The sequence below is a fragment of the Oreochromis aureus genome, linkage group 4 (genome assembly GCF_013358895.1).
Source record: "Oreochromis aureus strain Israel breed Guangdong linkage group 4, ZZ_aureus, whole genome shotgun sequence".
Taxonomy (NCBI): domain Eukaryota; kingdom Metazoa; phylum Chordata; class Actinopteri; order Cichliformes; family Cichlidae; genus Oreochromis; species Oreochromis aureus.
Window position 1 is genome coordinate 29,873,501 of NC_052945.1, and position 71,125 is coordinate 29,944,625.

Here is a 71,125-nt window from a genome sequence, read left to right on the forward strand (position 1 = left end):
TTAATCAAGTATGACCATAAAACTAAAAAAACAGATTAACTCGGCTGGTAGGTTGTTCAAAACATCTTGGAGAACTAACCACAGAACTTCTGTGGATGTAGGCTTCCTCACATCCTTCTGTCACTTCATGTTATCCCAGACACGCTCTATGATGTACATACACCCACTTCCGGTACTTCTTCTTCTTTACACTGTAGATAGTTCTTATGGACATGTTTGGGGTCTTTGTCGTGCTGCTGAATACATTTGGGGCCAAAAAAAAATGATTTATATTTCTGAAAGCATTCTTTGTTTACATATTTTTTCTCACCTGCCTAAAACTTTTGCACAGTATTGTATGTTACTAATAATTCAGTATAACCACACACTGACAACTACTTCAGTACGGGTGTCCAACATAAACTCACACACATTTTAAATTCAGGAAATTAATAACAAAACAAAAAAAAAAATGTAGTATAGCATGATACAATGTATGAATCAGAATAACAACACACTGTACAGTTAATTTCATTCATTCTTTTCTATTCTATATAGTTGTTGAGTTAATTTTAGATTAATAGTTTTGTTTGTTTTTTAACTGTTAGGACTTGTTTTGCTGTTTGAGATGCATTTTATGTATGTTTGTGATGAAGCGGCAAATGTGTTTTCATTTCAAAGCATTTATAAATTCTGAACCAGTCTGGCCAATCTATGACATCTGGGATGACAGGTGCATTTCTGGCCATAGATATGGTGCTAACTGGATATGTTTTCTGTATGAGAAATTCAAATGTTATTCAGTAACATTTAAAATCTGATATGGCCTCACCTAAATTAGTTTGCACTTGTTGCTAATGTGTAGAAATATTAAATCAAAGACCTTCTGAGACAACATTTGTTAACACCATAATCTGACATAGTTGACAGAGTAATGAAGAAGCATTCAGTATTTGCTCTAATCAGTAAAATGAGTCACAGATGCAGACAGACCAAAGATCCAGCTCAAAATGTTTATTCAGATTAACAGATCAGAAACATCTCCAGATGTCAGACAGCTTAGAAGCAGAGCCATACCCTGATAGCATCCATCTCTCCATGTGACATTTCACACAAAAACACCACAACATACAAGAACTGATGCCTGCTTTAAAGTCAGGAAATCAGGACAGAAATCATTCTCAGTGAAACAGCTGGAGCAGAAGTGAGTTTACTTCAAAGCCTGTGTTGTTAACATGTTGACTCCAGGCTCACTTCTAGGTCTCAGCATTTAGCTCTTGTCACCCAGAGTGTGCTTGTCAAACAGGTACTCTGCCATCTTGTTGTTGTGGGCGTCCATGCGGGTGAGGTTAGTGATGTGGTCACCCAGCTTCTTGATGGACTTCACCTGCTCATCCAGGTAGTGGCTCTCCAGGAAGTCACACAGCTGGGAAAACAAACACAAATTACAGTTAACATTTGGTGATTTGTCAAACATGCACAGCATGAACTAGTTCAGTCTTTAACCCCAAACTCTTCCCTCCAACTCCCACTTACATGAGGGTCATCATGCTGAGAAGCCAGCTTGTGCAGGTCCAGCAGAGCCTGGTTGACTTTCTTCTCCAGCTGCAGAGCACACTGCATGGCCTCCAGCCCGCTGCCCCACTCATTACGCTCTGGTTTCTGCACAAGAAACAATTCTGTTACAGACTTAACACTTGTTTTAAGCTCTGTATACACATTACACACTAATGCAACAACAGGAAGAGAACAAGTGTCATAACACTGCTCATTAATCCTAGTTTCTGTGTTGGAGACAGTCAGGTATGTCACAGTAGGACTAGATCAGTTTGTACACACCTTGATGTCCTGGAGTAAGATGCGACCTCCTCTCTTGTTCTGGAAGGACAGCAGCTTGTCAGCGTGCTCCCTCTCCTCATGGCTGTTCTCCTTGAAGAAGTGGGAGAAGCCTGGCAGAGCCACATCATCACGGTCAAAGTAGAAGGCCTGAGAAATCAGACAGGTTATTAGCACACAGCACAAATTATTCTGGAAATCAAGCATTGTGACAAACAGTTGTGGAGACAGACTGTCATGATTCATGATGGACAGTTCAGCTGGTTTAGACTGAGATAACTGCTGAAATAGAGACTAAGACCCTGAATCTCACGTCCATTTACTCTTGCTGTTAGTTATTGCTGGCCAAACAATTTAAACTTGACACCCACCTACACAGAATCTTGCTCTGTGCAGGGTTGCTGCAAGTATGAGTGGAGCCGCATATGCTCTCCAGGTCTTTTTTCCATTAAACATACAATGAACTGAGAAAAATATATAACTGTCAAAACATCTTTTGAGATTTTTTGATTCATTTTCACATTGTGACCTTTAAACTTTCACCCGAGGTCCCAACTGAGTCTAAACTGAGTTTAAAAAAAAGCTGGCAATTGTTAAAAAGCTGCATTAACAAAATACATCATAGTGTGCCACAATTAAATCCCTGTTCTGGCTGTGCCATTTAACTTTAATATTCATTATAAAATCATTTCAAATTTAAACAGCAAACAATGCCGTCATTTAAAAATAGTAAACATTCCTCTGCAGTAGATTCATCAGAAAAGAGTCTGTTTTGATGATGGACTTTTTCTGTGTTCTCACCATAGAAGTGTAGGTGTAAGAGGCAAACAGCTCCATGTTCACCATCTGATTGATGGCGGCCTCGCAGTCGCGGTGGTAGTTCTGACGCACTTGGGACTCCATTTCGGCTGGCGTTTCTTGAGCTTTTTATTAGCAAAAAAAACGGTACAAAAATAAAGCTTTACGTCGACTTTATCTGTAGCTGAAATGTAAAGTTGGACGAAGACAAGAAGTTCCGTTCAAACACTGTTGAAGCAAAAACTCCTCAAAGATTTCTCCCCTGGTATGAAACGGCATACTCGCGGGTCCCTGTGTTTATACTCCACGGAGGAGCTCGCGACAGATGTGACGTATGTTTCCACCAATCACTGAGCACAGGTATCTGTAACAACCGTGACACACAGGATGAAGTTGCATTTTCTTTTCTCCTCCTGATTCTTAGAAAACTCATCATTAACTTTAATGTTTAATGTGACCTGCTGGCAGATAGTCACGTGCGATGACAAAGCATTTTCTGTATTTCAACAGAGAACAAGCAAAATATTTAAAGATTAACCTCAAAACGCTAGATGAAGACTTCTTTTTGCACGAGTGATATGTGCATGCACATGGTATGATATTCAATCATTTTTTTAAATATGTACAATACAAATCTTGAGCCAAACCTCATTTATTTTGTAACGCATGACTGTTGACTGTTCATAATGGTGTTTACCACAGTCCCAATAAGAGAATGAGGAAGAGACAGAGGAAGGTGAAATTCATGTGGTAGGAAAATTGATGGAGAGACATAATTAGGAGGGGACATATTCAAGGATTCAACTAAAATGAATGTCTCCTATAACCTCGAGCCACTCCTAATAGCTAAAGTGTAGCTTTTAATTATCACACGCTGCATTGCAGTGCATGCATATTATATGTATGCATGATATTTTCAGAGCAAAGTGCTCTATTGGGGTACTACGAGGTCTTTAAGATAAGATGGGCCTTATTATTAGAAGTATGCAGCTAAAACACAGTTTGTGAGAAGACTGTTAAATTAGATTCGGGATTTAACAGTGTGCCAATAAAGAGAAGCCAGCGTGGGAGAAATCTGCTCTCTTTTTCTAGCCACTGTCAGCACTCTCTGTTACACCACTAGTTTGACCAGGACTTATTTCAAGGACACAGAAGAGTCACAGTTAGCAGTTTATTTGCAGCAATGAAGTCGACACGAAAAAGGACAAAGCAGACTAGCTTTACACCATCACTCTGGTATAGAATGTTTCTAATTTTAGAAATATTAGGCAAATACATGAAAGCAGTCCTACATAGTTATTTAATATTCACACTGAAGGAAATATCCTGGTCACAAATAACTCAAAGAAACTTTTAGATCACCCAGGTCTTTTTGTCTTTAACACATTCCTGCAATGTAACTAATTAGTGTGTGTCATCTGGTTTCACGGATAGATAAAGTTGGGTATCTGCATAGCAGTGAAAATGTATGCTATCCCTTTTTATAACGCTGCCTAAGGGAAGCATGTATAATGGAAAAAGTATTGGTCCTAGCAAAGAACCCTGTGGAACTCCATAATTAATCTTCCTTAACCTCCCAAGACCTGAACTCTTTCATGGCATGCATTTTTAATTTCTCTTTGCTATTTGGGCTGATTGGGACCTGATGAATGCAAAAACAAAGAATTACGTGATTTTTTTTTTTTACCTGATTTTTGTTTCCGAGAAAAATGGCAGTATAATGTCCTCATAAGAGGCTATCAGGCCCTTGTAGAGCAAAATTTAGTATTTTGGTCTAGACAACCCAAAATGTGATGTCCATATATGTGGACGCCAGGTCCTAGGAGGTTCAATTAATTTCTGAATCCTTCAGTATAACTGGTTTACTTTTTAAAAAAAATTATTGCCCATTCCATCAAAGTCTCTTACGTCACAAAGAATTGGTAATACTATCCTACACCATGCACATGTAGAAGGGGGGTGGGAGGCATCTGCCCCTTTCGTGGTGGGTGCCCCAAGTGCCCTTTTCTTAAGGCTTTTTTTTTTTTTCACTTTTTAAAAAAAAAAAAAATGTGTGCATGTGGAGTCCTGTCTGTGCCCCTCAACAATAACATTGGCCTATTAATAACAATTTTGCTCAAATAAAATGATCTTGCTTGCGTCGGTCACATAATGACCATTAACCAATGCTCAACCTTGACGGCTGAGCACACTGGTTCCGAGCTTGCAACCAGCTCACAAAGAGCATGCGCATTTTTGGGCATCTGGACGGTGCAGAGTTGTCAGAGAAACACAAAAATTTATTGGGAGACACAAACTGATGCAACAGAAACCAGTAAGTAGGGTGTACAGCGCATATTACAGTCTATAGCTCACAGGAGTATTAGGTTAATATGTACACATTAGCAAGTTTTCTTGTGCAACTGATGAATTGAAACAAATGAGCATGCTGTGTGCGCAACAGCGCAACAAAAATTACCTCTCCTTTTATTAACTGCACAAGAAGTGGTGGTCATTAGCTGCTAGCTAACTTGGTAAAGGTATCATGGGTCTATAGCTCTGCCCACCAGTTTAGGGAACATATTTAGTTTTAAAGTAAGTTACAGGGCTTTTCCCTGCCTTTCTGGAGGGCTTACATTTCACTAAAAACTCTAATATGTATATCCATAATTATGGATTATTATGATTACAATATTAATAAAACACACACGATTTTTTCATGAAAATACATTAAGAAACAGATTATATTACATTTATATTTAAAATGTTATACCGTGTTAGCTATAAAAAAGTAATTGTTCCTTTTTGTATTGAGTTTATCAATTTTTAATTTTGGTATTCCTCCACACTTTGTTTTTTTTTCCTTAAAAAAAACAAACATGGAACAATGTTCATTAGACAAGAGAAGATTTTTGGTTATAATGAACAGCAGCATGTTTGGAGAAAAGCAGCCGCAGCATATCAGCAGAAACACCTCGTACCAAGTGTCACGCACGGTGGTGAAGGGTTGATGATGTTCCAGCCACAGGACCTGGACATTCTGCAGCCATTGAGTCAAATATGAGGCCAACAGTTCGAAACCTAAAGATTGACCCAAACTAGGTCAGGCAACAGGGCAGGGAGACAACAGGTAAAACAGTATGAAATCATAACATTTACCTGGGATTTTTTTTTTTAAAACATTACATTTTTTTAAAGCATTTTTTCTATGCAAGTGTGCAAAGTTGTGGCTGTTGAGACATTTTGGTCAGAATTTTAATCATGGATAATTTCCAAAACATGGATATAAAACTGAGCAAACACCTGGATTTTCAAGAGAAGAGTGAGAGATGATTTCTTTCTGATGTGATTTTATTTCTAGATGACATTAATACCAGTGAATAAAATGACTACAGATCTTTCTTTGAGTTTATTTAATTCCAGAAAATAAATGACAAAACAATACAAATGCAGTGTAGCATGATATGATGTATGAATATCAGCAACACAACTGACAGAAAACTGTTCAACTCATTTCAGTTGTTCTTCTATATTTGGAAGTAAACTTGGCTAGTGTTTTGTTCTGTGATTACTGAATAAGGCACAAGGTAAAAAAAAAATTGTAGGCTGTAATCTAAAACACCTTTTGTTCATTTTTGATTTTACTTGCTTTAAAGACGTTAACAGAAACTGAGCGTCTCCAGTAGATGGCGATGGTGCATTACAAAAGTAATGTGCATAACAAGGCAAACAAAGATTTGTACCAAAAAAGAAAGACCCACCAAAGATCCATCATAGTACAACATCACATGTCCACTTGATCCATATATTCATGTTAGTTATTGGCTGTTATATTTAGATCTTAACGTGAAGTAATATACTTTTGCTGTTTGGGATGTGTGGTGCTTCACTGAAAAAAAAAAAGCCATGTTGGATTTACTTAATTCAATAGTGGACACTGGTTGCACACAACTGTTTTACTTTGGCAGAAACTTAAACAACTGAGTTCAATCAACACAACTTATTCATATTCAATAAACCTGTGCATTTTGTGTTGATAAAACACAATTGAAACATGTTTAGATGAAGTAAGGTGAGCTCTTGGGATATTTTAATCCTTTGCAATGTTGTCATTTTATTTCAACACTATTCAATAGATTTTAGCCCATTACTACTCGGTCACTTAAATACTACATGTTGTCTTCATATTACATAATGTTCAACAAAGTTTAGAGTCTGGTTAACATAAGAATTGAATGGATCTATTGAACAACTACCATCCTCCTATCTTTATCCGGGTTGCAGGGGGGCTGGGGCATAACCCAGAAGTGATAGGGTAAGAGGCAGGGTACACCCTGGACAGCTCACCAGTCTATCACAGAGAGACAAACAACCATTTGCACTCACATTCACAGGTAATTTAGAATCACCAATTAACCTAACTCTAACAACTGCATGACTTTTAACCCCGGGAGGAAACCAGAATACCCAGAGAGAAACCAGTGCAAACTAGCCAGATTGTGGATTTGAACCCAGGACCTTCTTGCTGTGAGGCAACAGCGCTAACAAAACTAGGAAAGCTATGATTTCAAGGCTTGATGCAGAATTTTCTGTACATTTTTATCCTTGACAGGTTAAACCTCAATAAATAGCGATACCATACACATGTGTGTGTAGTTGTCTGCCTCTTATAACTCCAGTGATTTTCCTGCAGTTTGACATCTCGTGCAATCTTGTGAATTTCATGAGTCCAGCAACTAACCACTCTTACTAGAGTGTATAATGTCATCTCAACAAGAACAAATTAAGTTGAATTTCATACAGATCATACATGATTTAATTACATTCAAGATAGAAACATGAAATTAGTGTTCAAATTACAAGGTGGACTTTTTTTTTTTAATGTAACAACCACCTCTACTTTTGTCAGTATACTGACAAAAGTAGAGGCGGCTGCTCGACTTGACTGAGATGGATGCCCTCCTCAAACCACGATCCAAAGCGCGCAAGACTGAAATCCCATGCGGTGTCGCGAGATTTAACATTGCTATATTATTGACTTCACTCGAACATGATATGAACAATTCAATCTACCCTCTCTGCATATCATGTAGTTTCTACACTATATAATTACACTTAAAGCATGAGGCAATTGTGTTAAATGTATGCAAGATGCTTACATAAATCCAAGAGATGGCCAATCCCTTTCCCCCCCCCCAGTGTTGTTGAAGCTGCCATAGCAATGTCCTGCAAATCCAGTAATATTTACATCTGATATGGCCTTGTTTGTATTTGTGCTAATGTGTAGCAATATTAACTGAAAGACCTGAGATCTTTAACAAAATAATCTGACAAAGTCAGTAATGAAGTTGTAATTTAGTCTTTAGACTGACTGCTTCAACCAATCAGTAAAATGAGTCAGGAGTGAGTCACAGATGCAGACAGACCAAAGATCCAGCACAAAATGTTTATTTAGATTAACAGATCAGAAACATTTCCAAATGTCAGACAGCTTAGAAGCAATAACATCCATCTCTCCATGTGACATTTCACACAAAAACACCACAACATACAAGAACTGATGCCGGCTTTAAAGTCAGGAAATCAGGACAGAAATCATTCTCAGTGAAACAGCTGGAGCAGAAGTGAGTTTACTTCAAAGCCTGTGTTGTTAACATGTTGACTCCAGGCTCACTTCTAGGTCTCAGCATTTAGCTCTTGTCACCCAGAGTGTGCTTGTCAAACAGGTACTCTGCCATCTTGTTTGTGTGGGCATCCATGCGGGTGAGGTTAGTGATGTGGTCACCCAGCTTCTTGATGGACTTCACCTGCTCATCCAGGTAGTGGCTCTCCAGGAAGTCACACAGCTGGGAAAACACACAAATTACAGTTAACATTTGGTGATTTGTCAAACATACACAGCATGAACTAGTTCAGTCTTTAACCCCAAACTCCTCCCTCCTACTCCCACTTACATGAGGGTCATTATGCTGAGAAGCCAGCTTGTGCAGGTCCAGCAGAGCCTGGTTGACATTCTTCTCCAGCTGCAGAGCACACTGCATGGCCTCCAGCCCGCTGCCCCACTCGTCACGCTCTGGTTTCTGCACAACACACACAGAACTTGTTTTAAGCTTTGTACACATTACACTATGCAACAACGTGAAGAGAACAAGTGTCATAACACTGCTCATTAATCCCAGTTTCTGTGTTAGAGACAGTCAGCTATGTCACAGCAGGACTAGATCAGTTTGTACACACCTTGATGTCCTGGAGTAAGATGCGACCTCCTCTCTTGTTCTGGAAGGACAGCAGCTTGTCAGCGTGCTCCCTCTCCTCATGGCTGTTCTCCTTGAAGAAGTGGGAGAAGCCTGGCAGGGCCACATCATCACGGTCAAAGTAGAAGGCCTGAGAAATCAGACACAGGTTATTAGCACACAGCAACAATTATTCTGCAAATAAAGCATCGTGACAAACAAACATGATTCATCACCAATAGTTTAGCCAGTTTAGACCGAGATAACTGCTGAATTAGAGACTAAAGAAAAGCCAAACTAAGCATGACGCAGCATTTGGGTTTTTCAGTGATGTGTTTGGGGTGAAAATACACTCAGTATCTGGCAACCTGCCCATCTGTGATAAACCACCAACAAACGAGCTGCTACTGAAATCATGCATTACTGAATTTAACAACAACATAACCAACTTTACATTTAACGACTCCATTCCCCTGGTCTCTTTGTCTAGCATTAAGGTAACATAGCTTGAGATTAAGGTTATTATATACATCAGTATCACATGAAGTGTTCTCACCATAGAAGTGTAGGTGTAAGAGGCAAACAGCTCCATGTTCACCATCTGGTTGATAGCGGCCTCGCAGTCGCGGTGGTAGTTCTGACGCACTTGGGACTCCATTTCGGCTGGCGTTTCTTGTGCTTTTTATTAACAAAAAACGGTACAAAAATAAAGCTTTACGTCGAATTTATCTGTAGTGTTCAAGTAGAAAAGGATTTTTGCTTCCGAAGTGCAGCGTAGCTGAAATGTAAAGCGGGACGAAGACAAGAAGTTCCGTTCAAACACTGTTGAAGCAAGAACTCCTCAAAGATCGCTCCCCTGGTATGAAACAGCACTGTCGCGGGTCCCCGAATTTATACTTCACGGAGGAGCTCGCGACAGACATGACGTATGTTTCCTCCAATCACTGAGCCGAGGTGTCTGTACCAACTTTGACACGCAGCATGAAGTTGCATTTTTTCTCCTCCTGATTCGTATAGATCCCATCATTAAGTTTAATGTTTAATTTGACCTGCTGGGAGATATTCAAGTGCAATGAAGTATTTTCCGTATTTCAACAGGTAACAAGCAACATAGATAAAATATGTAAAGCTCTCAAAATACTTAGAGAGCTTTCAAAATAGACTTCCTGATCGACATGAGAGCCGATAGACACACGCACATGGTACGATATGAATTTATTTGTTTAATACTGTTCAAAACGTTTAAGCCAAAGCTCATTTATTTTGCTTCCAATATGCCAGACCTTCCTCTAATGTTTAAATAGCAATATTTCCCCAGCCTTTTCAAGGGCTTTTAAGCTTTAAGTTTTAATATGGAGATTGGTGGCTTTTTCACTCATTTTCATTCCTCTGAATCATTCATGCATAAAAAAGGAACAAATCTCAAGTGATGAATCAGTCTTGTGTCTACACATTACAGAGAACTTAGCAAAGAACCTATTTTAAATTATAGCTTTAGGCACTTTGTTCCTAGCAGTGTGTAACAAAGGACATAATTTATTTCAATTTCTTTAGTTGAATCTACCAGCAGTCCCAAAAATAACACAGATTAACAGACATAAAATATAATTTTTCTCCTCCATCAACATCTATCTTTTGGTGCCACGTTAGTAGGCTGCCTGTTTCAGCAGCTCTTACTCAGCATCTGTGTGGTACCATTACCAAAGATCACACATCCAAAAGACCTCAGCAACTACGAGTTGGTAGCACTGACCTCGCATCTGAAGAAGACCCTCCTACAGGCTGGTACTGAAGCATCTTCAGCCCCGGTTAAGTCTTCATTGAATCCACTACAATAGCCTATCGGTCTAGCACTGGGGTGGATGATGTCATCAGCTACCTCCTGCATCGAGGTCGTCCACCTGGAGAAGCCTGGAAGCACTGTTAGGCTAATGTTCTTTCTCTAGCTCCTCCAGTGCTTTTAACCCCATCCAGCCTGGACTTGTGAGGGACAAGCAGTCAGGGTTGGACCACCACGTGTCCCAATGGATATTGGACTACGTCACTGGCTGCCCACAGTATGTGAGGATGCAAGGCTGTGTCTCTGGCAGGCTGGTCTTCAGTACAGGGGCCCTATAGAGAACTGTGCTGGCACTGTTCCTGTTCACTCTCTACACTGCAGACAATCAACCACTTAGACTGCCATCTGCAAAAGTTCTCTGATGACTCTGCCATAGTTGGCCTCATTACAAGTGAGGATGAATCAGAATACAGACAGTGGACTCAGGAGTTTGTGGACTAGTGCCAGCGGAACCATCTCCTGATCAACATGGGAAAACCAGGAGCTGGTGGTGGATTTCCAGAGGTGCAGACCCACCACACCGACACCAGTGAACATCTAGGGAACTGACATTGAGATAGTGGATTCTTACAAGTCTCTGAGTCCCTCACCCAGTCGTTTTGAAGAGCTTGTCCAAACTGATAGAATTTTGATCACTCCTAGTCATGGACTGACCTCCCCGGAGCTCAACCTAAACATTACTGAAGCAGTGTAAGAGTACAGAACAAAAAGAAGCCAACAAAGAAGAGCTTTGCATGTCCTTCAAGAAGCCTGGAGAACAATTCATAAAAACTACATAAAGAAATGACAAGAATGCTGTCTACGAGAGTTCAGACTATGGTATATAGAATATGTAGAATAAAGGTTTTCATACCAAAATATTGACTTTAAAGCTTGGTAAAAATGTGAAAACCGGATTTCATGTATGTATGCAGATGTTCCAGTACATCTTTGTACGTCCCTTTTTTGTGGCCAAATATAAAGGACAGGTGCCTCAGGACTTTTGGTATATTCAGGACTTTACTGTGCTGTATAAAAGCTAGATTATTTGAGTTAACACTGGCCTAGTACATAAAACCTGCACAAACTGAAGCTGATTCAGCTGATGTAAAACATGACATCCAAAAACTGCTGATAATGGTGTTTACAACCAAAGTGTTTTTTATTGCATTCCTCAACACCACAGCACTGCTGACAGGAATTATGTGCAGTAGTAGAGTTTCTCAGGCTGAAGCATTACTACTGCTAAGTGGAAAAAAACCTAACAAATGTATTTTTATATACTTTTATATCAGTCTATTTATGTAAAAGTAGCTTTTTCAATATACCCTTCAAGAATATCATTGGAGCAGAGGTATGTAAAACACATTTGAAGATTATTCAAGTGTGCTACAATCTCAGATACTTAATTCATCCATTCTCTTCTGCTTAGCCTTTTTCAGGGTTGCCTGGGATAGGCTTTTTCAGAGCCTATCCTAGGTGTCTTAGGGCGAGAGGCAGGCTACATCCTGGACAGGTCGCCAGTCTGTTGCATGGCTAACACATAGACACAGACAACCATTCACACTCACATTCAATTTAGAGTTTCCAATGAACCTATCCCCACTAACTACATGTCTTTGGACTGTGGGAGGAAGCCCGAAGTACCCAGACAGAACCCATGCAAACACGGGAAGAACATGCAAACTCAACACAGAAAGACCCTGGCCTGATGGTGGAATTGAACGCATGACCTTCTTGCTGTGAGCCAACCACCATGACACCGTGCTGCCCTACCCCTGAATTTACTTACTTAACTTGATCTGTACCAGGAACTCAAGAACTTCTGATTTGAGTTCTTTTTTCCTCGTTTCTGTACCAGCCAATCACCACCTCACTCAAGACGTCATACTCATCTTAGACTAATTATTATCTTTATGCACATTAATATGGAAGCCTTTTGGCTTAACATGTCATTTCACACACAGTGGGAGTCTTGGAGACCAACAATGCTCATCTATAAAATATGTCTCAGAACAGGTTCGTTCTCAAACACACCAAAGGTATTCCGACAATGTTTTTAGCATAGCTGCAAGAGTTTGAAAGCAGATAACATCATTATGTAACACATTCCTCAATCAAGGAAGCAGCACTTGTTTTTCCATAGAAATCAGTTGTACTAAAAATATCACAGAATGTACTGAAAGTGTCAGAGCTATAAGTATGATGTGATGTTTCTGAGATATTAATACTGCTGCATTATGTGTATGTTGCATTTTATGTCTTAAGTGGATCTTCTTTTAAAAGTGTTTTTATCTATTTGATGTAATAATGAGCAGTTTGACCAACAGCGATGTGTCATAGTCATCATATTCATCCTGTTTGTAGCACTACTGTCCAGTCAGGATCAGATATCTATAAGAGGTGTTTTCCATGAGCTCAGAAAAAAACTTTAAAAAGTCTTTATATGTTTTAAGAAAAGGGAAATGTTCATTCTATAAGGAAAAACACAAATCAAGTAATTTTAAATAATGACAATTGGAAAAATTTGGTTTTCATTAGACAGCAGGGTAAGGAAATAGTCAACTGAAAAGACATAAAACAGTTAAATAAATACACTACTATAACGTAGTTAAGTAGAAGTATAAAGTACTATAAATTAAATAAAAAATAAAGTACAAGTGCTTCCATGTTTGGAAAAGATATATAAGTACACTAAAAGAAAACTTAATTGCATGTCAATTTTCAATGTAATTTTATTCATAGGTAAATTTGTAAAATGTTCCATCAGGTCAAATGAAATTTACTGGTATACTTTCAGTTCATACCCAGCACATTTTCCTCAGTGATTAATTATAAATAAACCATTAATGTACTCAAAATTATTGCCTTGTGTTTATTATGGGTTTTTCTGTTTCTGTTTGTTTTCATTGTATGTTCCAACACTGCCAACAGAAACCTCTGTTTCCATATGAGACAGCTTTTGTTGTCATCCTGCATGAGGATCTGTTAACGTTAGTAAAACATTATCACAGTATAGACAACAATCTCATAGCTTAGTATTCTGTGAAAATGGAGGACACCACAGAGGTCAAGATAAGAATGGACGAGCTAAAGACAGATCCAGAGTCAGTTTACAGTCAACACTGAACTAAAAACTATAAGATGTCCAATCCAATCCATCTTTATTTATAAAGCACTTTAAAATACCCAGCACAGGACCAAAGTGCTGTACAGTAAATAAGTTACGAACAATAGAATACAACAAAACAGTAAAAATAAAACACATGATACGTAAAAAGTTACAACAGCATAGAATCAACTAAAACAACTAAAATAAAACTAAAAACCAATATCTCACAAGGAGTTAAAGGCCAGGGTGAATAGATGGGTTTTCAGGAGTGATTTAGAAACAGGTAGGGAAGTGGCCTGTCGATATCTCTAAAGGCAGATCGTTCCACAGTTTTGGAGCTGCTACAGCAAAAGCACGATCTCCTCGAGGTTTACGCTCAGTCCTGCGTACATTTAGGAGCAGCTGATCAGCTGACTTGAGAGAGCAGGTGGGTGTATAAGGCTGTAGCAGCTCAGAGAGATAAGATGGGGCTAGGCCAGGGCTTGAAAAGCAAATAAAAGAATTTTAAAATGAATCCTAAAATGAATGGGCAGCTAGTGAAGTGAAGCTAAAATAGGGGAAATGTACTCAAAGTTTGGAGTGCCAGTTAAAAGACAAGCTGCAGCATTTCGCACCCTCTGTAAATGAGTAATGTATGAATCACTGATCCCTATATAAAGTGCATTACAGTAATCCAGCCGAGTGCTAACAAAGGCGTGGATAACTGTCTCAAAGTGCTTCTGTGACAGCATTGGCTTTATTTTAGCCAGCTGCCTGAGCTGAAAGAAGCTTGATTTTACGACTGCCTTAATCTGACTGTCAAGCTTTAGTTCAGAGTCCACTTTGAGCCCCAGGTTTGTGACAGTTGGCTTATTAAACTGGGCCAAAGTATCTAAATACACGTTGGGGGTCAAAAACCAAAAACCATCACCTCAGTTTTCTTGTCTTTAAATTTTAAAAAGTTAAGAGATATCCAAACTTTAATGTCATCAAGACACTGAAGTAATGGCTGTATGGAATATGTGTCTGTTTTCTGACAGGCATCAGCATAAAAGTGAAATGCAATGCCGTGCTTTCTCAGTATAGAACCAAGAGGGAGCAGATATAAAGAAAAGAGGAGGGGGCCTAGAACTGTCCTTCGTTACCCATCAAGTAGCTACAGTTGCCTTATTTTCAGCAGTCTCGTACATTAAAAAATGGACAGAGCAATTCAGACATATTTAAATGTAGTTTGTGTGTAGATGTAACATCTTGAAAAACGTTCACATTGTTTTGTAATTTCAAAATAAGAGTAAATACAGTTTAGGCAGGCTGTAATCTAAAACACTTTTAATACCTTTTTAAACTTTGTTTAGATAAATGAACATTTAATTTCATTCATTCAGGAATTGATTTCAATGTGCAGTACAGAGCTTTTACAGTAGATGGCCATGGTACGTCAAAAAGCCCCCAAACATACAGATTTAAATCAAATGAAACCATTTTAGCAAGGTAGTGGGCCACGTGTCCACTTGTTAGCATATTTCCATGTTATTTATTGGCTGTTTCTATATATTTAACTTTATTATGAATTAATATCATTTTGCATGCGTGGTTCTTGTCAGTGTTGAAGCTACGATGAAATTGTAATTTCCCGCGAGGGAATAAAGAACCTGAAGCAATTTGGGTATTCTGTGACTTCTGGCATGAAAAAGGCATTTTTATTCAACGACCTCCTGCTCACAGGATATTTTCTCTAAACACTTTCTGGCAGGGTAGAGAAATCCTATATCAGAAGTTCCTGAAATACTTGGACCAGCCCATCTGACACCACATTCATTCTGAAGCCATTTGAACGTCAATCTGACAGAGCAGTTGGTCTAAACTATCAGTAAAATGAATCATGATGAGTGAGTCACAGATGCAGACAGACCAAAGATCCAGCTCAAAATGTTTATTCAGATTAACAGATCAGAAACATCTCCAAATGTCAGACAGCTTAGAAGTAGAGCCATACCCTGATAACATCCATCTCTCTGTGTGACATTTCACACAAAAACACCACAACATACAAGAACTGATGCCGGCTTTAAAGTCAGGAAATCAGGACAGAAATCATTCTCAGTGAAACAGCTGGAGCAGAAGTGAGTTTACTTCAAAGCCTGTGTTGTTAACATGTTGACTCCAGGCTCACTTCTAGGTCTCAGCATTTAGCTCTTGTCACCCAGAGTGTGCTTGTCAAACAGGTACTCTGCCATCTTGTTTGTGTGGGCATCCATGCGGGTGAGGTTAGTGATGTGGTCACCCAGCTTCTTGATGGACTTCACCTGCTCATCCAGGTAGTGGCTCTCCAGGAAGTCACACAGCTGGAAAAACAAACACAAATTACAATTAACATTTGGTGATTTGTCAAACATACACAGCATGAACTAGTTCAGTCTTTAACCCCAAACTCTTCCCTCCTACTCCCACTTACATGAGGGTCATCATGCTGAGAAGCCAGCTTGTGCAGGTCCAGCAGAGCCTGGTTGACATTCTTCTCCAGCTGCAGAGCACACTGCATGGCCTCCAGCCCGCTGCCCCACTCGTCACGCTCTGGTTTCTGCACAACACACACAATTCTGTTAAAGACTGAACACTTGTTTTAAGCTTTGTACACATTACACTATGCAACAACGTGAAGAGAACAAGTGTCATAACACTGCTCATTAATCCCAGTTTCTGTGTTGAGACAGTCAGCTATGTCACAGCAGGACTAGATCAGTTTGTACACACCTTGATGTCCTGGAGTAAGATGCGACCTCCTCTCTTGTTCTGGAAGGACAGCAGCTTGTCAGCGTGCTCCCTCTCCTCATGGCTGTTCTCCTTGAAGAAGTGGGAGAAGCCTGGCAGGGCCACATCATCACGGTCAAAGTAGAAGGCCTGAGAAATCAGACATGTTATTAGTACACAGCAACAATTATTCTGCAAATAAAGCGTCGTGACAAACAGTTATGGAGACAGACATGATTCATCACCAATAGTTTAGCCAGTTTAGACCGAGATAACTGCTGAATTAGAGACTAAAGAAAAGCCAAACTAAGCATGACGCAGCATTTTTTTTTTTCAGTGATGTGTTTGGGGTGAAAATACACTCAGTATCTGGCAACCTGCCCATCTGTGATAAACAACCAACTAAGAAGTCGCTACTGAAATCATGCATTACTGAATTTAACAACAACATACCCAACTTTAAATTTAACGACTCCATTCCCCTGGTCTCTTTGTCTAGCATTAAAGTAACATAGCTTGAGATTAAGGTTATTATATACATCAGTATCACATGAAGTGTTCTCACCATAGAAGTGTAGGTGTAAGAGGCAAACAGCTCCATGTTCACCATCCGGTTGATGGCGGCCTCGCAGTCGCGGTGGTAGTTCTGACGCACTTGGGACTCCATTTCGGCTGGCGTTTCTTGAGCTTTTTATTAGCAAAAAAAACGGTACAAAAATAAAGCTTTACGTCGAATTTATCTGTAGTGTTCAAGTAGAAAAGGATTTTTGCTTCCGAAGTGCAGCGTAGCTGAAATGTAAAGCGGGACGAAGACAAGAAGTTCCGTTCAAACACTGTTGAAGCAAGAACTACCCTGGTATGAAGCGGCATACTCGCGGGTCCCTGTATTTATACTCCACGGAGGAGCTCGCAACAGATGTGACGTATGTTTCCACCAATCACTAAGCACAGGTGTAACAACCGTGACACACAGGATGAAGTTGCATTTTTTTCTCCTCGTGATTCGTAGAAAACTCATCATTAACTTTAATTTTTAATGTGACCTGCTGGGAAATAGTCACGTGCAATGACAAAGCATTTTCATATTTCAACAGGAAACAAGCAAAATATGTAAAATATGTAAAGATTAACCTTAAAACACTAGATGAAGACTTCTTGCTGCACATGAGAGATATGCACATGAACATTGTACAATATTCACATATATATATTAACATATCATTCGTTATCTCACACAACCTAACAGTGCTATATCTCTAACGCATGTCCCAGAGTCTGTTTGTTTTACACACGCAAATCTTATTACAGTACAGTTATTATTTTGACACATATTTTTGGTTCTAGCTTTTTTATAGCATAGATGCAAGAGCTAGAAACCAGATGACATCATTATGTAGCACATATAGACACATCCATAGAAATTAGTATAATTGTGTAGTCAGAACCATGTGTCAACAAGAAGTGTTTTCCATGACCTCAAAGAAAAAACCAAAATACCTTTATTAATTTTAAGAAAAACAAAACTTTTCAATATATAACAAAAAATGAAGAGCTTGCTTACTCATTTCATTAAAAAAAAATAAAATTAACATCATTAAAGTTACACTAAAGGAAATGTGTGTTTTAAAATTACATTTTAAATTGTACTTTAAAATGTTACCTTTAATGGTATCTGGGCAAATGAAATGCAGTTGACTGATATATATATTTAGTTCATAGAAAGTACATTTACCTTAAAGATCACTTTATTTGAATAAACAAACCTTTGATTTTATATATTTCTGCTGCTTTTTACTCAGATATATTGCTTCATGTTTGTAAAGATTAAGAGCCATTTTTTAAGTGTATGTTCCAACACTGTTAAACCAACAATTACGTCTGTTTCATGATGAGGCAGCTTTTTCACTCAAGTGTTACAAATAAATATTTTCATCCTGCATAAAAAAATGTTAAAATTAGCAAAATGTTATCATAGTGTGGAGACAGCAATCTCATAGCTTAGTGTTCTGTGAAAATGGACAACACAGCAGAGATCAAGATAAGTAAGGAAGAGCTAAAGGCAGATCCACAGTCCATACATCTTTGTACTAAAAAATATCACAGCTGTTCAGTTCATTTTTATTGATATAGCTCCAAATCACAGTTGCCTCAGAGCACTTTATAATGGAAAGTAAAGACCCTACAATAATTGAGAGAAAACCCCAATAACTGGATGAATCTTTCAGCAAGCACTTGGAAACAATGTGAAGGAAAAACTCCTTTATAACAAGAAGAAACCAGAACCATTTTAGAAGCAACAAATTAGAGGTTATCCAGGTCTTTATGTCTTTAAGACATTCCTGCACTTTAATTAATGGATTTGTGTCTTCTGGCTTCATTGACAGATAAAGTTAGGTATCATCGCTATGCCAATTAAAATCTTCTATGATATGTGAATGATAGGAAAGCATGTATAATGTAAATAGAAATGGTCCTAGCAAAGAACCCTGTGGAACTCCATAATTAGCCTTTGTGTCCTGTGTTTCAATTCAGTTCAATTTCATTTTATTTATATAGCACCAAATCACAATAACAGTTCCCTCAAGGCTCTTAAAGTGTTTTCAAAACATGGATTAACACATAATCAGACAGCACCTTTAAATGCTTTGAATGAATACATTTTTACAGTCATAATTTTCCTTTCTCTTTTTCTAGCTGCATAGCTTTTCTCTATACATTTCCAGTAGTCATTCGATTCCCAAGTATGACCATGAAGTAACAAAACAGATTACCTTCTTAGATTATTAACTAAGAAGGTATTGATGATTGCTTCATACAATCCAACAGGATTTTTTTCCACATAACATTAATAACAACAAAAAAATGACTACAGATATAGATTTGAATTTGTTGTGCAACAAAATTTAAATTAAAGGAAAGGAGACACTGTGTAAGCATAGATATTGTCAGTCCCAGTTGTGTTTCACCGCACCAGTAAACTGCATTAGTTGCTTGCTGATGGTGTTGTAGCTCTACCTGCCAGAGTTAGCCCATCCTACATTTAGGTCACTTTCTAATAATTCTGTGTAACCACACAATGAAAATAATAAAGTTGTTACAATGTTGTAAGAAAGTTTTCTCCACTTCAGTATAGTTGTCCAACCTAAACTCAAAGATTTCTCCCCTGATATAGCTGGCACACTCACGGGTCCCTGTGTTTATACTCCACAGAAGTCTGTGGTCCCCACATGCTTCAAGAGATCCACCATCATCCCTGTGCCCAAGAACAACAAGCCCTCATGCCTGAATGACTACCGGCCAGTTGCACTGACTTCGGTGGTTATGAAGGTGTTCGAGATATTGGTTTGGATATGTGGTGAGAGGGAAGCATGAAGCTGAAACCAGGAGATGTCCTTATTGAATCATCAGAGCTGAACAGGTGATGGAGAAACAGGTTTACCTTTTAGGTCACATGAATGAGTTGAAGGGAAGTTATGAACTGTTTCTGAGAGACAAATAACACCAGGATCCTTTTCTAAGTAGCTGACAGCTGGTAACTGTGCAGGGGCGGGTCTAGCAAAGTTTTGCCAGGGGGGCAGGTAGGGCATTAACAGGGAAAGGGGGGCACAAAGACATACTTTTCTTTCTTATTCTCATTTAAAATGTCTAGCTTTTAATAAACAATTATCTGAATCTTAAAACCAAAGTTTTCATCTGATGTAAAATATAGAAATAGAAATCATATAGAAATCATAAATATACCAACAAGACAGTGTACATCACTGTCACAACAGCGTTTGTTTTTATTCAAAGGCTTTATGGCTTTTCCTATAATACCTGGTGGGCCGGTCTCTAGTCAAAATGCCCGGGCCGATTTTTTGTCCCAGTCCTGCCCTGTATGCAGGACCAAGAGATGCTGGACCAGAGCAGCTCAGATACTGAAGGACCCGTTCCACTCCAGCAATAAACTGTTCCAACTTCTGCAATCAAGCAGAAGGTTCCGAACCATCAAGAACAGAGAGGCTCAAGAGGAGCTTCTACCCCCAGACCATCCGTGTGTTAAATCAGCTTACAATCAACCATAACGAACTGAGACAGGACTCACATATTCCCATATCATGCCTGATCCTTCTGATTTCATTGTGGCACAAGTCACTTTAACCCCCCACTCACACAATGTACATTCCCAAATTTTGAACTGTAAATTTCCAGATTGTTTTATTATGTTTAATCTAATGTATATAATTCACTTACTTATTGCACATAATGTTCTCTTTGTATATATCTACTTACTTACTGTATATAATGTTTTTCTCTCTCTATTTTGCACAGTAAAGGAGTGTATCGGGTCACATTTCACTGCGTGTTATACTTGCATAACTATGTATGTGATGAATAAAAGGATTTTGAATCTTGAAAGTGCTCGCAACAGATGTGACGTATTTTTCCACCAATCACTGAGCACAGATGTAACAACTGTGACACACATGATGAAGTTGCATTTTTTCTCCTCCTGATTCGTAGAAAACTCTGCATTAACTTTAATGTTTAATATGACCTGCTGGGAGATAGTCACGTGCAATGACAAAGCATTTTCATATTTCAACAGGAAACAAACAAAATATGTAAAATATGTAAAGATTTATCTAAACACCCTAGATGAAGACTTCTTGATGGACATCAGAGATATCCACACGCACATGGTACAATATTCATTACTTTTTAAAATATGTACAATACAGTGCAAAAGTCTTGAGTCAAATGATTTACATCATTAAAAGAACTAAAACTAAGAAATGTATTTACACATTTTGTATCAGTCTGTTCATGTAAAAGTAGCTCTTTAGATTAAACTTGTCCTTGAAGAGTCCCATTGCAGCTGGGGTATAAGTTTAACACAATGTCAGATACTTAATCCTTTCTATGGAAAATACATGTAGGAGTTAAATTAACTCATGATATTTCTTTCATTGAAGACCCAAAACATATACTGTAAGCTTTAATATTCAGAGGCAGTACTTTTCCACTTGCAATGTTGTCCTTTGTGTAAAGTGCCCGAGAGACCTGCCAGTGTGAACAGGTGTGCTGGTAATCAGGTGTTCTCAGCGAGAGGACGGAGCCTGCATTTTCTTTGCTGCACCCTTTCAGCTTTATTTTCCAACAATAAAGTGAATGTAGCCCAACGTAGTGCTTTATGTGGACAAACATCACTAGACTTGCTTTAAATCAGTTAAAATGCTATTAATAAAAATACTTTATTTGCAGGAATAAAGTCAACATGAAGAAACACACAGCAGACTGAATCAGGGCTGGTAGGCAGAGTGAATGAAAGGAGAATTGCAGTTAAGTCCACTGGAACTCATTCATAGACAAAATCTGACACTGGTGTGGGGTGTTTCCTTTACACAGAGCAGCCTGCCCAGAGACAAAGTGAATTAATTCCAGGAAAGAGCAAAACATGAAACCTGGATCAAGGTTACAGAGGCAGAGACGTTATCGCTGCTGACACAACGATCTGGTGCTGACTGAGGAAGAGCTTCAGCCTAAGGAAGGTAGCTGTAGGTGACCGTACAAGTCACAGGTGAGTTAAGCAATCAACAGCTACCAAGTATGCCTCATTAGGAGGGCAGAGAAGCACATGGAAGGAAACCGTCAGTACATACAACACAACACACACACAGACAGAGAAGAGGACCAGGGGACCATGACACTCCCGCTGCAGCTGTTCCGGGAGTTTTTAGAACAGCCTGTTAGTAATGAACTACAACAACTCAGCCTAGAATTAATAAATGTATAAACTGGTTTGTTATTTTTGAGAGAGAAGACTGTGAGGGTGCTGAGAAGCATCTCCCTCACTAAGGTGAAGCACGCACCCACGTCTGACAGGAAGTTTTGATTTTGTTATGCTTTTGTTTTGAAGTCCATTAACCACTTTGTTAGTTTGTATATTATTTAGCTGGGGTGTGTTTGTAATCAGATATATGTGAGGTGTGTTAGAATTACTGCAGTATTTCACTGTATAGATTTTTTTAGCTGGACTGTGTCGGGGGGAAGTCTTTTAAATTTTATTGGTGGTGGTGGTATGACTGGCATCTATTTAAGGAGGGGTTTTTGAGAGGCTGGGTTGTTCATCTTTAGATCTGTCGCTGTTGAGAGCGTTAAACCTATCTGTATAAGAAATATATTCAGAGCTCTGAAAGATGTCTGGAGGCTCGTGTGGTTGTTTTTCCCCGTCTGGTCCCCTTCACATTACCTTGTGACCGCTGCATTTTGGTGTCAGGAGTGGGATGTGGTGCTTCGTCAGTGGAGTTGGACCATATTAATAAAATCGCCAGGCAAAGCTCAGAGGAGGTGGAGGAGGTGGCAGAGAAAGGACTGCCTGGAGGAGGGCGCTGTAGGAGGAGTGCCCCTGATCTTGAAGCCTAGGGTGACAGGTGGGAGAAAGAATCAATAAAGCAAGATAAAAGATGGAGCCAGATGCTGTTCCAAATGAATAATCTTTGGGATGATTTGGAGCAGCAACAAAGTGCAGTGGGCCAGCCCCAGGAGCCTTCGGCGGCCCAGCAGCAATTGAGAGAGGAAATGGTGATCCCGCCCAGTGTTCCGAGAGACCATGAAGGTCGGAACTGGGGGGAAGCAGTGATACCAAAGCTGAAGGTAGGCGATGACATAGAGCAGTACTTGATAACCTTTGAGAGGCTGGCGGTGGTGTATCATTGGCCTGAAGTGGAGTGGACGGTGAGACTGGTTCCATACCTGTCAGGAAGAGCTCGAGTAGCTTATGTGGCTATAGCAGCAGAGGACACTGAGGATTACAAAAAGGTAAAGGACACGACTGGAAACAATGTGAAGGAAAAACTCCTTTTTAACAAGAAAAAACCAGAACCAGCCATCTACTGCGTCCAGTTGGGGTTGATGGGAGGAAGACAGGATAAAAGACACCCTGCAACAGAGGTGGAGATTAAGCCTCCCATTCTCCTTTTAAATACCCAAGAAACAACAAGTAAGCCTGGAGTCTGAGAGTGAAGTGTTCTTTTGGGGTGATATAATACTATGAGGTCTTTGAGAAAAGATGGGACCTGTTTATTCACAGCCTTGTATGTGAGGAGAATGATTTTGAGAGCCATTGAAGAGAAGCCAATAAAGGAGAAATATGCCGTCTCTCTCTCTCTAGTCCGCCGTCAGTACTCTCACAGCAGCATTTTGGATCAACTGAAGGCTTTTCAGGGAGTTTTTAGGACAACCTGATAATAATTAATTACAATGGTTCAGCCCAGAAGTACTAAATTAGAAACTAAATATAACAGCTGCTGGTTATGCTTCTAATTTTTGGTTGATATTATAGTATTTTATTACACTGGATGTCCAAAATGGGTGAGACAATTTTAGGTTTGAATACGAGTTACAAGTTCAATTTGAGTACATTTGATTTATATAGCACCAATTCACAATAATAAGTGTTATATATGATAGATAAAAGATCTTAAAATATTAGAGACAAAAGCACAACAATCAAATAATCCCCTATGAGCAAGCACTTGGGGATGGTGGGACGGAAAAACTCCCTTTTAAGAAACCTTCGGCACAATGAGGCTCGAGGACGGGCAAATGGTTGGGGATGAAAGAAAAGACAAAATAAGAAAAAAAAACTCAAGAGCATACGAGGACAGGACAAAACACATGATGGGAGGAAGAGGACCAACATTACTGACATGCAGCAGTGATAAATTAACACACTGAGAGTAAAAGACAGAAGTGGAGCAGAAGTGCTCAGTGCATGATGGGAAGTTCATCAGCAGTTGTGGCCTATAACAGCATAACTAAAGGATGGATCGGGGTCAGCTGATCCAGCTGTGGCTATAAGATTGATCAAAAAGCAAAGTTATGAATTTAATGTTTAAAAGAAGAAAGCATGTCTGGTTACACAGGAGAGGGACAGGAAAGCTGAAGGCTCAGCCTCCCATTAGACTTTTAGAAGCTCAAAGAATCACCAGAGTGAACAACTTTCTCTGCTGCCACACAGCTCATAACTTTTATTCACTCCCTGTCCTGATACTTCTATATCATCTACTATAAACAATAACTATTATTGCAATTTAGACTACAGCTCAAAAGTTTGTAGAGAATTAGAAACGTCTTATTTTCTGACAACAGTGAAATTCTTTTTTATGTTTTACAAATTAAGTATGAAGAAATATCAAAGATTAATGGTAACATTTATGACAAATCACAAATGAGATTTAGTGGAATATCTACATAGGCGTACTGTTATGAAAACAACAGAATGATGATGAGACACTGTGGTAGTTTCACAGGTTTATTTGCAGATAGTTATGAATACAGGATAAACACTGTGGGCTCCAGGAGACGGGCAGAGGTACTGCAGGCTGTCTGAAGGCACACTCAGACACTGTCACAGAAGATTGCAGGGATCCGAAAAAGCTGAAAGGTCTGCACAGAAACAGATAGTGAGCAAAGACAAGAACTGATGGAAAATGTTACATGACTGTGGCCTGATACATTACCTTGGTGATGCAATGATCTGGTTGTTGAGAAGCCAGCATGAAGACCTCATGAGGAGCAGGGGAGCAATCAGCTGGTTGTTGACAAGTGACTGAACGACAGGAAGGAGGAGGGGCATCCCCTGAAACAGACAAGCACACGGACAACAGAACGAGCATACACCGACAGAGGAGAGAGAGAGAAAAGCAGGCAAAGAAAACAGGGCTCAGGGACCATGACATCTACAGAGGACCATTTTCAGCAATAATACCTGTTGTGTTTCAGTGGCACATTTTGTTACCAGATGTCACTTTAAATCCCAGCGTTTCAGTCAAGACAACTTTTTAAAAAAGACATCAGCACAAACCAACATCATTGTGCAGATTAACAACAGTAAATTTGTGAGGTTTGTGATGTATCATCCCATTTTTGCTTTATATTCACATTAAATCAAATTTGCACCTGGTTTATAACCATGTGATCTGTCCATACAGGAGTGATTGATAGTAAAAATGGGCCCATGTATAACTGTGTAGACATTTCCTAACACATCATGACTGATTTAGCATAAATGATTCATTAAAAACACATCTGTGAAAACATTACTGATAAACTTCATGTAATATTACGTTAAAGCAAATGTAAATTCATAAATGAAACAAGAATGTTTCAATCTGACCACAAACTTTTGAGCAGTAGTGTGTATTGTGTACATGTGTCTGTATCTGATCAGGAGTTTTTTAGTTGTGTCTATCATCAAAAATTGAGTTGAAGTATTTTAACTCTGATGGCAAAATCTGCCTAACAAGTCCACTTTATTGCGTGTTCATTTTCTCCTATTAGTGGCTCATAGGTGTCTAACTTTATGCCTGCTTCCTAATCTGTCACGCTCATCAGTGGCTCATGGTTGCTTAAGGCCTATGTCTGTACTTGACCACAGAGGCAGAGCATCATTCAGTCCTGCCAGCTGCCTATCTAGGGAGCATTTCAAGGATGACACACTCCACTTTCTCTGCAGCAAGACAGCTCATAACGTTTTAACAGTGTCTCCCTGTCCTCATACTTCTATATCATCTTCTATAATAGATAACTATACACTATCACTGCAATCTACACTACAGCTCAAAAGTTTGAAGTCAATTAGAAACGTCTTGTTTTTTAAAAGAAATACTCAAATTCTTTTTCATATTTTGTAAATTAGTCAGAAATATAAAGAAATTTCAATGTTTAAAACTCACATTGATCGCAAATTATGATTGATGTTTGATAAAATATCTACAGGTGTACTGATGCCCATTTACAGCCATTATAGCTACTGTGTACATTATATTACCTCCCCTCAGTTTGTCCTGTTAAATCTCAACTTATTAGTGACCAAACCTTTTTCCAAAGACATCAGCGCTAACCAATATCATCTTTTCAACTAATATAAAATTAAATTTGCCATATTAACTTTTTAAACATCCCACTTTTTTTCTTCCTAAGTTCATTAAAATACATTTGCACATTTATATAACAACAGCTGGATCTCCAGATCTATTAAGCTTTCAGTTTTTTCTCAGTGTCACACAGGGAATAGTTTCCATCTCTTTCAATAAGAAAGCCAAATCTTTAACCAGATCTTTGTTTCTTTCAATCATTCCCATATTTATCACCTCCTGTAATATAATTATATTTAACCAGGGCTTAGCTACTTTGATCTGCAGTGACCTCGGGGCTGTGGATACCTATTTTTTATTTTCACAGGTGCAGAGCCTTTTCTACAAAATTAAAAGTAAGCTGCATTTTTTTAAAGTACCATTAGCATTAATGGAGACAAGTAACTGAAGATTGAACACAGTGATCAGTAGAGAAGAAAGAAAATAACCCATTTCAACATTTTCAGTTCAGATCAAAATTATTGTCGTGATTAAGGAAACAGTAAATTTTGCCACATTATTGTCTTGATCCTCCAATTTTCTTTTTCCAATGTGATTAAACCAAATTCAACTTTTAAAAAATACATTAACTAAAAACAGATACACACCCAGACGTTCAAACCTTCTGGGGTGTTTTTTATTATCAGTTTAACCCATGGATTAATTTTCATTTCTTACAGTAAGAATCCTCCAACAACCTTTTGAAAGAAACATGTTTTTTTCTTTCCTCAATTTTGAGACCAACTGAACCCCCAAACCTGAAGCTCCAGACCCCAAACTAACCAAATGTAATGTTTCCTTAATCAACACAGTAATTTTAGCTCTTGGTGTGTGATGTCTACTCACAGTTTTGGTGCTTGCTTCTTCGACTTGATCCACGATTAGCTCCACACCATCTCTCTGCTTTTTCTCTCTCCTCATGCTTCTCCTTCATGCGTCCTGTCCTCAGATATAATCCAACCAGCTGCCTCCTTGTTTCCAGCTTGACTTGTTTAGCAAAATTTCCAGTTAAGTTAAGATAAATCCAGAAAAGTTTTCCTGCTTCAAAAGCTCTTCCAGCTGCCTGTCTTGTTGTCCTCCTGTTCTTTTGCATTTTTGTATTTGTAATTTCTGATTTCATGTTGCCATGACAACAGAACAGAGAGCATTATGGTAGATTAAATCAGGGGGTTCTGTCCTGCAGAAATGTTGGTGATGTCGTGGGGAGCAGAGGTTTAAGTTTTGTTAATGAGGTTTATCTTTAAACAGACACTCACTGATCCTGCAAGAGCAGGAATTAAACTACAAACCCTCATAGTCCCCATCAGTATTGTTCATTCTGCTCTGCAGCAATGGTCACAGTGGCTGGTTTAAGTAGTTCAAGCATGTTTTTATGACATTTTTATGAACAGCTGTCTGCACTGATGTTTACTGGGTACTTGAACATGTTGTGTTGACGTCCTTCAGTACACAAACACAAAAACCTGTTTTATTCTGAATAAATGTGTGAGATGGCCCTCAGGCCTCTGTGTCCACGTCCAGGTTTGGTGGCTACTTGGATTGGTGGGGTATTAGTTGGAGCAGTTGCTCTCTCTGTATATGGCTGACGACAATCAGTTTCTTTCTCTGTTCCAGGTCATTGGGGCTTATTCGAATGTCGTTTGCTCTGTAAAGGACAGAAACACCCACCCACACACTGCACACATTAGCAATGAATTGATGACATAACTTTTGGTCATTTTTTTATTTTATTTTAGTTTTTTTCAGTCATGTGCATCCATATTTTATCCTTCCCTTTGATACTCTATGGTTCTCAGACTATTTAATGATAAAATGCAGGGACATAATTTCCAGGGGGTTTAGGGGGGGTTATGACCCCCCCAATAATCAGACCCAACCAATAACCCCCGCCCCCAATAAAATTATGAATTATCCTGCATAAATAGGCTGTTGATTTTCTTTAGTCATTTCAGGTATTACCAGCAAAATAGTTGCATGTTTAATTGTTTAATCATCTGGGAATTTACCCAGATTTATTTATTTATTTAGACAGAGATCTTGACCCCCCCTCAATGTTCAGCACAAAGTTACGCCGATGGTAGAATGGGAGGCAGAGCCTGCATCTTTCAGGCCCCTCTTCTGTGGATCCAGCTTCCAGTTTGGATTTGGGAGTCAGACACCCTCTCTGCCAAAATATTAAAATCTTCTGAGATGAATTTGAGGTTTTCATTATTTGTCACTTATAATCATCAAAATTAAAAGAAATCAAGATTTCAAATATATCAGTCTGTGTGGAATGAATGTATACATTATACAACTTTCACTTTTTGAATGGCATTTGTGAAATAAATCAACTTTTTGAAGATATTCAAATTATATGACCAGCACCTGTTTAAATGATCTGCACGTCTATCTGACGTCCAGTGTTTAGTGGGCAAATTAAGTTGGAACGTTATCAGATAAGATAAGATAAGATAAGATAAAACTTTATTATTCCCTCGGGTGGGTTCCTCTGGGAAATTCGGTTTCCAAAAGCACAGCACCAACAGAAGTTACAGAACGTGAGCAGAATATTATATATATACACATATATAAATACAGACATATATAAATAAAATATACGAAAGGGATAAATAGAATAAATAGGAATAAGAATACAAGGGAATTGCACATTTCAAGTATTGAAGTCTATTGCACTGTTGACTATTAACAAAAAGTATTGCACAGTGAAGTGAAGAGGCACTACAGCTTAGTTGTTCCCCCCTCCTTTGTCCTCCTGTTTCCCCTCCCTCTCCCCTCCAGAGAGGAGTTAAACAGTCTGATGGCGTGTGGGACAAAGGAGTTTTTAAGTCTGTTGGTTCTTGTCTTTGGGAGAAGCAACCTGTCACTGAACAGACTCCTCTGGTTGTTTATGGCCGTGTGCAGAGGATGCCCAGCATTGTCCATAATGTCCAGCAATTCCTTTAGTGTCCTTTTCTCTGCCACTGACACCAGAGTGTCCAGCTTCATGCCGACCACAGAGCTAGCCTTCCTGATCAGTTTTTCCAGCCTGGATGAGTCCTTCTTTGCTGTGCTGCTCCCCCAGCACACCACAGCATAGAAAAGTACTCCAGCAACCACTGACTGGTAAAACATCCTCAGGAGCTTCCTGCAGATGTTAAAAGACCTCAGCCTCCTGAGGAAGTACAGTCGGCTTTGGGCTTTTTTATACAGGTGCTCTGTGTTGCATGACCAGTCCAGTTTGTTGTCCACCCACAGCCCGAGGTACTTGTACTTGTTGACCACCTCCACCTCCTCCCCCTCTATCTGAACCGGCAGTGGACCTTCTCTGGACCTCCTGAAGTCCACAACCAGTTCCTTGGTCTTTGAGGTGTTGAGTTGCAGGTGGTCTGTGTGACTCCATGTGACGAAGTTCCTCACCAGACTTCTGTACTCCTCTTCCTGATTATCCCAGATACACCCCATGATGGCTGTGTCGTCTGCAAACTTCTGAATATGGCATAATTCAGAGTTGTAGCAGAAGCCAGAGGTGTACAGGGTGAAGAGAAGAGGGGACAGCACAGTTCCCTGTGGTGCTCCTGTGCTGCTGACCACAGTGTCAGACATGACGTCCTTCAGCCTGACGTACTGTGGTCTGTCAGTGAGGTAGTCGGAGATCCAAGCGACCAGGCAGGGGTCCACCTGCATTCTGTTCAGTTTTTCCTGGAGCATACAGGGCCAGATAGTATTAAAGGCACTGGAAAAGTCAAGAAACAGGATCCTGACCATGCCTTTTCCCCCGTCCAGGTGTGAATGGGCTCTATGTAGGAGGTACAGGATGGCATCCTCCACTCCGACATCCGCCTTGTATGCGAATATGTATCACTGAATATGTATGTATTTCTATCAACCACATTTAACTTTTCGCTTTGTAGTTCTATGGGCTGATTCCTTTGTTGTAGTCCAGTTAGAAGAGGAACACTGGAGGAACACTGGAGCCTTTGTATGTTTTAGTCTGGGGTCAATGTTTTATGTAGCAGCTCCACCTACAGTTCAAACAGAGGAATTGCAGATAAAGCGTCAGGCACACATCCATTCATGCTTTTGATGCTTTTACTTTGACATAAGAAATAACAAAAAAAATTCTCAAACAAATCCACTGAAACCGATCATGAGCTACACTGTAAAACAGAGCGTTAGTGTTCTAGACTGGAGTGGTTCCAATCTCGAACTTTACGGTTAGCTCATGATCAGTAGTTACTTTAATTTCCTGTTATCAAATGAAAGAGAAGGCCAACTGCTAAACAGCTGAATAAATAATATAAATCAGTTGTTTTAATTCAGATTGGTAAAAGCATAAACTGCTTTCCAAAAACAACTTTTTCATATATGCAAATGTTGCAATGCAAAGATCCTCTGTATGTCTGGAAATACATAAATGCATTTAAAGGTTTTTCTTTCATTCTAATCGCCAATTATAGTTACACATTTAAGGAGGTTGATACAATGCTGAACAAATATTCAAGAGGAAAGACTCTCTCTCTCTCTCTGTCAGCAGATCCCAGTTCATACCTATATTGTTGTTGTTGTTGGGGCTTCTCTGAAAATGATCAGGTACAGGGACATGACTGAAAATGACTGTAAAAAGTAGCCGAAGTTCAAAGAAAAGTTTTAGAAAGTCTTCCAGAAAGCCCGACGACCTATTACTCAAGACCGAAAACAAAAAGAAAGTCAAGTGGTCAACTAGGAACTGAATGTGACACACTGCTTCTTTATGTTGCAGTTTAAGAAGCTTTATCAACTCAAGCAGCTTGAAAAAGGTTATAATTCAAACAAATAAATATTTCTAATGGTGGTATGAAAATAGGGGACAGATGTTACCTTTTATCAAAGACAGATCCAGCACAAATGATGTATTGTTAAATTATCTGAACAATTTATCTTTGTCAGGCCACAATATGCTCAGGAAGAACGAAACATAGAAGACATCATCAATTTTGGAGGGTAATTAAAAAACAATTGATCAAATCATTGTGTGATAGAAAAGATTCTACAGCCAGAGGTGCTGAGTAACTCTGTGCTATTGTAATTTGAAGTAAAAAAAAAAAAAATTCTACATTTTATTTTGCTTTATTTAACTGTTTCATAGACACAACAGCCTTCTTCCATATTTCTTTATACACAGTTGCTCCTGCAAAAGATGGAAGTTGTACAAGCCTTTTACAGTTCCCAACATTTCTGTTTTGTTGACTGTATTGCAACTCTAGGACAGAGTCTCTTCAGGAGTCTTTTCTGCTGGAGCACGAATGCCACACCTTAAATCCACAGCGTTAAGAGAAAAGTTCTGGACCTCATTCATTTCTAAGCCCTGATTACAGCCCTGTTAGTCTGAGACTCCATGAAATACAAATTCAACACCTTGAATCAACTTCAGATGTCTACACCATGTATCAACAACTAACAAGGGGACAGGCTCACCTGGCCATGAAATATATTTTGTAAAATGTCAAATTATATTTTAACCTCTAAAAATGGGAGACCGTGTATATAAGCTCTTTGCATGATCTTAGACTGAGGGAGTGAGTTTATAACAAATCCTGTTAAAATGCATCGAATGACAAAGTAGCCCCCCTGCCCATATATAACAGGAATTGTGAAAATGGATATGGCTGTAATTCCTTTGATGCACACCCTTCTTGGGGCCTTGGGTGTCTACAAGATTGTGAGCGAATTTCCAAAAAGTTCTGTGTTTTCATTGAAATACCTGTGCGGATTTTCCTACATCTTGCAGCACAGCAATACTTAGCAAGACTAAACCTGAAAGTAATAAAACGAAACTAAAACGAAACATTTTGAAACATTAAAAAATTAAACAGAAACAAACAAACCTACTCTGTACACCAACTGAAACTAAAACAAAAAGTCAAACTAAAATTGAAAAAAAATAAAACGAATTAGAAAATACAAAACTGCAACAAGTCATTCATTTTGCATCGCCGTCCCACCCTTTACCCACAATCTCACCCTGCTTTTGTCTTTGTTTGTCAAACAAGTGCGCTGCTATTGTACCAGCAGTTCATAGTAGGGATGCAAAGTGTGACAGGGGCTGTATAAACAAGATTTTGGAATAACTGTTAATTTTCTTAAAAATAAAAATAAGAAAAGTGTAAATTTAGAAGACTATATGAGGAACCACTTCTGGCATCTGTCTCCTCGTGAGGTATAACTTCAACAACACTGACCTCTATTCACGATTCCGTGGAATTACACGTGAGCCGACGCGTGAATTTTACACTACACTCACCTCTTCCTTATTTTTGTATCAGGGATGAATCAGCAACTAACTAAATAATTTGTCTTTAAATTCTGATTAACAACGAATTAATCACCCTTTTTCTGTCACTTCATCATATTTGCTCTCCCCTCAGCCTATCATCGCGTCCATATGGCATCAGATGCAGCAATGGCGCAAAGAAGAATTTACTCAACATTTTCACTGCTGAGAGGAGGAGAAGACAAAGGGAAAATGGCGCCATTCACTGCTGAAAGTTACCGAACTTCTTAGTCAAGACTAAGACGGATCTTTAAGAGCTGCTAGCACCTGACACTGATCAGTGTTACGGTGTAGTGTCTGCGTGGCAGTGGTGCCACAGAGGTAGGCGGAGGCGCTGCGCTTCTGTTGCGCAATGCGCAGTATCAGGCTGTTGGATCTGCACAGAGGAGTGCATGTTGTTATTTCTGACAGCAAAGCCCCGGTAGCTTAACTGTCAGCTTTTACGCCAACAGGAAGAAGCGTGAGAGCTGAAAGCTTGGTGTCGCGGTGTGAGAGCTGAATGCATCCCGATTTTCTGCGAGTGCCGCTGAGCTCCTAACAGGTGTTGGGAGGCGCGCCGCCCGGAGAGCGAACATGTCCAATGGGAGAGAGACGAACGCCGCGGAAAAGTGAGTACAGGAGGCGAGTGAAAAGTCAAGGACACGTCAAAAGTTGGGGTTGTTTCCCACAAAGTGTTTATGTGTGGGTCTGTCGGGTTTGTCCACTTCAGCGGTGACGTATTGCTCGGCAAATGGTGAAAAGCCACCTGAGCAGATCTATAAATGTGATTATTCACCTTTGTCTGCAGCAGGAAACGTGAATGAGCAGATTTTTTTTATGTTTGTAAAAAGTTTGCCTTTCCTTATCCACGTTATTTTTAACACTAGAAGTCCCAGAGAAGAGCCATTTGGCTTTTCTACCTATAAAACCCACCGTCGAGCCAAATGGCTGGTAGGCTTTTAGCTAATATCCTTAATCACCTGTGAACAGCTGCTTTTGTTATGTAAATAAGGTGGGGCCATGCTGAATCACTTGGAGTGGTTAGTTTCCTGAGCCACAAGGAAACTTGTGTTTCAGTTTGCCTTAGGGAGAAATCAACACACATGGGTGTATTTCCTTTGTTGCTGAGATTTATTGATAAAACAGTACAAAAAACAAAAAAAAAAAAAACAACCATTTGTACACATATTTACAAATAACAATAAAAAGTGAGTGAGTACATTTCAACATTTTCAGCAATCACTCACAATCTTGGCACTGCCATGGTATCTGTAGTCTGCATTTACCACATGTGTATCTGTAGCAGTGAACACATCGCACAGTGGCATGATTGTTCTTGCATTTGTGTTTGACCTGACACGTGGCTCTTTTCCAGGGCTGGTGTGGAGGGTTGTGTCGAAGCAACTGTTCTTTTCTTGCCTTCTTCCCAGCCATATGAGAGTTAGCCAACTCTCTTGCAAACTCCACCAGGAAGTCCACCGTCTTTCCTGCATGCTTGATACAGCACAAGTGCATTCAGTGCTGCCATGTCAATCATGTTATAGAACACGGCAACTGGCCAGCGCCGTGTTCCTCTGCGGACCGTGTACTCCCGCACCATCTGGTCCATCACATCCACGCCACACTTTGTGGTGTTGTAAAAAGGCGACAGTGTTTGGCTTCCTTTTGGTGGTGTTATCAGTCTGAACCACGCTGTGCATGCTGCTAAGAATATAGTCTTCTTCCGTTTGGCGCATTGGTTGAAAATACCTAAGAAATAAGATAAATTGTTATTTCCATAGCACTTTTACACACAATGAAACACATAAACATAGAACCACAAAAGACCTGCAGCCTACCTGAGTGGTGAATTCATTGCGATTTGTGTATCTAGCGGATTGAGGAATTTCCGGTGAATCTTGTTGACTGTGCCGAGGATGGTGGTTTTCCGTCTAAGTTTTTTTATGCAAGTGAAAGCGATGTGAAGAAATTGTCCGTGGTAACATTTCTGCCCTTGTCTAGGAATGGTTCCATCAGCCTCATCACTACATTTTCAGACAGTCTGTCCCCACTGGGACGATTGGGGTCCCTGCCAAGATATAGGAGGACATTGCAAATGTACTTGGATTTTAGGTCGCAGAGCCACCCAAAACTTGATCCCGAAACTGTCAGGTTTACTTGCAATATACTGCAGGAAACAGCACCCGAGTCTTTGATGGGAAGAGCTGTTCATCAACGGTGATATGTAGACCAGGGTTGTAGCACGTGATGCAGTTGGTGACAAATGATCCCCACACACTGGAAACTGCAGCGAACTTATCAGTCTTTGATCGATCACTGCGGGTGGACCTGTCATCAAAGCGTAGGTGTTGCATGATGTCTTGGAAGCGGTTACGCTGGCATAGTTCCAATGATCTGTGGGTTTCCCAGGTTTGCTGACCAGCAGTCACGTAGTCATGGAACTCTAGTAACCCCTCAAGAAGATCAAGATCTTTGATCAAGATCAAGATCAAAGACTCGGTGCTGTTTCCTGCAGTATATTGCAAGTAAACCCTATCAAGTTTTGGGTGGCTGCGACCTAAAATCCAAGTACATTTGCAATGTCCTCCCATATCTTGGCAAGGACCCCAATCGTCGTCCAGTGGGGAGAGACTGTCTGAAAATGTAGTGATGAGGCTGATGGAACCATTCCCAGACAAGGGCAGAAATGTTACCATGGACAATTTCTTCACATCGCTTTCACTTCATGCAAAAACTTTAGACGGAAAACCACCATCCTCGGCACAGTCAACAAGATTCGCTGGAAATTCCTCAATCCGCTAGATACACAAATCGCAATGAATTCACCCTCAGGTAGGCTGCAGGTCTTTGTGGTTCTATGTTTATGTGTTTCATTGTGTGTAAAAGTGCTATGGAAATAACAATTTATCTTATTTCTTAGGTGTTTTCAACCTCTGCTGCCACGCTGACGGCGTGTGCGGCCAAACGGAAGAAGACAGTCTATTGTCTTAGCAGCATGCACAGCGTGGTTCAGACTGATAACACCACCAAAAGGAAGCCAAACACTGTCTCCTTTACAACACCACAAAGTGTGGCGTAGATGTGATGGACCAGATGGTGCAGGAGTACACGGGTCGCAGAGGAACACGGCGCTGGCCAGTTGTCGTGTTCTATAACATGATTGACATGGCAGCACTGAATGCACATGTGCTGTATCAGCATGCACCGGGACGCAGGAAAGACGGGTGGACTTCCTGGTGGAGTTTGCAAGAGAGTTGGCTAACTCTCATATGGCTGGGAAGAAGGCAAGAAAAGAACAGTTGCTTCGGACACAACCCTCCACACCTAGACCTGGAAAAAGAGCCACGTGTCAGGTCAAACACAAATGCAAGAACAATCATGCCACTGTGCGATGTGTTCACTGCTACAGATACACATGTGGTACATGCAGACTACAGATACCATGGTAGTGCCAGGATTGTGAGTGATTGAAATGTACTCACTCACTTTTTATTATTATCTGTAAATATGTGTACAAATGGTTGTTTTTGTAGAAATATTTTTTGTTTTTTTGTACTGTTTTTATCAATAAATCTTTTGAGATTTATTTTCCTGGATGATTGAGAATGCATCAAGACGAACACAAAATGAAGTTCACAGCTTTTAGCAGTTCCCCTCCCCACACACAAACAAAGAGGCAGTTTGCAGTTAGAAATCCGCAATCATTCACACTCCCCCACTCCCCTCCACAATTCTCAGGTAACGACCCAATTTACATATGAATTGATGCTAACAGACTAGCCAAGTTAGCTTCCACTTGGCTGACAGAGGGTTAGAAAAGCCTGGGACTTCTAGTGTTAAAATAATAAGAAGAAGAAAAAAGTGCTGCACCAGGAAGGAGACTTGTGTAGTTTTGCATTCTTTCACGTAGTGAAACGGAGGGTGTTACTTCAAACTGCAAGTAAAAAATGTAAAAAGAAAAAGCTCAATTAGACTACCGTATGTTTTTTAATCTAATATTTTGTCCCACTTGCTGCGATCTTATTAAAGAACGACTGGGTTTAAAGAGTCTTTTAAGCATGTTCACAAAGTAAACATGCCTGCATGTAAACGCGGATATAAGCTTTAACTCGAAGGCATGTTAATCGCTGAACCTGAATAGATCTTGTCTATTATCTCATGCTAATACTGCTAGGCTTGTTTTACCCTGAGTCACAGCTGTGTGTGTGTGTGTGTGTGTGTGTGTGTGTGTGTACGTGCAATAGCTTCTCTGAGATGACCCTGAAAGAGTGCTTGGATGACTGTATGGAGGCGTTGGATCTCTTCCTTAACAACCACTTCAATGAGAGCCTGGAGAAGCTGCGGCCAAGGTGACACAACAATCCATAGCCAGGTTTTTGCTCCCTGGAGGTTTCATCTAACTCTTACAATGTAGACTGTATGTGCTTGTGGTGTGCGTGCTTCGTTTCACAGCGTTCATAGTGGTACATTTTCAGCATGATGTCAGCAGTATTTTAGCCTCTGGTGATATTCAGAGACTTATATGGTGTGAACTGTGAAGCAGTGGCCTTCCTGTCAGGCTTCAGTTCTCCAGGATATGAAGTGTTTGCCGAAGCTGACGCCCAAGGTCTGACTGATTCAACAGCGGACAGAATGTTAGGCCTGCAAAATAAACACCATGCACAAGACGGACTGGGATGGTGGAGGAGATAGGAAGAATAAAAAGAGACAGATATTTACTCTTATCTTTGCGCAACAGGGAAATGCAGAGGTCATACAGTAACTGCATGTTTGCTTACAGCCTGAGGTGTGTGATGTTGATCCTGCAACTCTGTGTTTTTTATGTAGAGTGAATGAGAGTATGTACCATGCTCTTATCTACGCCACAGTGTTGGAAATGCAAGCAATGATGACTTTCCAGCAGGATGACATCACCAATGCAGGAAATACCATGAAGAGTGCCCAGGAGGTCTGTCAGAGGTCAGGATGTCTAGACTGTTGTCCCCTGATTCTGTCTTACAAAAGTTAATGATGGTAACAACCCCCAATCCTCAGTTTGGATGCATTGAACTCTTCCACATTTCATGAGCCACAGAGGCAAATTTTAAGAGCTGCATGTACTTTTATGGCTCTCATGTGACCATAGTACCAGTTTGACTGTGTTTGCATAATATAATTCACAATAGCAACTTCTTAGATAACAGAAAATAGACACATTTGATTGGCAAATGATTGATGTGTCAGATAACATGGCTGCAGTAGTCAGACAGTGTCTGAGTGTCCTGAAGTACCATTTGATTTTTGTTTTCAGATTTCGACGGAAGTCTTCCAGCCTTTCCAACAAATCAGCTGGGGGGTCACTTTCTGAAGGTAAAAGGCTTAAATGCACCACTCTTGTAGTTTTAAAGGGTCCTTCCAAGACAAAAATGCAGTGGAGAAATGTCTATAATTTATTTATTTATTTATTTTTAAAGAAGCCAATTTCCCCATATGCCTGTACTTAAATAGATATCTTTAAACACCCCTGGACGTTGCATTTTCAGTGGCGAAAACATTTCTTTACTCATGCAAGTGATTTCTGCAGTCTAGGAAGAGTCTGAGACTAAGTTACTACATCTGGATGAACAGAATTAACATTTTGGAATCCTCTCAAAAAGTTCCATTATACATTGATATACCAACGTGATCTCACTAACATTGTTAAAAAACTGATCTTAAGAGTGCATAATTTTTACTGTGTGTGCCACCTTGGTTTAATGTGATACCATTCTAATGTGCTGTCATGTATTTTGCATGTAGTTTTTTCCAGTATAGCTGAGGCTGATGGGAATGCAGGTTGTAGACCTATATAGGAAAAATTAAAATGACAGTTGAGCTAAGAAAAGAAATCAGGATCACCAAAGAATTACAGTTTAACAATGTAACAATGCATGGAAGTGTTAGTAATGTTAGCTCAAAATTATCCTACAACCAAAGTTATAGAGTTATAGATGTTGAGTGGGTTTGATCATGAGCTACAATGTAAAACAGACCGTTTTTCAGAATGCAGCTATGTGATTGGCTGGCAGACTCATACTTGTACCCGTAGAGCTGCTTTAACAGTGTCTTAAACAGATCAGAGAACCTAGAAAAAGGAAAATGAACAATAGCTGTTCCAGCACTAATCCCTGAGGGACCCCAGCTATTAATGAACACATTCATACAACTTTTGTTTTTCATTCCTTGCTGTGATGTAGCAGTGAAACCATTATTTCCGCACCTTCAGTCAGGTTTACATATGGAGGGTTAAGCTAGGAAGCGCCTGCCTGGTAGATGAACACCAAAGCAAGGAGTATACCTGGATCTTACACTTCATTGTTTTCATCGTTTATCTTTTATCATTTAATCTGTATATATATATATATATATATATATATATATATATATATATATATATATATATATATATATATATATATATATATATATATATATATATATATATATATATATATATATATATGACTGTGTTTTTGCAGTGCAGCTCCATGCGGAAGTCTGTTATGCAGAGTGTCAACTCCAAAGAGCTGCTCTCACCTTCCTGCAGGTGCAGTATGCTAATATCCTTCTAACAAAGTAAAAATTTCTCTACATATTCAAAAACAGCACAACCTCCCAGTCTAGTTTTCTGAAACTGCACAAGCTGTAGAACTTGCCTCATATAACAGATAGAATGGAAAAATCATTCATGTCATGTTAAATTTGTTTGCAAACAACACACAGGTAAAATGTAGCAATGCACTCGTTGCACTGTTTTGCAGGATGAGAACATGGTGAGTTTTATCAAAGGAGGAATCAAAGTACGAAACAGTTACCTTATTTACAAGTAAGTAAACAATGAAACAAGAAGCTTTTTTAAGTAAATGTGTAATTTTTATAATGCAGTATAGTAATTAAAGTAATTTTGAACTTTACTTTCACTTGTCTGTATTTAATGTCTAAACATAATGCAATCACTAAAACATATTTGCACTGTGATTATTAAATGGCTACTTCACCAGTTTTACAGTTGTAGGATTTGCCGGTTTATCACAAATGCAAGTTCAGATAAATTGTGAGATACAAGAAATGATAGAAGTCAAAGCAGTCTCGAACAAGTGTTTCCTGAACCCTTCCATGTTTTTACTTTTCATTAACCTCTGTAGTAAAAAGATGATATGATAAGCTGTGTGATTAGAAAGCTGAAATATTTGTCATTTGTCATTTTTCATAATGCAGAGAACTGCATTCATTCATAAAATCGCACCACTGTCTCAAAGAACCCAGCCACGTTCACTTAGAAGGAGGAATAGCATTCGGGATAGGGGCGTTTAATCTGGTATGTCCCACATTATATATTTGCACTGCTGGGTGGCTGCATGTGTATAATTGCATGTTTGTATTATTCAGTTTATCAGGTCTTCTTTGCTTACAGACTCTCTCTCTCTTCCCTCCGCGGATACTCAAAGTTTTGGAGTTTGCAGGCTTCTCTGGAGACAAGGTGCGATGAACATACACTTCCACCTCTGTGTACTTAATCATTAGCAGACATCTGTTATTTTATGATACTTTCTCTTTTCTTTTTAATGCTATTCAGGAATACGGCTTGTCTCTTTTGAACGATGGTGCGACGGGGATGAACTTGCGCTCTATGCTGTGTGCTCTGCTGCTGCTCTGCTACTACACCTTCCTCACATTCATACTAGGTAGTGCTAACATTCACACTTTTAAAAAATTAGAAAAGGAAAAAAATATATAAAAAAAAATAAAATTCAGTTGTTTTTTTTAATCATTCCTAGAAGACGTCTGTGTTATATTATATGTCCATTTTATCCTCTCAGGGACAGGCGAGGGAGAGGTGGTGGAAGCTGAGAGATTGCTGAAACCTTTCCGTCTGCGCTACCCACGGGTAACTTACTCTAATTATTTTAAAAAGTTTTATAAAAAATTGTCTGTATTCAACTATTGTCCTTTCTAGACTAGAGACTATGAAACCTTTCAGTCAGGTTTCAGGGCCTTTCATGGTATTGAGTCTGCTTTTTTGAAAGTGACAAACAATATTGTGCTCGGTGATTGTTCTATCTCAGTTTTGCTGGACTTGAGTGCTGCTTTGAACCTTTTTGACTGTGACTTACTCAGTGAGCACTTGGAGACTGTGCAGCAGTCAAGCATTTGACTCTCACTTGGCTAACACTTTTCTATGTCACTTAATGTGACACTTGGAGTTCCACAGGCATCTGTCTCAGGGCCTGTTCTTTTTTTCTTTGTACATGCTCCCTCATGGTCAAATTATCTGCCAACATAACATTTCTTTTCATATGCAGAATATTTATGGCTGTATTTACCTTTTGAATCTTGGAAATCACTATTACATAAGAAGGCTCAATGAGTGCATTTTTGGATATTAAAAAAATGAGATATCCCACACTTTCTTACAGTTAAGTCAGTTCAAAACAGAAGCTCTCCAGTATTAACTGAGAGGCTGAAGCATTACCTGGGCTATTTAACTCCTTTTCTTAAAAACACAGCTTAAAAACCTTTTGCGGTGGTAAAGATCAGTTTCTTCCACCTCAGAACAACCTCCAGACTAAAAACATCTTTGCAACCTTCTGATCTGCAAAGGGTTATGCATGTCTTTGTTACTTCTAAACTGGAATATAACTGTATACTGTTATTAGCCTTGCACTGGCTAATTACAGAATCCAGTATCCAGAAGCATTTAATGGGGTTGTATATGCATATGTGGTAGATAATGCTGCAGGATCATTAATGTTGGCTTCTCGGTCAGTCTGATCATGTTGTGGTCAAACTTATTTCAGAAGGTGCTCATGTCTTTGCTGTTGTTGCACTGAAACTCTGACCTCAGACACCAACTGTAACAGTTTTTGTAAGGACATACCTTTTTTGTTAAGCGTTTGGAAACTGCTGGTTTCTAGAACTGTAATTGGATGATGGGCTGCTGTTGGGATATGTCATGTAAACATGGTGAATGTGTGCAGTGTCAGTTTTGTTCTATTTTATTTTAGTGTAAAGCACTTTGGTTTTAAAAGTGTTATAGAAATAAAATGCAATTTTCTCCGGTTACATAATGAACCACTTTATAATGATGTTGTTTACCAACTGTGTGTTAGTCTCCTGTTAATGACTCACAGACTGGGGTAAGACAGGGTATGCATTGTTGCTAACAGACAACATTTGAGGTGGTAACACTATGTGAGAAAGTCAGTTCCGATCAGTTTAATTGTGATTCAGTCTGCAAGTGTGAGATAAAATGGAAAAAGGAGTCCTAAAAACATTTGAGGCTATTTTATTGAACTGTTCAGGGTTTCCTTGTGACTAGCTGGCCTGCTGGTTAGTGTGTCAGCAGTTAGTTTACCAGCTATAGTAAATTCTCGAGGTAGTCATGATGTTTCAACCATATACTGTACCATAGACTAAACTATGATTCAAGCATTTAAAAATACCCTTGAAGACCGCTAAAGTTAGTACCACCAACCCAGTAATGTCTTTTGCAGCCCAGAGCAGCTTAGTTCAGGACTGTCATAATCATACACTCTGCTACGTTAGGCAGCAGACTATAGCTTCCAGGTTTCCTTCCATGTTGTGAGTCCCATGGAGGAAATAAAATCTCTTTTAGACTCAGGGACTGTTTAATCAATAGAAAGAATAAAAACTAGCGTGCCTGCACTCCTGTCAGTCCCATTGTGTCTTTTGTAACTGTCGGTAGCACTGGCTGCTCTTCAAATACATCCATGTTTACATAATGAGTAAGTATTTGGAGAAGAGTCTTTTGGTTTGCTGCTGTAGATTTGACTGATTTTTTTTTTTTTTTGTAATAAATACACCAACTTTATGGAACGTCAATACCGTTCTTTAGAGTTCTCTATTAAAGTGTCATTTCTGTTTAGATGTTTTAGTTTTAATCACATGACAGAAGCTGTATTACAGGTTTTAGTAGTTGCATTGAAGCATTGTAGTCAGCACTGTGACAACTGGCTGATTAATAAACAGATTTGAATCATCAACTATTCTGATGATCAAATCGTTTTTTTAAAGCTTTTTTTTTAAATCTAAATGTGACCTTTTTAAAAAATTCACATTAACTGAATATGTTTGGGTCATTTGGTCAGACAAAACAGGACACAGGGCTCTAGGAATTTTTAACTCATAATTTTTAGTATTTGAAGTTTGCACAGCAGTATGGTGGTTAGCTGGATTTGAATCCAACAGCCAGCCTTTCTGTGTAATGTTGGCATAGGTTTCCAGGTACACTGGCTTTCTCCCACAGTCCAATGACTGTTTAGGTTAACTGGTGGCTCTAAATTGTCTTTAGTGTGAATGTGAGTGTGAATAGATGTCTGTCCCTCTCCGTTAGCCCATTATGTTGGCGAACTATCCACAATGTACCCCATCTCCCTCCTTATGACCACTGGAATAGGCTCCATCCCAGTTCTGACTCTGAATTGAATAAGCAGAAGAAAGTGGATGGTGGGATGACATTAGTTGAACTCATATTTGCACACGCTAGAGTAGCTGATAAGAGTGGAACTTAGCAACAAAAGAACTGTATGAAGTAATGTGGTTAAACTTTGACCAACTCTGCTTGCCATAGTTGAAGTTCCATACGCAGTGAATGATCCTTGTAGTGGTCAGAACGAACGTATGATAACAGATAGGAATTTTTGGCCAAAAAGGCAAAACAGAATCATTTATTACTGCCAAAAAATTCAGTTTTTTGTATAGCTTGTAAATGTATATTGTCTCTGACGGGTTCACGCCATAGTTTTCACACAGTTGTTGATTGTATTCACGTTGCCATCCATCCACACCTTACAGAGCTCGCTCATCCATGTCACACTTGCTTCATGCCATCACTACCGCTGCACATGACGCACATTCTTGTAAATTCACAATCCTTCTCTCTGCTCCACCTTTTACTCACAGCCCATCCCAGAGAACAAACTGAGCGCTCGGATGAAAATTTCTTGATCAAACACTAGAGAATGATTGTTGTATGATGTGCTTCCAGATAGACAGAAAAATGTACAAATCTAAACACTGTTAAATTCTCATCTTTTTTTTAGGGGGCCATATTCCTCTTCTTTGCTGGTCGAACTGAGGAAATCAAAGGGAACATTGATGAGGTGTGTTTGGAAAATGTCAAGAAAACATGACTTGATTGCACTTCTTGAGGGTATGAGGAGCATGAAAGATAATCCAGTTGCTGTGGCAGTGTTTCTATGTTTTTAAGGAAATGAGCTCCAAGAAACCAGCGCCCAGTGTTAATATTTAATGTACAACATGCCCTGTCACTCTCTGTGTTCTTCTGCTAACGGTTTAATTTCTCCGTGCTCTCAGGCAGTGAAACTCTTTGAAGACGGCTGTAAAGCCCAGCAGACATGGAAGCAGTTTCACCACATGTGCTACTGGGAGCTGATGTGGTGCTTCACGTACAAGCGTGCGTGGAAGATGGCGTACTTCTACGCTGACCTGCTGAGCCAGGAGAGTCGCTGGTCCAAGGTACAGAAATTATGACGGGAGAAGATCAGAATAAAATTTATTGTCAGACATTCTGAAGATTGAATACATGAGTCCTTTCTTTATGGTTCTTTCTCCCTGTTAGGCCATGTATGTGTACATGAAAGCTGCTTACCTCAGTATGCTGCCTAAAGATGAGGCCAGGCCTTTTGGGGAGGACGAGGTGGAACTCTTTAGGTAAGCAGGGATTGTATCCATTTGCCTCACTTCCTCTTTACCAGTATAGATGCTGTGAGGTGAGTGGTATTGTTCACATAAATGTCTCTGTGCTTTTTGTTTACAATACAGACAATATTTTTTTTTAAAAACATAGCTACTGTGATTGCATCCACTGCTTTCTGTTGTCCTGTTTTAAACGGTTGGGACCAGTGTTTCTGCCGTCACCATCTTGGTTGCAAAAAAATAACTAGACGCAACAAAGAGGGACGTAGGTCACTGCGTCACTGCACATTCATTGATTTGTGAATAACAGGTCCTTAACCAATGACATGTGGTTTTGTACTACAGATGACCCTCCATTCTGAAACGTGACATGCCTAAAAACAGAATTTTATTTATTCAATAAGTACCTACCACAGGTATCGCCATCTGGCGGCTTTCAGTTAGAACGCAGGTTTCAAGCACTTTGGTAATTGGTTTCATTTTTCACACCTGAAAGCTGGCTATGGATGAACACTGTGGTACATTTGACAGCTAATGAGACAGATATTTTTCCTTTAGAATATGGAAAAGACCAAACTTTGAAGTAAAAATGTTAATTGGTGTGGAATTATGTCTTCCTACAAATTGAGTAGGCACCAGTTTGTGGAAGCCAACATGTTGCCCTGCCATCTTGAATACAGTAGCCTTCATGGACATAACTATTCCACTTATTTGTGTTTAATCACATATGTGGCTAGAGACCATCCACATATGTAGCACACCAAAGGAAAGGAGAAAGGAACTCACAGGCTTCTTGTGTGAAGGCAAATTTAATATCAGGGATCATTCCTAGAGGCGAAAACGGAAAGGAAAGAGACAACATGACTGGCATCTGAATAAAATCTTATAGTCTTCCTCCTCACCTCAAGCCTCATCTCCTGATCTCAAGTCGGGGCTTTAACAAAGGAAAACGTGAAATGACATTCTTATTTGTTCACAATATTGTTGCAATTACTTATTGTCAGCAAATTAGATATGCAATCGTCAAATCTCCAGACAGCTGACAACAAAACTACAAACAAAACCACAAAAACATCTTGTCATATTAGCTGCTTATAAGCTAACATTAAACCAGCTAATTATTGGCTCAAGGGTCCTAAAAGTCAAACTTTTCTTCTGATAAACAGAGATTACATTCTTACATCACATAAGAGTTTATTTGCTAAGTCCAACAATGTTAAATCCATGTCAAAGAAATTTTCACTACAAACACTAACTAGCAGCAGCTAACAGGGGCTAACAGTGGTAGCCTCACCCTCAGAAAAGTTAAGGATATCCTCAGCAACTCACATCCGTATCGCCGTCATCGGGAAGAAGTGAGCTTCTCTGGTCCATCGATTTTTATCCTTACACAAAGTCTTATAGCCTACTTTACAATAAATAGACACGGACACATATTGACAGCTGAGGTAAACAGCAGAGTAACAGCCTACACTCACTACGAGGCCAAACAGTCACATGGTGTACTTAAGTGTCGTCTTACTAACTGAATCGTGCATTGGTGTGTCTGTGTATATCCCCTGTCGTTTTAGACAAGTGCCCACCTTGAAGCAGAAGATAGCGGGGAAGTCTCCTCCAACGGAGAAGTTTGCAATTCGTAAAGCCAGACGCTACAAGGCTGCCCGCCCAGTCAGGTTACCTGTACCAGTGCTGGTAAGAGTTACGAAATAAAATAAAGACATATAATAACTGCTATGTTTGGTTAAAAGAGCGTCCCAACAATATGAACTGCTTCACTACAGGAAATGATGTACATGTGGAATGGGTTCAGTATGATCAACAAGAGACCAGAGCTAACTGAAGGCATGATGCAGACGTTGGTGGAGGCAGAGCGCACTCTACTGGAAGCTCCTGGTATTGCTGCCCTTTTTCAACCTGAAACAGGAACACGCAGTTTTTCATGTTTGCTTATGGTGTCTGCTCCATCCCCTGCAGTAAACGAGTACACAGTGGACGACCGCTGTGTGATCCACATGTTGAAGGGCCTTTGTTTGAAGAATCAAGGCCTCCTCCAGGCTGCTGAAGAGTGCTTTAACAAAGTGTGTTCCAGGTGAGCTCCAGCAGATTCATTTCAGATGCAGACAAGTTATTTCCTGCTCACAGTGAAAGCAGTTTCTTCAGAATCGGTTAATCTTGTGTGAACAAATGAATACCAGCCTTTCATTGCAATGTTTTTTTGGGCAACACTGGTTAACACACTGTGTGTTTTCTTGAATTAGTGGCAGAGGAGGATTGAGTACTTCAGAATCTTACTACTTACAACTACTAAAACCTGTAATACAAGCTTTTTACATTAGTGTTTTCTCTGGTTTTCCAAACATTACATAAGTTCTGCAAGTTTTCCTTTTAAAACGTATCAGGGTAACTCTTTATTGGACGTCCTTTCAGTGCCATGTTTGTTTTGCAGCCATAAAACTCTCATCTCCCTACGTCACAGTGTGAATATTTGCGTGGCAATCAAGAAGGACTTTCAGCTTAAATTACACTGACAGTCCTCAAGAGAGACGTTTGTTTATTCACCAAATTAGTCAGCCACCTGCACCACAACCCATCCTTCCCAAGGATGCCACATTGAGTACAGTGCAGGATCAACATCATAGCCTATGTCTTAAATGAATGTCCGTGTAAAATGAATATTTAACTCACTTCTTTTTGCAGTGAAAAGAAGATCAGGTTTGACCACTACTTGGTGCCTAACTGTCTCGTGGAGCTCAGTCTGCTTTACATAGACCAAGGCAGAAGGGACGACGCTATTAAGATATTGCACAAGGCCAAGTAAGTCACTTCTTTAGTCTTCACTATCCATATTATTGTGAGACTGCAGCATTCTGTTTTGAATATAAAAGTTTGCACTAGTTTTCTACCATTTTAGTGGCACTGGCAGGGAGCTAGAACCTTATTCAGCTGGCTTTCAACTGAACAAGCCCACATAGTGTGCCTCACATAGCCACGCATTTTTGCTTCCATTTGAGTTCAGTCTGAGCAGATGAGCCCAGCTTCACTTTAGTGCCAATGGTATGTAAATGAGTAGTAAATGACACTAATTAGTTGGATGGAAGTTTAAAGTGCTGGCATGCTGCATCACAAAACAAAATTATGTATACACTCGCTGGCCAGTTCATTAGGTACACCTTGGGTTGTCATGATAGTGGGTACACAGCAGGCATAAAGGGCTGGACACAGTCAGCAGCAGTACTCAGGGAGGCCTTGGCGTTTAAACGCTGTTGAGATGTTACAAAGGGGATCGAAGTGTGCCAAGACAATATCCCCAGCAACATTATGCCACAATCAGTCTGAACTGTTAATACAAGGCAGGGTGGATCCATGCTTTCATGTTGTTTATACCAAACTTAACCCCACCTGAACGCTGTACAAGAAGTCGAGACTCATCAGACCAGGCAACTTTATTCCGATCTGCTATTGTTCAGTTTCAACGAGCTCATGTGAACTCAAGACTAGCTGACAGGAGTGGCACACCAGTGTGGTCTTCTGCTCTTATAGTCCATCTGCATCAGGCTTCAACACCATGTGTGTTCAGAGATGCTCTTCTGCATACTTTGGTTATAACAAGTGGTTATGTTATTTTATTTTATGGTGTGTTAGTACTGTAGTTAGTAGGTTATCTTAGTGTAGTGTAAAATCGAAACACTACGAGTGTACCAAAAGTAAACAAAATTGGTGTACTTGTAAAACTCACGGAATCCTGAAATGCAAAGTTAGGAAGATGATGTTTTTTAGGGGTTATTTGCTAAAATGGAACAAGTTGTGCCAACTCAGACTGCTGTACCTTCATATGACACTGCTTTAAAATGTTCCACTTTTTCCCAGCTTCTACTCAAATTGTCCATCAAAAATTTCTATATTGGTAAATATTGTGATATAGCATTCTGTCATCCATGCCCAGTATCACCTATATTTTTATTATAATTAAAATCTGTCTTAATTTCATGTCTGTTAAATAGGACTGCAGTAAAATGGTTGTTAGCAACTGTAGGGAACACTAGAGGTCGCCCTATCCCTGTGTAAACACATCCATTAACTGGTAATGACTCCAGTTCTTCAAGCGTGATCATCTTTAAGGGTGCCGATGCCAAACACTTGTTTTATCCATTTCTCATCCATCTACTTGCATGTACTTTAGAAACATGCATCCAACAGCAGCATATAATGTGCATGGCAAGTTATGTTTCATTGTAGGGCACGCTCTTACCACGTCTGCTGTTCTGACTTACAGGCACAACTACAAAGACTACTCCATGGAGTCTCGCACACAGTTCAGGGTGCATGCTGCTCTTGCCAAACTCAAGGCTGATCCCGGTGAGGATGATGACACCCACCTCTAAGACTGCTTAGGCTCCTCCCGCGAGTCTCCAATTCCCCTCAGTTACAGCTACTTCAGTTTTTGACCAAAGTGCCTTTTTCAACAAGTGTACACTGCATATTTTATTGCTGTGGTCAGGTTTACCTTTGTGTGTGTGAGATCATATGCACTCCACAATTTAAGATTGACAAAGGTGTAATCTGTAGAATATTTGTCAGAGAGGCACAGCTGAGGGACCTTTAATTTCACCACCTTCCACAGGTTAACACACATTTGACATTTATTTTATAGGCCATGATTTTATTGTTTACACTAATAAACACTAAATCTTAAGTGATTGGAAGCCACGAGAAATATTTAATAGAATTAAGACCTAATGAAATGCAATGAATTTATTTTACTGTTCTAAAAGAGCTCTGTGTAATATGCAGTAGTCGCTCCTGTGACGTCTAAGTGCTACGAACCCTAAGACATTAAAATATGATTTTTGGCTTCTGAAAATAATGTTTCTCCTAAATTGGGCCTTTTTTTTTTTTTTTTTTTTCAATTCTGCATTCCTACAGACACACAAACTTTAATTTAACCTCAAAGTTCTTATTTTTTTTTCCACCAGTGAGTTTGGGTTAAGTTCAGGGTTGGTGTTACTTCATCATCACCGATGAGAACTTGGACCTTACAGGGTTAGACGCTGCTACTGCCACACGTTTGGTATTGTATGAGGTGTTGAGATGGCTACAGCATTTCATGTGCAGCTGCACAAACATCTTTTAGACAAAGATAACGAGCATGAAGGAGGACTGGCTCGTGCACTGCGGGCCCTTTCTGTACGGGTGCACCACATGAGCACGGCAGAGCCAGTGAGGCTAAACTACGGCTTACTGCTGTTCACACTCAGCGCGTCGGTGTGCTCGATTGAATCGCACGTCAGTGCTGAGACACGGCGTGTGCACTTTTCAAAAAACTTGAGTGTAAAAATTATTTTTGTATAAATAAATTGTTCTTATGGATGTCTGCAATCATGAAAATTGCTGAACTTGGCCTCATGTCATGTTTTAAACACACCCACACCATCTGTGCAGAGGTTGTATTTATTTCTGAGATGGTTTATTTGGAGCAGTCCTGAAAAACAAAGTTGAAAGTTGGAATCGTCACATGTTCACAGAAGGACAAAACTTATTTTTAGCCATTTTAACGGTTCCATTGAACTGTACCACACAGCACACCTTCAAACATATCAAACACAATCTGACCCAGGCCCAACAGTTATTTACGTCTTTAACGACTCGGTCCAAGACTATGAGGAGGCAGCAGGAGGTGCATCGGAGCCTGTTGCCTGTTCCTCTCTCAGTCTGCGTTTCATTAGTTTCTTCTTCTTCTTCTCTTCCTTTTCTATTTCAGCAACCATTTCCAAGAACTTGGGGCTGCGGGGGTCCACTGCATAGCCAAAACGCTCTCTGGCCTCAGCCAGCAACCTTGTACGGCGAGCCTTCTCCTCCTTTAGCTTCTGTTTGGTTTCACGCTTTTCTCTGCGCCAGTCTGCTATCATCTTGGGCATTTTGGCCATGTTTGCGGCAATGAGCTTCTCTCTGCGGTGAAAATAGAAAAGATAGCAGATGTTAGTGCTGTCCATCATACTGGCTGGTAATTAACATTGATTTTGAGGGAAATGTCCTGGCGTGAATATCGTGGTTTTACAATAAATTTGGTACAAGCACTCATGTCAGAACAACTTAACATAACTTCCAATTTCAAAACACAACAACAGTCTCCTCAAGTTGCTTTATACTGTAAGGTAAACAGTACCTAACAATCAAGCAACTTCCTGTGAGCAAGCACTTTGCAATGGTGGGAAGGAAAAACTCCCTTTTAACAGGAAGAAGCCTCCAACAGAAACACACAAAGGGAAAAGTTGCAATTATCCATCTCAAGTTCACAAATGTTTTTAAAGATTTTCCGATCAACTGTGCGATTTGCCTAAAATAAATAATTAATGGTCCAAACTTTGAACACGTAGTATGACTGCTGTGAAATTTAGTTTCCTGTATTGAATACTTTTCAAGATCTACATCTTTTTAAAAAACAGGTCTCTTTGCTAACCCTTCAGACCATTTTTCCCCACATCTGAGTCAATGTTTGAACACAAATATCCTAAACACTGTTAAAAGATAAAAACCTGAACTTTTCATTGCCCTAAATCAGGGTCTTTAATCCATCTGGTGTCTTGAATGCCTGAATTTTAATTTTATTTAATTTAATTAAAAAAGAATCAAGCATTCCTGCAAAGTCTAAATTTGAGCACACACTAATAAAAATATGCCATATTGCAAAAGACTATTTCTGAATCATATGTAGTTGTAATACACAATAGTGTAACATAAAGCATGCAGAATAGTTTAACGTGAAATTCTTAGTCCAAAAAATGAAGAAAATTCTATTTTCATGCTGGACAGAGCGGATATTAGTCATGCCACAAAAATATCAGTAGGTAGTATTATCCACACAGAACAAAATTTTTGAGTTTCCAGATGGAACTTTGATTTTAACTAAATTAAGAAATTTCTTCAGATTTTTCATTTTCAAGTCCTACTCCACCTCAAGACCTAGTGCCCTGGAGCTGACTAATAATTCAGGTTTAGTTTGGAATGTACAAAGAGATATTAAAATGCAACAATGTAGCATTTTTATTTATGTATTACAATTCTTGCAACACTCATTTAGACAGTCAACACACCGACTGTCTGATCCCTGCTTGCCTGCAGCAGTCGTGACATTAGGGTAGCATCTTGTGTCAGACTACCAATTCCGCCATTTAGACACCACAGCTTGACCTCGCAAGACTACTCCTGTGAAATGATCCTGTCTGCATGACTCTTCTTTGGCTACATTTATTTTTATGTATGAAAGTTTTTACACTGCCACCTGAATTAGACTCCTGCAGGGCAGTAGGTCTCAAAAATGAAAAATATACATATATTTAACAAATTACGTTCTCAGTTATAATTACAGTACCATCGGGAAACTCTGATTTCATTCTTTCAGTTTAATTTTCTTTTTTCATATTTTAACTAGCCAACACTCAGACATTTTTTGATGTATCTACCCTAAATTAGAGGTCCTAATTCAATTTAATACATACCAAACATATCCTAAAATTTCAAGGACTGGGGAAAAAAAACAAACAACTGAAAGTCAATATACATGTTCAAATTTAGCCATAACATTTTTATGCAAATCAGAAATGGTCGAGCAGAAGGCCGGTGTTGTCAGTACGCTCCCTGCAGTGTTTTAGATTAACTGAAGGCTTTTAAGGGAACTTTTTAGAACAACCTGATAATAATAAATTAATTTGTCCAACCTAGAAGTAACAAATGCCTAAACTAGTTTTTCAGCATCACTCTCAGACAGGAGGTTTCTAATTTTAGAGATATTGCACAGATGAAAGAAAGCAGTCCTACACATTTGTTTAATGTGCATGCTGAAGGACATATCCTGGTCAAAATGACTCCAAGATTCCTCACACTGTTACTGGAGGCCAAGGTAATGCCTTCCATGGTATCTGGATATACACCAAATACAGTGATTAATCTTAAGGTTAGCCCATCAAACTAAAACTTTTTCAAAAACCCAGAAATAAACAACACGAACATCAGCCTCGGATCAACTTTGTCTGACATACTAATTTCAAGGGAAGCAGCAATGGCAAACAACAGACCTGTGGGACATACGCCAAAGCAATAAGCTAATAAAACTATGCCTAAGCTTTAAACTAGTGTTCAGTCCAGCTTAAGTAGCTTTCTTTTTACCTGGCTAAATCACCAAGGTAACTTGTGCTGAAAACATAACTTCGTCCAGAACAGTTTATGTTTGGAGTGTTTGTTTAAAATCAGCTGGAAGCACCATGTTTTCACCATTTTTTAAGTGTACAGTCTGTTTTGTGTGCGATATAGATCCTCTGCTGAAGGAATACGCTTTGCACATGCAAACTGTCGAGCTGTACCCTCCAAACACTGCTGAATGAAGCCCAGCTGCAAATTAAAGCAGTGCAAACTGTGTTATTGACACTGGAATTTGTTTTTATGTTTGATCCCTCTGTAGTTCCAGCAGTATTTTGCACAGCTGGAACTACAGCTACTCGGACACAGATTAGAAACCTGATCAGTTACATTTGCTATCCATCACCAAAAATGCCAATTAAACTGATCTGGAGACTAAACTTCCACATGTCCTTTATTAGGCTATGGGACTGTTTCATGTTCACTAATTCCTCTCAGTGTGTCTCTAACTGAAATAAGAGGCACTAAACTGATTCAATTTGTCTGGAAGAAGAGCCAGATGATGTGTCACACTGATCATCTCCAACTCCATCCAGGAGTTTTTGTCAAGCCAGCTAACACAAAGAAAGCCTCTCAATGAAGAAAGAGTTTTGTATCAAACTGTTTCACTTTTCTTAAAGTGAGAAGTGTAAAGCTGTATTTGTGTTAATATAATGGCAGCTTTTTCCTCCATATTGCATGAATGGAACAGAGAATGGGAATAAAGGGCTTTGTGCCGGGGGTCAGCTCGTCAGCAAATGTTTGAAGAAGAAAAACTGAAACACCATCTGGCCCACTGGTCTTATTAAAGTGCAACTTTAAGAAAGAAAACAAACAAACCACAGCTACACTTTAGAAAACCAACTGTGGACTTTTATCCATCACACAAATCTAAATTAGTTTAAAAATATTCTATGGACAAATATAAAAAGGTTTGTCCATAGAGATTAATGTAATTGTTGATTCAGCCGTGGTACACTACAAACTGATCACATAAGCCCAGAAACCCATCAGTAAAGTGTTTCGAGAAGTCAAGACAGAAAGCCATTCATCCATTGACTTGTACAGGACCAGAAGTCAATTTAAAGTCATACGTATCACCATCTGGTGGCCATTCAAAAGAATACACGTTCAAGGTTATTACACTTTGGCTTTACTCTCTTCAAGCTACGCCCATCTTTTATACTGTCTATGGTTTATCCTCATGATGACATCAGAATGCCTGTGTGTTCACTTTTAAGGTGCTGCTATGCTTAGTTGAGGTCAGTTCGCAGCTGGTACCACAAAGGAAATTCAAAGAATGAGGCTTTTGAGCATTTCCTGGAACATCTAGGACTATACTGACTAGACTGTACCTAAAAGATGGATGGTGATGTTTCACACTGGTTAGTGAGGTCATTTTGAAGCCTTGAGCTGAGTGTTTGTGCCGTTTTGCTATTTTTGTTTTGAAACCACATCTGATGAGTGAGGCGTTGATCTGTGTGTTAAACTGTGGGACTGTGCAGGTTCGCAGTGTGACAACACAATCACGACGTATACCCGCTGATGGGGCCGCAATTTGCTAAATGAACAACATGTTTCCCATAGGCTTCTATACCTATGTACATCTTTTCCAAACAGAGGAGTCACCCGTGAAAAAAAAAAGTTTACTTCACTCTCAAACTTGGAAGCTACATGCATCTTTAGTTTACAGTCTATGGTATCAACTCTGGGGAAGTTTCTTAATGTGTTCAAGTTAGTGACCCTCATCAAAAATACTTTAGATATTTACTATATATTAATTATAACATACCTGTCTGTTTTAACAAGGATGGTTGTTTAAAGCTTCCTTGAGTCTCATGAAAGACATCTTGATCTCTGATTAACCAAAGTACACCATCATCCATGCAGAGAACTAAAAAGTTAAAAGCCTTTCCCAATCTGTGACTAAGCTAAAAGCTCAATGTGCAAGACAAGAACATGACAAAAGGCATGGAATATGTTGTAAAATGAAAACATTAAGTCATTAAGCACATTTTCATATTAAAATAACTAGTTTACAAACAGGGTCTCTGCTATGTGATCCAACAAAGAAAAAAAACTGGATGTGATCCAAGTACTGTGGCCAAGGTTTTTAAAAAAAGTTGCACTCTAATAAGACCAGTGGGCCAGATGGTATTTCAGTTTCTTCTTCTTCAAACATTTGCTGACGAGCTGACCCCGGCATGGAGCCCTTTATTCCCATTCTCTGTTGATATGTGCTGCATTCATACAATATGGAGGAAAAAGCTGCCGTTACTACAGCTCCAAATAAAAAAAAATAAAAAAATATTTTTTAAACTTGCCCACAGAAATATAATGATTTCACACTAGCAGCACCAACAGTATGATGGGAAACATAAGAGCAAAGAAAACCAATCACGCCTCTGATTCTTCACAATTATCCATCCATCTTCTTCTACTTCTACTATTTACAGGGGTGCACATAAGTGGTCCGCAGGTGCGCATTCGCTGTCAAAATAAAAGACGCGCACCAGATAAGAAGTTGCAACGCGCGTTTGCGTACATAAGATTTTCTGGAGGAGGACAGACATTTGTTTAGAACTCTTAAAGATGTCGAAGAAGCAAGCTCCTTTAAGCAATTACTTTGGTGTTCCTCCACCTCCAAAGAAATGTCAGAAGGAGTCCGAACCGCAAAAGAAGCGCGTATTCTCGGAAAAGTGCTTGCAGGAGGTGAGGTGGCTTCAAACAAACGATGAACGCACAGAGATGTAGTGCAGAATATGCAATGAAAATCCCACTCCAGCGGACAAAAACAGTGCCTTTTATATGTACGCAAACGCGCGTTGCAACTTCTTATCTGGTGCGCGTCTTTTATTTTGACAGCGAATGCGCACCTGTGGACCACTTATGTGCACCCCTGCTTAGTTGGGTCCAGGTCATGGGTTCAGCAGCCTAAGCAGAGAAGCTCAGACCTCCCTCTCCTCTAGCGCATCCAGGAGCCATCCTTGTCACAAGCCAGAATGACCTCAGCTGGCTTCTTTCGATGTGGAGCAGCGACTCTACTCTGGGTCTCCCCTAAATGACCAGACCCCTCACCCCATCTCTAAGGGAGAGGTCAGCCTTCCCTTCAGAGAAAGCTCATTTCCACTGCTTGTATCCTCAATCTCATTGTTTCGGTCAGTACCCAATGCTCGTGACCACAGGTCACAAAGTGCTCTCTTTTAAAAGCTTAAAAGAGAGCACTATGAAAACGTGTTGCTAGTTACTCTGTAAACGTGTTTGACAGAATGACAAACACTGGTGAGGACGTTGTCCGATAATGGGCACACTTACGTTAGCTATGTAGCCTTACCTCGCCAGCCGTTTTTCGCTCCCCTCCTTCTCCCTGGCTTCTATGTTCTTCAGCATCACCTCTAGCGGGGGATGCCACTGGTTTTCCTCCGCAATAATTTTCTCCAGCTCCTCATGTGTGGGCCACAGAGATGCAGGATCGATGCCCGACGCCGAGCCATACCGACCGAACAGCTTCTTATCGTAGCGGGCTGTCTTCTGCCATTCCGGCGTCTTCTCGCTGTCCTTGTCCGGGATGTACGGGTTCTGGAGGTTCAGCTTTAGAGGTTTGGGATTATATGACGCTGTTTGTAATAAAAATCCACACGGAGAGTTCACATAAAGCACAACTTTACAAGATGAGAAGTCCTTTAAAGTCCTACATAAGGCAGCCGTCCTCCTGCAGAGCATGGACGCCGCCATATTTCTTCTAACACAAAAAGGACCCGGAGTGAAATCATAGGTGCCTACCGCAGTGCCTGTTCAATGCCACAGATGACCGTTCCATGTGGTTTTTACATTCTTAATGTGACAGTAATTTATTTTTAATGCAGTTTATTTTTATAACATTTCATTACACAAAGGAAAAGATAGCAGCACCAAATATATTTTCAAGATATTTTTATGACACAAATATAGTTTAAACGCATATACTCCAGGACAATTCATGACGTAAGTAAACGTGAAAGTGTTAGAAGCATTAATTGGCAAGAAAGATCCTTTATTGACAAGTCATTATAATTGAATGTTTTAAAGCGAAATTCCAGCTTAAAACTGATGACTTTATAGTTGCTAATTAAAATGTGGTCCGGTGCGTTGAGAATTGTAATGGGCAGTCGTCACTGTTATCTATTTCACATGCTCGCAGCTCATAAAAAGATGAATTAGGCTAGTCAGTGGTAAATTGTTGTTGCTTGTAGATGATGTGCAATGTGTAATAGATGGTTAGTTTTCTAATTAGTGGTACATTTCATATACAGAGGTCGAATTTATGAATTTTAAAAAAAATGTTCACTTCAGGTAATGATCAGTTTAATTCAATTCAGTTTTACTTATATAGCGCCAAATCACAACAACAGTCGCCTCAAGGCGCTTTATATTGTAAGATACACCCTACAATAATACATGTAGAGAAAAACGTTTAACATTGTAATGTAATGTTTAAAAAAAAAGCTCTCTCTTTTATTTTGCTATACAATAATTTTGTTTTTTCTTTTGTGCTGCTCTATTTAAATAAACACCACGATACATGCATGTATATTATATTCATTTATGTCTTCCAAATAATCATTAAAATTTGAGAAACGTGTGTTGAAAACTATTTGACTAAATAAATAATTATAAATTATTCACGCTGTATGTCTCTGAGAAGTCTCTGTCAGCTGTGTTACCCACTGACAAAACCCCCACAGTTCAACAATAGTTTGCCCCAATAATTATGATTATGATGATAATGACACTTATAATTACTATTATACAGAAATTATATGGTAAACATGAAAAAGTGCATTTACATAGTATTTACATAGTAATTACATTAAACCATGCGATTTTGTGATAGTATTAAGAGAGGATTAATGTAACTGATCTAAACACTATTCTGTTATAAATTATACTGAATACATAATTAATCTTATTAAAGAAGTATTTGCTTTTCAGCATCATCTGTAACATCTTCAGTGACACTTGTGTAAAAAAAAAACAGTGATTTCAGGAAGCAGGGATCATTTTGATGTGGTTCAGTGGTTTGAAAGGGTTCCTGCTGACATTTGTGTAATTCGATCCTCAGCAATTAAAGCTGGAAAACTGCAAAGCACTCCTTTAAATCTTTACACTCGTGGTGTTACAGCTGCAGTGTTACATACACTGTTATTAAACAGATGTTTGATGTTTTAGGGAGATGAGCATCTGGTGCTGGTGATTCTGAGAGTATGAATTCATATTTATGGAAGCATGAAGAGAAAATAAAATGTCTTTAAGTTCAATAAAAGCTGGCCTTTTTCTCCCAATGCTTTTTCTCCCCCTAATTCTAGAGAGGGGAGTCTTACATAAGGAGGCTGAATAGCTCTAAATTCAGTGGGGTGGATTTATGTGGGGAAAAAAGAAAATCCATTATGATTATTCACATTTTCAAATCAGTTAGACAGACTGACACACACACACATTGTGTAAATTAATCACACATTGTGTGTGTGTGTGTGTGTGTGTGTGTGTGTGTGTGTGTGTGTGTGTGTGTGTGTGTGTGTGTGTGTGTGTGTGTGTGCGCGTGTGTGTGTGTGCGCGTGTGTGTGTGTGTGTGTGGTATTTCATGTATATCTTCTATGACATGTCAAAATAATTAATTGAATGTTTATTTTCATTGAAACATTTTGAAAATTGTTAGAGCTTAAGCTTGGCAATTCATGGATTTTGCACACTGCTGTGGTGTGATGAGGAAACAGTTTGATAATTTAGTAGAAAGGAGCATCGATTCTTTCGTGTTTTGCTTAATATGAAATCCACCCTTAGTTATAGAATCCCTCAGATCCAGCATGTTATAAGTGCAAGATGGTAATACATTTGACTCAGTGTGATCAAATAGGTGACAAATCAAAGGTAAAAACAGAAGCTTTTAACTCTTATAGTGAAATGTCAGTGAGCTCTTCTGCTGTGGGTGTATTTTGGGTCAGTTTGTCCATATAAGGGTTACTGCAAGTCCAAGACTGCAATTAGTGCTGTGCCACACTACAAGTTTTGGTATGGATCCAATACCAAGTAAATACATGGCCGGTATTGCCAATATCAGTACCAATGATTTTAAGTTATTCAGGCAGCTAATGTGGGGGAGAGTAGTGTGCCATGACTTGATGAATTCTGAATATGCAAATTCTGAACATATTTTAATCACCACTATATCACTGTGATTGTTATTTTCCACAATAATTAGTTAACACAACAAAAACACACCTTTCAGCTTTTCGTGTGTTTAAAAGCTGGGTTTTTGGAGACCTTGAATGTAAATTTTTCTGTCTATAAACTAAAGCACACAAAAAGGTTCGGACATTTTTCATAGTGCATGTTTGAGGTTTAGTTTTTCCAAAGAAATAATTAATACTGAACTTGGAGGATAAAAGCAAAGTATGGATCCAATCGTGCTAGTATCAATCCCGTACCAACACTAGCGTTGGTATCAATACTATCGATATTTGGATCAATCCGCCCACGTCTAGTTGCACTGACTCTTCTCTGCTTTTCCAAATACCAAATTCTGATCATCTTTATATCATATAATGACACTGTTCTTTCCAGTCTCTCTCAGGATGACAATGACCCCATCCATAGAGCACAAGGAGTCACAGATTGGTTTGATGAGCATGAAAAGGATCTAAAAGTCAAGTATTCCGCGACCTTTGCCGTCACCAGTTTTCAACCTTCCTGAACAAAAGAGTGAAGGTAATTTCAAAATATAGTGTTCGTCCCATCCAGAGTTTAGAGAATCCGTGCCACGCTGTGTTGACAGCATGTGCTGGCCCAAAGCGTACTAATATCCTTTATGTGTTCTTTTTTCTTTAATCCTAATACTTTATGTCTGTAGAATGATGCTCTGTCTCCTTCTGTTTGGCATGATTTGCTTCTTATATTTCATAATAAATAACTTCACTTAGATTCAGTGGTAGTGGGTGACCAAAGGTCAAAGAGTTCAAAGCCTTTTGAAGTTACATTGACTCTTACAGATTTATATTTAGAGGTGTGTGGTCTCCGTTGACTTGGAAACAGTTGTAAGCAGGTGGGCTGCTGCCAGAGCTCTCAGTGCAAGAAGGGAAGCTGAAACTCTTTTAACACCTTCTTTGAACATGTTGGGACCACTGGGGCAGGGGAATAAACCGCCTAAAGAAAGGATCTTTGTTTTAGCCTCCTTAACTCCACCTCCTCTTTCCTCTTTTAGCAGCCTCCGCCCTCCCGCAACTTTTATATTTGATTTCTTTTCAAGAAGCGAAGATAGAACAAATGGGGTTGCTGTGGAGTGCGGCACTTACAGAGACAGATGTCATCGCTTTTGTATCGTGGGAGCGCGCAGAGCTCTCCGTCGTCATTAAAGATTTAGGGTTCCCATGGCAGGGGTAGCACTAGACTGAAGGTGGGGGTGGGCATGACAGAGGCTTAATTTGGCTTAGAAGCAATCTGGTGCCAAGCTCGAGGCTTTAGGGATCACATCAACGTCAGTCACAGGCAAATAGGCTTGTTAGCAGTTAGACGATAAGGGGATGGTGGCGAGATGACAGTTCTATTTCTGAGTGAGTATGTGAGTAGGAGGGATGGCTGTGTGCTAATACATGTTTGGAGAACTTATATAAAACACGCTCACCTGCATTATTAGGTCAGCTATAGATGCATTTAGTTTCTGTTGAGCGGCGCATTTGTTTTTAGTCTTCAGTAGCACAAAGTGCTGCAAGGTTTTGGTGCATCCCTTAAGTTCAACTATAACTCAAGGTCTTCTTGGCCTTTTTGGCCTCTACTGTTACTCAGAGTGCAAAAGCATCTCCACTACAGATCGTTTAGAAGAAGTCAGTGTGATGCATTCTCAACAATGTGGCTTAAATTCATTTTGCTGGTTTGATACTGATGTGGGTGCTCTTTCCTGTTATTAAGCTTCCAGAATAAATCACATTAATACATTAAACTGTATTTGAGTTTCAGATGGTTAAAGCGAATGGGTGTTTTCTAACTATTTTATAAGCTAAATAAATGATCTAAGTTTGAGACAATGACGGACACATCATACAAAACCCTTCATCTATTTTATCAGTGCGTGGTAGCCTTAACTAAACTAAAGACCTATATCCTTGGAGTCCTACATCACAAAAATAGATGGACGCTGACAAAATAACCAAGCTTATGTTGTCTGTTGTGGACAAATTTCACAGTAAATAAAAAGCGTTTTATATATTTTATGATGTGAGAATGATGCTCTTAAACTATGTAAAACAATACATACAAAAAAAACACATTATCACAGTTAGTGTTATATAATCTAATAATCTAGATATTTGGGATTCTGGTGTTTCTTTGGCCGTTTGATGCCATTTGTTAACAATGGCTGATGCACATATGATCACTTACACATCAGCAGGTTATTCACAGGGTAAAATAATCCTTCTACATCTTCCACTGGGCCTTGCCTTCCTCTCACTCTAAAGTCACAGCATCAAGGAAAAGCAGCGGAAGCATAAAATGAAGGAAAGAACTTAGTGGAACACTTAGCTAAACGTTTTAATATGTCTACAAAGTCTGCAGTTAACGTGCAGGAACTCTGATTTTAGTGACCTTACTTCACTTCACTCATTTAATCCAGTTATTAGAGTTTATGATTTTATAAGTGGTGCCTCTGTGCAGCTGTGGTTTGGTTTTCTTAGCAGGATACCAAGAAGCAATTGTGTTTTTCTGAGCTTCCTAATAAGCTGCACAAAAAAAGTGGATCACATTACTTGGTTCCCACATGTGACTTACTTAACCAGTGATTACTGATTCTGATTTTCTTTGTGCTAACAGGCATATAAAACCAGATCTGAACCATCACTACTGCAGTGATACACAAATACACCCAAAAAATGTGAACCGTCAAACAGCAATTTAAAGGTTCAGTAACGAGGACCCAGAAGTCTTTATGTGCAGTCAGAAATCAAACTGTGATGAACTTTATGCACAAGGAAAATCAGCATATCCCTAAATTAATTCAATGAAAATATCAAGAGATACAAAATTGCCTGTGGAAAGACATTGATCTGATCCATGTACCCTTTACCCAAATATTTTGATGGGATTCACAACGAGAATTTGACTCCATCAATTTAGAGTCCTCCATTTCTTCTGGATCATTCCTGTGTGGATTTGCTGTGTGCTGATCATCATCCTGTTTAAAGGTCCACTTTGTGTTTAACTTCAGCTTTAGGACAGGTGGCTACACAGTAACTTGAAGCACTGTTTGATATGATGTGCAGAATTCTTAGTTGAATCCAATCCTTCTTCTCCCTCCTTCTTAGCTTTTACGTCCGTGCTTTCCTACCACCTGAAATGCAAGCTGAGCAGGCGAGGAAAGGCGAGGGTGACAGAGGAGTCGAGACAGCAGTGCTGTTTATTTTAATGCGCACGTGAGGAAGCGATGCAATCAGAGCATTTCCAGTGCCATGCTTTTCAGTTGTTGCACATTATTCTAAGAGGCTTAGCTCATATTTTCTCTGGTATAAAGCAGTTTTGCTCCAATATTGTGTCAGCAAAGACTTTACTTCCAGTGAAGGGCAAGCTCACATACATGTTAACATGAGCAATTTCAGGATTATCTGCAGATGCTTTGATAAACTGGGCATTCTCTGAGACTTCCTTTTTTTTGTTACATAGTTGCAGCACTTGTAGGAAAACAGTTCCGATCGTTGGCACCTAATTTGGACCTGATTTTAAATGAACAGATTTGTGTGATAAATGTAGGTATACCCCTTTTAAATGATGAAATTCACCACAGGATCATAATTTTATGTGCTGTTTGATTTGATAACTTTATTAATAACATCTGTTTATAAAGACGCTTGCAGATGCAATAAACACTTTTTCCCTTTTCTCTAACACATTGAAATGTCTTGGAGCTTTGATATGCACACTTTTCTATTATTTTAAAGGTGATTAAACATTTGCCCTAAAACCCCCAAATTTCCAGATCATGCACTTTTTTCACGCTCAGAAAGAGCCAACACCGGGTTTTGTCTTTCCCGTGAAGCAATCTCCCAAGCCTGTGCATCTACGTGTTGACACAAAGACGAAATCGTAATAAATTGAGACTAAATGAACCACTCTTTTGTTGGCATTAAACAATGACAGGATTTTACTCCGAATTTTGGCACCAAGAATTTGATTTGTCAGCATCTCCGCAGAACAAGAGATGAGGACAAAATCCAAATAAAAGAGAGCTGAGCCTTAAAAAATCTCCATTTCCTGGTAATGACGGCAAACTCTGGCGATATACGCAGAGTAGGAGAAAAAAAGAAAATGAGGAGGAGGGGGTCCTCGTTGGTAAGGCGAGTCCCCACAGTGCTGGTGATAAATTGCAGCTCTCCACGGGAACATCATACAGAAATTAATAATCCTAAGGTAACTAATGTTGTCCTTGGCAGCAGGGACATAAATTGCCCATAGACAACTTAAGCTTTCTTCTCCAACATGTGAACGCACATCTGTATGGCATTATGAATTCTAAACTTGGTCTCGAACAAAACCATCGCACTCACTACAAAGCATCCAGATGCTTTTTTTTTTCTTAAACAGAGCTTAAGTCATGGCTGTGATCCCTCTTGCAGCTCTCTCTGCATGCTGCTTTTAAAACCCTCTAACCACCCCCCACCCCACTAATGTTAAACTTGGACTTAGCCCAATTCAAAACTGCCAGCGTAAGCGTTCTTACGACAGGGACTGTGGCTGTGGAGTTTTTAGGGGGAGGTGTAAGGGCTGATGGGTGCGCAAAGGGAGCGCGGAGGGCAGAGGAGGATAGCGAGGGGAGCGGCAGAGTACTTTATGGTAATGGATGTACCACATGGAGTTCTAGTTTGTGGTGTGTTTGGGGGCAAGGCAGGGGGTTTTGAAGAGGGCCAGGGGCTGTTCGGTGCCCCTGCTTGCATCCTCACCGAGTCTGTGGAAAAAACACAGGGAGGGGGTGTTCCTGTGGCTTTCTGAAAGATTCATCCCACCTGGGGAAAAGAGGGGTCACAGAGGAACGAGAAAAGAGGGGGAGCGGAGCAGCCGGACCACCGGGGACCTTTTATTTCTGCTCACTTTGCAGCAAAGAGTGCAGTACAAACTCCCCGGACTGCCACTGGATTTCCCGCCTCATAATAGCCATAACATTTTAACCAAATTACCTTGCGTCACAAACCTTTATTTCACACATGCTCATGTAAATACCTGAGGAGAAGCCCGGTCCTATAAACATACACACAGACTGGGTTTACATAAGGATTTGGCATTTGTTCTCGGGCTGTAATGGCACCAGATTCCCGTGGTAGTAAACAACTGCGCCACTCTCCGCCCATGATACATTAAGATTTTTTTTCCCCCCCACAAATCATGAAATGGCCTTGGGAGTTGAACAGATTGCAATTTATAAAAAACACAAAAAAAAATGCCCGATTTGACAGATTTTATAAACAGCAATGATAACATCCCCGAAATGTTTAGCTATGATGGAGCTCATAGTTTCTCCTTTCTCTTTGGGAGTCCTCGGGCCTTTACAGCCCAGCCCAGGGTCCTAATGAGATGATGAATGGGAGCATACGGAGTGATGGAGGCTCTCGATCCACCAGTGGCTGCTAATTTAAGGGGAGATTCATCAAATGTGGGCCTGCACTCAGATGCACCTTCATAAAACAGTGCCTGGGTCCAGTGAAGATGAATGGAGCTAATTATGAGCTCTACCTGCTCTCAGCCTTCTGCGTGGCTTCCCGCCGTTCCAAGCCTCGTAATCTGTCTGCAAGAAAAAGCCCACATTTAAATCAAATTCCTCTTCTTAATGATAGACCACAATCGAATCCGAAATGAGAGATTATTCCACATTATACTAATGCAGCAGTATTGTTGCTCTCATCTGACACAAAAGTGCCGCGCCGAATGCCTCGTTCTGCACACTGGCACTAAACGATCTAATCACGAAGCATTCTCCGCTGATACAGTCGACTCTAAGTGATACTGCTAACACTTGGTCAACACAGCTATCACTGTTTGCGCTCCAGTTGGCATTGTGCTAAAATGTCAGTGATTTCTATGAAATCTCCTCCCTGAGACGCTGAAAATGCTGCCAAATTACTAGAATGGTGACTGCTGGGAGAGCAGCTAGAAATAGCACTGACAAAAACTTTTACTATGCTCGAGTTTTATTTTCCAGACCCGCTTTTGGACAATTCCACTTCAGTTAGCACAGAGAGAACAAAACTGAACATTCACTCCTTACACAGGACTAAGTAGCAAAGGCCTACCCTGCTTTTGATTTGTCAACATGACGAAGTGGTGTTGAGGAGACATTTTTTCTGCCTTCTGACATTAATAGAAAGAGTTTAACAAAAAGTTTAATCACTTTGATTTCACTGTAACCTTACCTGCAAAGACAGCATGTCTTGCTAATGTCATTTTCCAATAGGACTTTGAGACATTCATGCACACTGCATTACACTGATGGATTCTAAGCAGAAAATAGTGCAAATGGCATGGACATTACTGTAAATATTATGAAATAAAGAGTGATTTGAGACACTATTCCATGGCCTTATTTTCTTCTGAGAGGCCCGTTGTTGATTGGGAGGGTTTCCTTCCCATGGTCGCATGTTTCAGGGTCATGTATTCAAAATTAAAAAAAATTCTACATAACATCATAAAACCGCCTGCTTAATATTGTGCAAATCATGCTGTAAAAACAGATCCGACCTGCCAGGATAGCGTCTGGTACTCAGTCAGTGGGAGCAATTCCTTTGAGTCGTGCAGGGTGCAGAATGGGGCCTCCATGGATCAGGATTGTTCTGGCACCGGCTATAGATGCTCGATCGGATTGGGATCTGTGAAGCTCAGAGACAAGGTCAACACCTCTTTGGCTGTTGTGCTCTTCTTCTTTGTTGGGGTGCACTGGGAGTGTAATTTGCAACAACGTTGAGTGTGGTATGTGTTAAAGTGATATCCAGATGAATTCCAGGACCCAAAGTTTCCCAGCAGGATATTGCAGTGTAACAATATGATGTGTTACTCACATTCACATTTGATATTGTTTCTGTTGTATAAAAGCAAGAAAACAAATGATTTTCATCATTTAATTTTATTTGTGGTGAGTTAACCATAGCCCTTCTGACTAAATTTCACAACAGCTGGATCATAAGACTTCCCCATCCTGGGGGTAGAACTGAGAGAAGACTGGAGCCTGGGAACCAGAATGATTCCTTCTAGATGCTATGAAACATCAAGATAAGGTTAGTAGGCCAAGCTGTTGGTTGTATAAAAAAATAAAAATAAAAAAAAACAGCAACCAAACCTGTTTCTCATCACTTTTTCTTATTTATTACCATCGAATATGTTCGGATAATTGTTTTTCTCTATAGATCATCGTCTGGATAGGATGTTGACTTTATAAAACTTGATCACAGTATCATGCATGTGGCTATCGTCCGAACATTTATTAGCTACCTAGTTAGCTAGCTTTAAACGTTTCCTAGCTACACATTTTTAAGTTAGCTTAATTGGCTAGTTTGCTAGAGGAGATAAACAGTTTATTGCAATAAATGTCTGTCTGCATCTGGATTACAGTAAATAACTGAGTGTCCTTCACCTTCCAGTAAAATAACACTGGAACCCCCACTCCTGGGAATTTTGGCAACAACCTGAATGTCATGAATATGCGAGTAATCTTTTTCACTGTAGAACGATGGACATCAAACTGTTTAGAAATGGCCTTCTAGCCCTTTCTAGACTGACGAGCACCAACATTTGCTACTATAAATTCATTCCTCCTTGACATTATGTCAACACACACTTGAATTTCTCCAAACCAGCAAACCAGCTTTTATGGAGGTGCCCACACTTGCTGATGATCAGTAAATGAAGTGCTTTTGATTACCAACATCTAGCTGACTCTTAATTGCCATGGAAGCAGTGAGGGTGTACTTAGTTTTTCACAAACTGCTTCTACATTTTTGGTTTGTTTTTGTGACATTGTATGTCATGTTTTATAGTTTATCTGAGATCTCTGACAAAAACAGTCAAGTAAAAATGGTCTTGACTGACCTGCCAAAATTATCCTGGTACAAGCCTACATTTTAGAAGTGAATAAGAGAATGATTTTCATTGCAGTCTAGAGAATGCCACGCAAGAATGCAAAGCATGAAAGACGCAGTAACCAGTCTGCCCTCTGATGCCCTTCTGTGACTTCCTCATGTGACCAAGGTGAAAGGTCTGAGCTGCCACTTGGTTTAACCGGGAACACAAAGATGCGTGGGAAACACACTGTGGCTGCATCAACCCTGACCGCAGGGTGCTGAGTCACTACATTTGAATATTCACTTTCAGACAGACACATGCACACTCTGCACTCCCATCATTTATTGGGAGATTTGTTTTTGGGATGGGGACTCTGTAGTGCAGAGGGGGAGCGTAAGAGGGAGGAGGGGTGCGTGTGGCACCAGCCTGGCGCAGACATCATTCCCGTTGCTCCCTTAGCTGCGCCGGCGCCATCTGTCATCTGCGTGAACATCTGCAAACCCAAGGTGCCCTTGTCACCCAATGTTAGAGCAGTATGTTTGGCTTTTCCATTAAGGAAACCTGGAGTGATTCACCAGAACAAAACCTATTAGACGGGATGGTGTAGTGGTGAATCAGCTGGGTTGCTGAGGCACATTAAATAGTAGGATTCCTCCTCAGGCAACGCCGCCCGCCTGTCTAGCATGTCTGGCTAGCATGACATCTCATCTACTAACTGCCTGACAATTTGGCCTGAGTCTGCTGTTTCTTTATGAGCCTCGGCTCCTCCAGATTCCTTCTTCTGTCTCTCTGATTCTACTGCAAAACAGATGGCTTCACCCCCCATCCCCAATTTCAATCTATCGCCTCGCTGTGCACTTGAGGTTATGACCAAAATTGAAATCATATTCGTATTAGACTACAAGACATTCAAATGGATGTACCATGCTGTGTACTTGTGATATGTCTAGTTGTTCCTGAACCAAAAACAAAAAATAAAATGACCAGAAAACAAAGAGAGAGATGTTTGCTCTTCATTTTCCAGACAATACGATGGACACTGCTTTGTAATTTAGTTGTAGTTTGGAGTTATTTTCAGACATAGAGATCCAGATGAATGGCCGTCCTAAGACTGGACAGTCTATTATTCACCACTGCAGCTCTCCAGAGAGCGTTGCTGTTTATTGCATATGGTGCTGAGCTGGATTACAGCAACAAGATCAAAACAATATGCTCATTGTCCACCATGCTGGGATATAATCTCAAGGATTACTCTCAGATGAAACCAGCCGCAGCCTCTCTGGATGATAGGGAGCGATAAGAGAGCCTTGACTGGACGCATGCTCTCTCTAATTCTTTCATACTCCAGAGTTTTATTTCAGTTGTCCTCATCTTTGTTGCCTGCACATGAAGCTGGACACAGCAGCGGGCAAAGCATTGCCTCCCCACAGCTGCCTCTCCAAAAGAATTGGGCAAACACGCGCACACGCAAACAGCAAAGCTCGCCACCATCTGCTGCAGTGAATGAGCGAGGATGCTGCTGTCAAGTTAGTTGTGAATTCGAAACAGCAGCTGAGAGGACACACTGTGCCCTGACCACACAGAGTGGCACCGCTGCTGCCCGGCTGCCTGGCACAACGGGCTCCATCTGACGCACTGATGAATTCACACACACACACACACACACACACACGGTGGAAGGTTGCGGGCCAAAATCGCAGGCAGGATCTCGATGCGGTGTGAAACTGAACACCTAGTTTTAATTGAGATCTTAACTCCAAAGGTTGTAGAGGATAGCACATTAAGCAATGATGTGTTATCATGAGATTTATGATAATGAGTAGTGCACAGCATGCATTATTTCTGCACCACTACATGGCTTTACAAGGCTTGGCGAGACCTTCTTTCCTTTTCGTGAAAGGAGAAATAAAAAGACTCTTTTTGTGAGCAGGCTATAAGTTTTGGAAAGCCTTACAAGCGTTCTGGGGAAGAAATGTGCACTTAAATAAGAGAAGAAAAGAGAAATAGGTATCAAGCAGGCATAGACACTAGGCATACAAAACAGAACCCAAACAAACACCCTGGGAGCCCAACATTCAACACGGGCCAAGAAGTGGCTGGCGGAGGGGGCTGCCTTTGAAAAGAGCACCTGCATGCTATAAGAGTCCCAAAAACAAAAAAAAAACTTGAGCCTCAACAACTCTTTACAACATTAACAGTCACCGGTTTCCTTGTGAGCGAGTTTGCATTTGTGGACAGACTCCCCGTCTAGGCAACTTGCAATTTGTCACCTGGCTTGTTTACTTTTCTTTCAGTTCATTTAGAACTCACCTTTGTCCTAATGGGCTCATTAGTAGCGGCCTCATTCCAGGAAGAAACCACCAGGTTAAAGCCCCACATTTCTGAACCGAGCGACACGGCTCAGGCGCCGCGCTTTAAATGAGGCTTGGCCTCTTTTCTCCTGGGGGAAGCTGCGGCGAGAGGAGCCAACAATGTGTTTTCACTTTTATGTATTTTCATAAGTCATCCTAGTTGGCCATTAAAGCCGATATTTTTCATAAGAAATTGCGTCTTTTCCAACAAAGCAATGTGCTCATGCTAAAATTATTATATTCTTTTTTTTCCCAGAGGTCACTCAGTGAATGAGCGCTCGCATGAGTTTGACAAACACGCTTACAGCACACACGCAGGAGCAGCTCTGTATCACTGAACATCACTTTAAACCTCCACAGCTGGTGCTTACTGTCTCTGCATGCTCTTTGTTTTCCTAAAGGCAGCCACGACACAAAGGCCTGCTGATGCACTCACACACACACACACACACACACACACACACACACACACACACACACACAGGTCTAACAATGCAAGTTTTGGGGGGTTAATTAAATAAAAGTTGCGTCCCCCATGTCAGCTAATTTTTTGGGATTTTGTTTTGTGTTTTTTTTTTCAATGCTCTCGTATTTTTGTCTTTAAAATTCTGTTTTCAACAGTCGACAAAAGTTGGTCATCTATTTTATTTTATTATCTGCTTTGGCACCCCAGAAAAATCACCTGAGTACTTTGAACCAACGGACAGAACGACTAGGACACGACAAGAACATGACAAAAGCACGGGAATAATTAAATAAATGCGCAAGTGACCCTTCAGCCAATTTGCATCTGTCGTATAATGGTGATACTAATGGATCCACTTTAAGCAATTTAGTTTTAGAATAGTGGAGCTAATAAATAACACTAAACTGTGCTTTGCTGCTGGACTGCTTTTTCTCCACATAAAAATTAAAAATTAAAAAATCCAGAGAGCTGAGCGTCACGCAAAAGAAGCTCCAAATAAACGTTTGTGTTGTTGAATTGAATCAGGGCTGTGTGGATTTCAGTGAGTTTACTTCTCTGATTATCTTCAGATTAGGATTGAAAGGAAAAAGGGTGTTTTTCCTTGAGTGTGATTTCACTATACCCGCAAAGGTTTGCTAGTCAATCATAGAAAGACATTGCTTTTTTTGTTTTCTCAGCTCAAACATCTCAGTTCAGATGGAGTCTGGCCTATGGGGAGATAAGTCTGCATGAGCCTGTGCAGTGAGAGACTGTACCAAAATTATCAAGGTGTGGAAAGAAAGGCCTGAATCACATATTTTATGCTATAAGCATTTAATTTATTCCACCAAAAGTCTCTTTAGCCTGCTGGTGACTCCTGCCCTTGATATCTCAATACAACATAATTATAAGAAAGAAAAAAACTGCACTATTACAGTCAGCAACACGGGGGTATAATGAATTCCAAATAAAGCCAAATGCACCTTTTTCACCAGCCATCCACAGGTACACCCACACCTCCTCCATCACCACCCACAGGTTTCACAAAATGCACAATATATATGTGACATATACGTCACATAACAGAGACAGTCAGCGAGCATTTATCCCAGACACCCCAAACATAAACCAGCGACTGTGAATGGTCAATAAATCTTAAGTGTACATATGCAGCACCGAAGCTTTTGATATTTTTCAAAGAGATCCCACGTGAAGTTAACAAACGTCCATTCAATTCCATTTCTCCTCGATTTTTAATTTCTTCCAGGTAGCTGTAGGTGTGTGCCAGCGCATGATTGGGAGGGTGTCAAACTCATCCGATTGGTGGAAAGAAAGGGAAAAAAGAGAGAGAGAATAGGAGAGATAGATGAATTGGGATTACAGAGAGAGAGGAGGTGATCGGCTGCGAGCAGACAGAGAGGGAGGTAAAAGTGAAAGCAGATGGCAGAGCTGGCACCTGTCTTACACTAAAATCTGTTTGGAGCCGTTTTCCACATGTCTTTAAAACCAAAAAAAAAAGCCAATTCTGCATATTATGCCAAAAAAAAAGACTCTCTGGTTTTAACCCTTTGTGACCATGCCCTCCCTTTAGCTTTTCACTCATAATAGGATGCCCCCCTCCCCTCTGAACAGGAGGAGATACAAAAACCCTCTCAAAAATCCTTCCACTCTGTCTCACTCGGGCCTTGTAAACAAACAGAGGGCGCATTCAGAACAGGAGAGAGTCTCATTTAAAGC

General features: G+C 39.9%; 5 protein-coding genes across 6 annotated transcripts; 1 reads left to right on the top strand and 4 right to left on the bottom strand.

The window, feature by feature from the left end:
* Positions 1 to 980: 980 nt before the first annotated feature.
* On the bottom strand, positions 981 to 2,887 carry LOC116328559 (ferritin, middle subunit-like). Its single transcript, XM_039611241.1, has 4 exons — positions 2,617 to 2,887; positions 1,819 to 1,965; positions 1,516 to 1,641; positions 981 to 1,405 (listed from the first exon to the last, which is right to left on the bottom strand). The coding sequence occupies exons 1-4, from the start codon at positions 2,716 to 2,718 to the stop codon at positions 1,250 to 1,252; spliced, it is 531 nt and encodes a 176-aa protein (XP_039467175.1). The 5' UTR covers positions 2,719 to 2,887; the 3' UTR covers positions 981 to 1,249.
* Positions 2,888 to 8,206: 5,319 nt separating this feature from the next.
* LOC120439918 (ferritin, middle subunit-like) lies at positions 8,207 to 9,705 on the bottom strand. The gene is made up of 4 exons (XM_039611240.1): positions 9,382 to 9,705; positions 8,830 to 8,976; positions 8,547 to 8,672; positions 8,207 to 8,438 (listed from the first exon to the last, which is right to left on the bottom strand). Exons 1-4 carry the CDS (start codon positions 9,481 to 9,483, stop codon positions 8,283 to 8,285), a joined length of 531 nt encoding a protein of 176 aa, XP_039467174.1. The 5' UTR covers positions 9,484 to 9,705; the 3' UTR covers positions 8,207 to 8,282.
* Positions 9,706 to 15,653: 5,948 nt separating this feature from the next.
* Positions 15,654 to 17,361, bottom strand: LOC116328558 (ferritin, middle subunit-like). The gene is made up of 4 exons (XM_039611002.1): positions 17,052 to 17,361; positions 16,490 to 16,636; positions 16,191 to 16,316; positions 15,654 to 16,080 (listed from the first exon to the last, which is right to left on the bottom strand). The coding sequence occupies exons 1-4, from the start codon at positions 17,151 to 17,153 to the stop codon at positions 15,925 to 15,927; spliced, it is 531 nt and encodes a 176-aa protein (XP_039466936.1). The 5' UTR covers positions 17,154 to 17,361; the 3' UTR covers positions 15,654 to 15,924.
* Positions 17,362 to 32,716: 15,355 nt separating this feature from the next.
* Positions 32,717 to 49,746, top strand: zgc:158403 (tetratricopeptide repeat protein 39A). 2 transcript variants are annotated; one of them, XM_031750378.2, is made up of 19 exons: positions 32,717 to 32,998; positions 33,130 to 33,285; positions 36,901 to 37,005; positions 37,484 to 37,615; positions 37,947 to 38,005; positions 39,154 to 39,221; positions 39,436 to 39,500; positions 39,893 to 39,992; positions 40,089 to 40,154; positions 40,251 to 40,359; positions 40,495 to 40,562; positions 43,738 to 43,797; positions 44,012 to 44,173; positions 44,277 to 44,368; positions 45,925 to 46,045; positions 46,135 to 46,246; positions 46,328 to 46,442; positions 47,051 to 47,167; positions 48,627 to 49,746. In XM_031750378.2, exons 2-19 carry the CDS (start codon positions 33,251 to 33,253, stop codon positions 48,733 to 48,735), a joined length of 1,695 nt encoding a protein of 564 aa, XP_031606238.2. In that variant the 5' UTR covers positions 32,717 to 32,998; positions 33,130 to 33,250; the 3' UTR covers positions 48,736 to 49,746. The 2 variants fall into 2 exon arrangements, with proteins under 2 accessions (XP_031606238.2, XP_039466934.1); XM_039611000.1 differs by lacking the exon at positions 32,717 to 32,998 and having other exon boundaries at positions 33,014 to 33,285.
* A 39-nt stretch (positions 49,747 to 49,785) lies between these two features.
* On the bottom strand, positions 49,786 to 56,315 carry gadd45gip1 (growth arrest and DNA-damage-inducible, gamma interacting protein 1). The gene is made up of 2 exons (XM_031750379.2): positions 55,860 to 56,315; positions 49,786 to 50,299 (listed from the first exon to the last, which is right to left on the bottom strand). Exons 1-2 carry the CDS (start codon positions 56,258 to 56,260, stop codon positions 50,008 to 50,010), a joined length of 693 nt encoding a protein of 230 aa, XP_031606239.1. The 5' UTR covers positions 56,261 to 56,315; the 3' UTR covers positions 49,786 to 50,007.
* Positions 56,316 to 71,125: the final 14,810 nt, after the last annotated feature.

Excerpts from the sequence above, each read along its gene's own strand:
- LOC116328559 (XM_039611241.1), bottom strand. The coding sequence starts at position 2,718 with ATGGAGTCCCAAGTGCGTCAGAACTACCACCGCGACTGCGAGGCCGCC. Across the intron at positions 1,966-2,616 it reads CTTACACCTACACTTCTATG|GCCTTCTACTTTGACCGTGA; the intron begins GTGAGAACACAG and ends CTGATTTCTCAG. Across the intron at positions 1,642-1,818 it reads TCTTACTCCAGGACATCAAG|AAACCAGAGCGTAATGAGTG; the intron begins GTGTGTACAAAC and ends TTTCTTGTGCAG.
- gadd45gip1 (XM_031750379.2), bottom strand. The coding sequence starts at position 56,260 with ATGGCGGCGTCCATGCTCTGCAGGAGGACGGCTGCCTTATGTAGGACT. Across the intron at positions 50,300-55,859 it reads AGCGAAAAACGGCTGGCGAG|AGAGAAGCTCATTGCCGCAA; the intron begins GTAAGGCTACAT and ends TTTTCACCGCAG.
- zgc:158403 (XM_031750378.2), top strand. The coding sequence starts at position 33,251 with ATGTCCAATGGGAGAGAGACGAACGCCGCGGAAAA. Across the intron at positions 33,286-36,900 it reads GAGACGAACGCCGCGGAAAA|CTTCTCTGAGATGACCCTGA; the intron begins GTGAGTACAGGA and ends TACGTGCAATAG. Across the intron at positions 40,155-40,250 it reads CAGGCTTCTCTGGAGACAAG|GAATACGGCTTGTCTCTTTT; the intron begins GTGCGATGAACA and ends AATGCTATTCAG.
- LOC120439918 (XM_039611240.1), bottom strand. The coding sequence starts at position 9,483 with ATGGAGTCCCAAGTGCGTCAGAACTACCACCGCGACTGCGAGGCCGCT. Across the intron at positions 8,673-8,829 it reads TCTTACTCCAGGACATCAAG|AAACCAGAGCGTGACGAGTG; the intron begins GTGTGTACAAAC and ends TGTGTTGTGCAG. Across the intron at positions 8,439-8,546 it reads CTCAGCATAATGACCCTCAT|CTGTGTGACTTCCTGGAGAG; the intron begins GTAAGTGGGAGT and ends GTGTTTTCCCAG.
- LOC116328558 (XM_039611002.1), bottom strand. The coding sequence starts at position 17,153 with ATGGAGTCCCAAGTGCGTCAGAACTACCACCGCGACTGCGAGGCCGCC. Across the intron at positions 16,317-16,489 it reads TCTTACTCCAGGACATCAAG|AAACCAGAGCGTGACGAGTG; the intron begins GTGTGTACAAAC and ends TGTGTTGTGCAG. Across the intron at positions 16,081-16,190 it reads CTCAGCATGATGACCCTCAT|CTGTGTGACTTCCTGGAGAG; the intron begins GTAAGTGGGAGT and ends TTGTTTTTCCAG.